This window comes from Pogoniulus pusillus, chromosome 4 (assembly GCF_015220805.1).
Source record: "Pogoniulus pusillus isolate bPogPus1 chromosome 4, bPogPus1.pri, whole genome shotgun sequence".
In the NCBI taxonomy this organism is placed as follows: domain Eukaryota; kingdom Metazoa; phylum Chordata; class Aves; order Piciformes; family Lybiidae; genus Pogoniulus; species Pogoniulus pusillus.
This window is the reverse complement of record NC_087267.1, coordinates 10,612,078-10,684,166: the sequence shown is the minus strand read 5'-3', so window position 1 is coordinate 10,684,166 and position 72,089 is coordinate 10,612,078. Positions and strand designations below refer to the sequence as shown.

The 72,089-nt window shown below is 41.0% G+C and overlaps 2 protein-coding genes and 1 long non-coding RNA gene across 3 annotated transcripts in view; 2 read left to right on the top strand and 1 right to left on the bottom strand.

The window, feature by feature from the left end:
* Nucleotides 1-2,174, bottom strand: part of THAP5 (THAP domain containing 5) — a 7,650-nt gene extending 5,476 nt beyond the window's left edge. Inside the window, exon 1 of the mRNA XM_064142128.1 lies at nt 2,037-2,174. Coding sequence (XP_063998198.1) covers nt 2,037-2,119 — 83 coding nt within the window. The 5' untranslated portion in view covers nt 2,120-2,174. The remainder of the gene's footprint in view (nt 1-2,036) is intronic.
* Nucleotides 2,175-2,330: 156 nt separating this feature from the next.
* Nucleotides 2,331-11,674, top strand: DNAJB9 (DnaJ heat shock protein family (Hsp40) member B9). Its single transcript, XM_064142125.1, has 3 exons — nt 2,331-2,403; nt 5,957-6,184; nt 7,994-11,674. The coding sequence occupies exons 2-3, from the start codon at nt 5,968-5,970 to the stop codon at nt 8,422-8,424; spliced, it is 648 nt and encodes a 215-aa protein (XP_063998195.1). The 5' UTR covers nt 2,331-2,403; nt 5,957-5,967; the 3' UTR covers nt 8,425-11,674.
* Nucleotides 11,675-49,262: 37,588 nt separating this feature from the next.
* LOC135175085 (uncharacterized) lies at nt 49,263-54,845 on the top strand. The gene is made up of 3 exons (XR_010302222.1): nt 49,263-49,442; nt 52,499-52,797; nt 54,205-54,845. It is a non-coding gene; the product is annotated as an uncharacterized LOC135175085 (long non-coding RNA).
* The last annotated feature ends 17,244 nt before the right edge of the window (nt 54,846-72,089 follow it).

The window sequence follows — 72,089 nt, the reverse complement described above, 5'->3', positions numbered from 1 at the left end:
ACCTGGTTCTACAGTGAGCTGCTCCCACACAACAGAAGCTGAGGAGAGGGTCTGGAGAATTTAGGGTCACCCGAATGCTACAAAAGGCAGCAGTCACTCAGGCTACCACTTGGCAAACCCTAGATGACCTCAGAGCCTCAAATTCCTGCAGCTGCAGATTTCCTCCAGCAATGACTGTCTTACACAGGCCCATAGTGTTCCAAAACTGCAAACTTAGATATTTTGAGAGAGAGATACCCAAGATTCACCCCTCCTCTAATCTTTAAAACTTGTTGTCATTTCACTTTTGAGGTTATCAAGGAAACAGAAAAAGCTTGTGATGCATCTGGCTCCGAGTGTCTGCACGAATTCAAGGAACACTTCTGGCAAGAAAAATGTTACTGAGGACAGGTTAGAGGCTCAGCCTTTCCAAATCTGCTTAGGTTGCGTATGTCCAATTGCAGCATTACTTTTATTGAGCAACACAATTTAGCTTGGGATGTTACTACAGGGCAGTTAGGCCAGCTGAAACTAGGCCACACTTAAAGTTCAGATGGGGCTCAGACCCAAAAACAGCAGCAAAGGACTTGTTTGGGGTGGTAAAAGTCAAGGGAATAAAACTTGCAACTCACATCAGTAGTCTTTGCTACTACAGGGCAAGAGATCTCTGTAATTCAAATCTCAGCACGCTTTCCTTCTACAGGACCATAATACCTGAAATGCAGCACAACTCAATGACTAGATAAAACAGCTGTGTTTTCACTATCATATTTACACTGATGCCATGCATTTGAATATAAATATGTATCAGCACTCCAACTTGTGTTGATGATCCATGTGGCACTCATATCCTCTAAAGTGATAAAAACAATTTATTTCCTCTCATTTTTGTAATAATTTCATGACAGATCACACATTAAGCACACGCTGGGAAAAAGAGCTTTCCTTCAATATAAACGTTCAAAGCACTCTTCTCGTGGGTCTTCCTACATAAGCCTCCTGATCTTAGAATAACAATGACTACTCAGCAACTCAAACATAGCTTGAGGTATAAATTTTACCAAAATAGATTGTGAAGTTAGTTGTGAAATTTATTCTTCAGACGTTTTCCTGATTTTTCTTAAACACTACAAAATCCCTTCTGTTTACAAAGGCTTATAAGACTTTCAACAGAAATACATTTTGTTACCTTTACTGTGCTCCTCTTAGGTTTGAAAAACAGTTCTAAATTCACTGCTCTGGGGAATCTACAGCCATGTAACTGCAATAGCACAGAGGTTACTGCAAGTCTGGAATGGTGACTTATCAGCTGTCTGCACAGTACTATGCAGCAACTATAAGCTAGTTTTTGGCAACCAAGCTAGTTAGCTTCGAGCTAGCTCAGCTGCCTCTAAACAAACCAGCAATGACTGTTTGCAGCATAGGCAAGATGATAATTCCAGTGTGAATATTTAATGAATCAACAGCTGTTTCCTTTCCTACTGTATTAGATTCATCGTTTAGCTGGCAAACTGTCAGGTGCTCAGCTCTTTCACCACTAAGCCAATGTCTCTACTATGGCCTGCCCTGATGAAACACCCCTTGCACAAAGGCAGTCAGGGCCGCGAAAAACGGGGTAACCGGTGTTACTTAGCTTGAACAGCCTCGTGATTAGAAGTGCAGGGTTTTTTTCAGTCCAATCTGTTTGGCTTTCACTCTATAAATCTTCTGCAACTACTCAAGAGCCCTTTGACCCGATTGCATCTTTCCTCCCTAAGCAAACACCGGCCGTCTTCAGTGGGCTGCATGTTTGGGTGCGTGATTAAATACTCAGACTGTCGACCAAAAGGCCTACACCTTCTCATCTCCCATAGAGATGAAAGCCTGTCCCCTACCTCTTAGGGATAGGTTCAAAAGCGAATACCAGCTCCTGAAGTCAGTTTATCACCCATTTATCCCCTCCCCCACCCCGGGTCCCCCGCGGTCACTGCGGACCTCGCCTCAGTTGGGGATGGCCCTTCTGGTATTTGCCAGGGCGCACCCTCCATGCAGATACTCTACCTCCCCCCGACACTCACGGGTAGAAGCTCAGCTTGCGCTGGTCTCTGGCGCTTTGTCCCCCCCGGTTCTTGCAGCAGGACGCAGCGCAGTACCGCGGCATGGCGCCGCGGACGGGCCCGGGCGCGGGGCGGAACTATACGCACGGCGGTCACGGGAGCAAGTGCCACACCCACTGCCCCGGCTCGGGGGCGGAGCTCGCCCAGCGGCGGCAGCCCCCGCCGTCCGCGTGCCGCGCGTCACGTGGGGATGCGCGGCCAATGGCAGAGCGCTTCGTGTAGGAATCGCTGCCGGGGAGCGGGGGTAGGGTCTGCGCGAGCGCTGACGAGCGTTGGGCGGGAGTGGCGCGCGGGGCGCTGAGGAGTAGCGGCCGCGGTGCTGGCGGCGGTGAGTGGGGCCTGAGGTAATGGGGCGGTGGGGAGCGAGGTGTCTCTCCACAGCGAGAGGAGCGGCAGCGAAGAGTCTGGACCGCTCTGGAAGGGCGTGGGGAAGGCTGAGGGATGCTGAGGTCACTGGAGGGAAGGCGGACGTGGAGGAGTCAGGGAGATTAGAAGGGTTTGGGGCAACTGAAGGAGGTAGGCTGAGGATGGTGTGGGAAAGGAGAGCCCTGGGGCTCGCTTTGTTAGACTTAGTTGCTCTTTAGGCCCCTTGGGTCTCTTACTTCTTGCTGGGCCCATCTACTATGGGCTTTCCCAAGCTTGGCCGATTTGGAGGTGGAACAGCGTTACTTAATGTCGCTGGTGTCATCTGCTGAGGTCTCTCTCGGTCTCGCTTTGTGGTACGGTTCCATTGAGGTTCTTTAGGGGCCTGGGGAGTGAGGATGACGCAGAGGGAAACTGTCTTGTTTCCCTAGTCTAAAGAGCAGAATTCAAGAGCCTTACAGGTTTGCTTTCCAGTCAGTACAGGAAAAGCCATGAAAATACAAACTCCGCAAGTTGACAGACTTTCCTGTAGCTGGTAGTGGACTAGGGGACTAGTGGACTAGTCGAGAAACCGGGGACAACTTTGATAACTTGCTTGCTACTAATAAGTTGTTCGCAGAAATAATCATTTAACAGCAGAATTTATGTAATCTGAGCAGTGTAAATTTTCTGAGTATGTGAAGCTTCTTGAATATAAGCGCTTAGCAGAGCTCTTTGCTAATTACTTTGAAAGAGGGATTGAATAGGATACTTGCATTGCAAGATGGAAGTAACTCCACATTTTCTATATGTGACAGATTTTATTCCAGCTACACCATCCTTAAATATCACTTAATCATGCAGCTATTGATAAACGTTGGTGAGCTGATCACACCGTGATACTTCTGATGAATGTTAAACTGTATACTTGCTATACCAAGTTTACATTTGTAACTGCTTCTCTAAAAGAATTATGTATTTTTAAAAAATCTATAACTATTACTAGATGTGCTCAAACGAAATGTAGATCTTCGTAATTGTCACGAGGAACAGTCTCGTGGAATGACCTTAATGTGTAGAAGTATACAGAACAATTAATTCAAGAATGTGTTTTAATAACTACTCTTCGTGGCCTGGAAAGTGGAATTTACCTGTACCCTTTTTGATAGGGAAACTGAGAGAGAAGAAAAACAAGCAGAGTGCTTAAAAGAAGCTATTTTGAAAGTGATGGTAAAAATAGTTTGAGATGGCAGGGCTGAAGTCAGACATTTAACATCTTAGCAGTAGCAACACTGAGATGCTGTGTCAGCATATAACAGGTATTATTTAAAAGGCAAATTTAATAGGTGATGATAGTGTCTAAGTGTAAGGCTTATGTCTTTGTGATAACATAAGTTTAAAATGTGATGAGTTGGTATTCTATTTACTTTATGTTTAGTTCTTGAGTTATGTGGAATCATTCAAGGACAGCCTTAAATCTGTAGAGTAAAAAAGTACTGGAGGTTCAGTATTGATTTTTTTTTTTGGTATGTACTTTAAAAATTCAGATAAAACTAGGGGCAATATAGCATAGAACTGCATTAGGAAATCCTAAAGTAAAAATGTGGAAAAAGGAAAGCATTATAAAGAGTAATAGGTGTTGAGAAGTTTAGGCAGAGCAGAAAATTTCAAAAGAATGACTTGGCTTTCTCAAGCTTTGACGGGCTTGGGGTTTACAAACAGGGTTTGGCTCTTAATGAAGGACATACACTGCTCTTTTCAGTATTTAATAGTAGAAGCAGAAAGGTTAAGTGATTATATGCACACAGTGCAGGTATATGGAAATGAAGTGAAATAAAAATAATCTCACATTTGAGATGAAGATGGAAATCTGTATCTATAGAGCACAAATGAAGAAAAACCCCCAAAGTGTGGAAGGATTGTAAAAGTGTGTGGTTCTTGGTGCCTAAGAGGCACAGTTTCAGGTTAGTGAACTGGTGAAAGTATGTAGAAAAGCACTGGAAGAGCTCATAGTAAAAATGTCTGGTTTCATGCATGAAGAATAATGAGAAGAACTGTTCATTTGGTATGTAAGTGTACTGATCAAAATACAGGTTGTTTCAACTGCTGCTCTTTAACACTTGATATCATGCAGGCCACTAGCCAGATAAATTCTTAAGAGGGCATGAGTACATTAATCTTACAAGCTTTTTGCCCTTGCCTCACAACATTTATTTTAGCCACTGACATAACTATGAGAAATGGTATCAATTTTACATTTTGGGTGTTTGCATGTTAATTTCTGTAGGGGATACGGCCTTGCTATTAAATATTTTGTTTTATATACCTGATGATCAAAGGTTTTGAACTCTACAAGTGTTTGGGCCATGTTACTGTCCAAGAATATTTTCACGTTACTGGTGCTTAGATTTATTAAACTTCTGTGAAAGTAATACTGTTCATCTCTGAAGTTCTACTTAAATGACTCAAATCAGTATAATCTGGTGAGGGGACTCTGGCACGATTTAAGGCCTTGCCTTACATCTTGCTAGTTAGGTGACAGCTTTTATGGTCTTGTAACACTCATGTTTATGTACTCTGTTTTAAATATAATGTGCCTAGCCCTTGGAAAATCATTTGATCTCTTCTGGTAAGAAGAGTTCACTCTGTCCTTGATAAAATGATGAAAGATGTGTGACTATGTAGATATGATTTTGCTAGTTATGACATACTTATGTTTATGCCACTGCTTTTTCCTTGAGTTCTAGCAGTTTGTTTTTAAAATGTTTTTTTTTTTGACAAATACATTGCTGAAAGAAAACAGTTGCAACTTTGATTTATTGTTGAAGCTGCTTGTTATGTATAAAAGACTTGTTTTCTGATTTGCTATCAAATATATGGTAGTAGTTTTTATTTAGAGTACAATCTAATATGAAGGTAACCTAAGCTTAGCCCACTGCAAAGGAAAATATGCCCTACTTGACTAAACTGTGAGTGTTTTACTCTATTTTGTTCACCTTAGGTCAGTTAAATGACCTCCTGAAGCTGAGCATGAGCATCTAAAAATCTTGTTGCATGTCACCATTGATCTCTAGGGCAATTGTGTTTTCAGGCTCTTGCTATTTAAGTATTGAGTAAGTTTTTGTAACCTGCACTTAATTTATGGTTGTTCTTTTCATGATCCTATAACTTAAGAATTTAGTTAGTTCAGATATACCAACATGAAGTGTTTGATACAGTGAAACGTGCTATGTATTATTTCAACAACCCTGTTGGATAACGTACGGTGGCGAATAGATATAAATCAGAGGTGAATGCTGAAGCATGCTTGTGATGCACATGAAATGTGATTTTTTTTTTTCAGTATTTTCATTTTACATATTTTGTGATTATGAAACAAGAAAGATGAAGTTTGATGTATGTGAAACAGTGCATGTCTGTCACTGAGTAACTCCTGAAACATGCAGGCTGGCCTCTTCCAGCCTACAGTTGTACCTTTAAGTTTTATTGTGGAGCCTGAAATAACTTGCTCTTCATATATGTTTTGTTTTTCTTTCTAGGAACCAGAGAAATGGCAACTACACAATCTGTCTTCACATTTGCTCTCTGCATTTTAATGATAACTGAATTAATATTGGCTACAGAGAGCTATTATGATATCTTAGGAGTTCCAAAAAATGCATCTGACCGCCAGATCAAGAAGGCATTTCACAAACTGGCTATGAAATACCACCCAGACAAAAATAAGAGTCCTGGTGCAGAAGCAAAGTTTAGAGAAATTGCAGAAGGTAATATGTGCTGACCTTAGGCTTAATAATTTGCTATGTGGCATGTGCCTGTGAGTAAGCATGGTAAATTTTGCACTCTGTTTTCACTGAATAGGTTAAAAGTTTTGTTGTGTTTTTTTTTCCTTTCTCTTAATTCTGCTTCTTAGTGTCCAGTGCCCAATGCCTGTATCTGAATTGTTTCTCTGTCCTTGCACATAGATAGGCCTTCTACATAGTTTGTACATTCCTGCTTAATTAGGCTTTTTGGCCTGTGCCTTGCTGTAAAAATTACTTTGCAGTAGGGCAGCTTTAGCATGAGTAGGTAAATTTTTATCTTTTGATCTGTCTAGTAAGAGCAATCTCAGGATTGGTAGGGCTTCAAGGGGATCTAGCAGCACATTTCTAGTAACTGTGGGAAGACTAGAAAAAAAGAAAAACAGAACACCTAAAACTCCAAAACTCCCAAGTCCCCATCAAGCTAACAAAAATCAAAAACAAACACAAAAAAACTCCAAAATGCAGTGAAGTGCTTCAGTGGTTCATGATGGGGATACAAGGAAAAAAAAAAGGGCGCAAGAGGTTCAGCAAGAACCTTTTCACCTTGAGGATAGGCCAGTGTTGGAACAAGTGACTTAGAGAGGTTGCAAAGTCTGCAAACTTGGAGATTTTTTAGGGATGAGTGGATAAAGCCCTGAGTAAACTAAATTGATCTCATAACTGATCCTATTTTGAGCAGGGGACTACAACAGAGGCCTTCTGAAGTTACTTCAAATGTGAATTACCCTGTGATCCTAGAAATGCACCAATCTTAAGTGTGTTGTAATAAAATGCAGTGGTGGAAGTAAACAATCAAGAGAAAAGGGCTTGCTGAAAAGTACAGTTCTCCCACTTCTGTTCCACTTAGACTCTGTTATGATGTCCATTCATGTAGCTAAGAAGAGATTTCTGTGTTTTGCCTTCTTGCCTGCAGAAAAATTAATTTGACAGAAAGGTAGTCACTAATGTAGTGAGAGGAAGGGACAGTCTTTTTAGGTGCTTACTGTAGTGGTCAGCACCCGTGGTAGGAGGAACTCTTAAGTGTGTGATGAAATATATAGAATAGTTGCAAGCCTTTGACAGACAAGGGAAGTCTTTAAAATACTTAATGTCATCTCAATGGGAATGTTACATATCAGAGTCTCTGCTTTGGAAAATCAGTAGCTGTAGTGGATCAAAGACTGAGTGGAAACCTAGTTCCAATTCAGGTGTATCTAATCACAAAATCTAGGTTTACTGTTGAATTTTTGAAAAAATGGTAGTCTGAACATAAGGGAAATTAACTTCCTTTATCTCCCTGGTGTTTTTCTCTTTGCTTAGTTGTAACTACAGTAACTTGCTCACTGGCTGGCAGGTAGTTTTGCATACATGGCAGTTTCTGTGATAGAAATGCAGCAGGCAGTTCATTTTGCTAGGCAGAGCTGTAACTCCTTTTCTGACCTTCAGTCTTTCTGATCACCACATGTCATAGCTATTTTCTTTCTAATACAAACACTAAGTCAAACTGGTTTATGTGAATGTAAAATTTTGAGAATATAGTCTGTTCTCATTGTATTCGTACATTTGTTGTTATAAATAAACAACAATGTATTTTTAAACTGCTTGTTTTGGATTGGATAAAGTTAAATGCATTTTGAGCTTGAATGGATTTATATGTCAACTAAAAGTCTTTGTTGAAGTTTATTTTGCAGAAAGAGTGGGAGAAAGCTACTGTTTGCATTTGTGCCTGGTATTCTTTTTTGCTTATTTTTAATGGGATTGTAAATAAACTTCTTTTTTTTTTCATAAAAACAGCATATGAAACATTATCAGATGAGAATAAACGAAGAGAATATGATCAGTTTGGCCGTCATGGAGGACAGGGAAATAATGGAAGCCCATTCCATCAGTCATTTAATTTCAACTTTGATGATCTGTTCAAAGACTTTGACCTCTTTAGTCAAAAGTCAAGATCCAAAAAGCACTTTGAAAATCACTTCCGAAGTCATCGTGAAGCTCACAGTCGTCAAAGACGTTCTTTCCAAGAGTTCTCCTTTGGAGGTGGACTGTTTGATGATGTCTTTGAAAATATGGAAAAAATGTTTTCTTTTAGTGACTTTGAAAATGCACACCGACATGCGGTGCGAACTGATACCCGGTTTCATGGGTCCAGCAAGCACTGTAGGACTGTCACTCAAAGACGAGGGAACATGGTGACCACCTATACAGACTGTTCTGGACAATAATGTTTCTTTTTATCTCTTCTCTTCTTTCAACATCTTCATAATATTTCTTGGTTTTGTGCTAACATGGAAAAAAATTCTAAAAGACACTTAACTGCTTTAAAGAAATTTTAGATGAAACTAATTTTCAGAATAGAAACAATACACATTTGGAAGGTAGACATCTCACTAACAACTTACAGTGGCAGAGAAATAATTTCATGTCACAGAAGAAATTTGATGTAGTTCAGTTTAGTAAACACTTCCCATAAATTTGAACACAACATATGTATTAAATCTGAGAGATGCAATGTAATTTTTTTTTTATATATGCCAATACAGGACTGTTTGAGTTACTGGTGCATGGATTACAGAAGATACTTTAATTTTGAAATGCTGCTTTTTTTTTTATTATGTCTTTCCAGGTTTCAACTTGCAGTTTTTACCTGATGTGGACTTAACTGTGCAAACTAGGTATTTACACAAAATAGCCGTAGAAGTGAGTAATTTGTGTCTTTTTTACTCTGTCCAGCCTTGCAAACATGTAATAAAACGCCGTTTAAAGCTGGAAAATAACAACAGGGAGTATGTTAAGATTGTAGTTCACTAAGGAGAGTGATGTAGGACTGACTTCTTTTTCCAAATAACCTTTCATTGGCTTGAGAAGATCTTATGATTTAAGTAACCATTATTTAAGGGATATTCTTGTATGTAAGTTTGTGTGCACAGAGTCTTTTTTTTCTCTTCCAGAAGTTAAATATCTCTTTTTCAAAGCTTGGAAGAGCACACTGAAAACACTCTTATATTTATTATATTGCCATGCTTGCAGTGTAGTTCCTCTAGCTCACTTTATTGAACTTAATCCTCTGTGCTCTAATGAACTAAGATAAACTTTCCTACATATTCCTAGGGTTTCTGGGAGGGTCTGAATAAACAACAGATTGTATTTAGTTTGACAGATTCATTGTCAACTGAAATTTTGCAGTATTGTGATTTGAAAGGTAAATTCTTAGCATAAACACAGAAAGAAAATTAACAATTGTATTCATCTTGTGACTTGTGGTGCTGGGATCTGCTAATAAGGACAGTAAAGATGGATATCAGTTTCAGCATGATGGAAATCCATAGCCAGTCTAAACTATTTAAAAAAAAACAATAAACCACCAACAACAACACCCCCCAAACCCAACAACCCAAACAGAAAAATAGCCAAAAACTGCACAAAACAACTCCCCACCTCCCAAATAAACCCTTGATTATTCTAACCGGTGTAAATCCAGGTTTATTATATTAATCTTTTTCCTCTTAAAAATGTTGCTGTCACCCACATATTGCTGACTCTTCAGAACAGATGGATAAGAGTTTACCTTTGAGATTGATTGTAGGAGCAAAATGAGCATTTGAAACAGCTGTGTTCTAAATAGACTGATGTCTTGAAATCTTTATCAAGAGATTTAACCCTTCACTTTTTGGGTGGGTATTGAAAACTTCCTGTTTGCTAGGAAATTTTAACCTTCCCTTCAAGGGTATGTATTACTGCTTCAGTTTTCATTCACTAAATACTTGGAATGGATTGTTGCATTGTATTAAGTGCTTTTCCTTTTCCATCTTCTTTATTTATTAATAGACTAATACCTCATATATGGTCTTTATAAAAAGCCAGTAATTTGTGCAACATTATCGGAATGTGCAATATTCTTACAGTAGGAGAAGTGCTGGAGTATGTTTGTTATTTCCACCTTTTTTCTGTGTAAGTAGAGATTTTTAGTTTCTTCTGTATAGTTAATATATGATTCAAACAAAAGTTGTAATTTGTGTAGATTTCTGCATTGTTTAATATCGTCCAGTAGTCTTGTGCATGAAGCAAGTTGTCTGCCTAATTCTTATCACATGAGCATCCAAGTGAACAAATTATCTTTTAAGTTCTGAACTAATTTCACAAATATAATGCCTTTTTTGTTTTGGTGGTGTTTTTTGTGTTTTTTTTTTTTTTTTTAAAGAGGGTGTTTCTGTATTCATTTGAGGAGGTTTGTTCACACTGGAAGGACTTTGGAAAGATGTGGTCCTTAGCATTAAATGTAAGAGTATTAGTGAATGTTGTTTAGAGGTGATAAGTGTGGGAAGCAACTCTAGAAGCAGGATGCAAAGGAAAAATATTAATGGCTTACTTGATATAGGGAATATTTTTTTCAATTAAAAAAAATGGAACAGCAGAATAACCATCTTTTAAGTGTGAGAAAAGGAATATTTAAAATTCCTACTAGAAGCAAACCACTCCTCTAGAGGCAGTTTCTTCAGTTAAGAATTTGGGCCCATTCCCTAATTCTGAATTAGAGGACTAAAAGGTAAAATGAGCACTGTAAGTTGTAGGAAACAGCCACCTCCAAAATGTAAGTCTGCTTAAAATAACTTGATGTGTTTGCTGTCATTTGGGCTAAGCTTCTAATTGAAATTCAAGGATCCTTGGCTGCTTCCATGTTAATGTCCTCTCTTTAAGGATGCTCCAAGCCATACTAGTACAAACTGAACTTACTGTCCTGAAGGCTTAAGTGTCAAAGTATGAAGCTAGTTTTCTAAATTATTGTACCTTGAAAAGACTTCTGCCTAGTCTATTTTTATCTGCTTGCAGATAAAACAGCCACCTAATACTTCCTGTTGTTCATATGGCTTCTCCAAGACTTCTGCTTGGTTTGGGTATTGATTCAAAAGAGAGTCTGCCACTAGTATTGCAGTCTACTCTGGCTATCCATATGGCTTTCTATGATGAGTAGTATACTTTGAATAAACTTCAGCTGAAGAAATTCTGTCAGGTTTTCCGTAGCCAGCAGTCTGCAGTTCCACGGCTACCAGGAAACAAGCTTGCAAAACATGTTGTGCTTCTGACTTCTTCAGAGCTCTTGCACATTCTTTTCCTATTTATAGTGTTTGCTTCATGGCCAGCTCTCCAGTAGAAGTCCTGGTATAACCTTATGACATCCCTGACTTGAGGAGTTTAAGTGCCATAATTGATCTCTACATATCTTGTGATACACCCAGCAAAACCCCTAGGTATTATTTGTTGTGAGAGGGTGAAAAATAAATTTCTTAATTTTCAAAAAAAAGCGTTTATGCATATGTAACTCCAAATGGTTGAGTTTCTAAAACTCCAAAAAGTAGTGTTGCTTTCATGTTTTGGGTTTTTTTTTATTACACTTTTGAAACACGGTATCTAGTGAAAATGAAAATGCTATAAACTTAATTAGGGTGCCATTACATTAAACATATGGAAATTGTCTGTGTGTGGTGTTTTTCCTCCTCTTTTTATTTCGTGTGTCCCCCCCGCAGGATGTTGATGGAAGTGGGTTGTGTTTTATGGAGCATTTTGACTACTGTGGTTACCCTGAATAGGATCCTGGAGTTGGCAGGGAAAAGGGAACGTTCTGAAAGAAACTGACAAATTACCTGGTTTGTTGTGGGGAGATTTGTTTGTTTGGTTGTTTTTTTTCAAGAGACGCTTTGTATAAGTTGGAGATTAGGCATTATGCCTGTAAGCCAAGCAGAAAAAAAGCCCATTCATAAGGAGCGTTCAGAGGGGCAGTGGGCAGAGCTGAAAGCCTCCACCCTGAACTGTTGGATCTTGGTCTGCTACTTGTGTTCTGGCCGCACTGCTGTGCTGCAGGAGAGCAGTGTGAACAGCATTAGTTGGCCTGGACTGCCGCTGAAAGTTGTGGGTTCCAAAGCTGATATTAGGATGCTCTTGTGATGATTCAGATGGTGACTGCAAGGCTCTGCCTTAAAGATTTTCTTTTCTGGGTCTCTTAAAATAATTACATCTTTCACCTTGTAGGATTGAGTATGTCTCATTAGGCCATTTCTCACTATGACAGTCTTCCCTCAAACATAAGCAAATCTGTCAACAAAAGCAATTTTTGAAGGCTAAATGTGGTAGAGATAATAGAAGATTTGTGTTACATTTTTATGCTGTGGAGTGTGGGATTTAAAAAAAAGAGTTAATTGAAAACTTACAACCTTGAAATAAAAGCCCTGTGGAGCTTATTTCAGAATAAACATGGTTCAGAAGGTCATTTGGCTCTGGTGGCTGGTGTGGTTGAGTCTACCAGTGGGCAGTGGTTCATACAGCTGTGTTACTGACTTTGATATTGTGGACATCTGTTTCTTTAGGGACTTGACAGAAACCAGCTTTGTATAGGCCACTGAGCTGTGGTATCAAATTGATTGTCAGTTACTCCTAGCTTAAGCTGGAGCCAATTCTAGGTTAAGGGTGTAACTCATTTCTTATTCCAATGTAATGAAACCAAAACACACACAAACCCCAAAGCGCCCCCCCCCCCCCCCCAAGAAAAAAAACTAAACAAACCAAATGAAAATCCCCAAACAACCCCAAACCCCAAAACTGCTTTGAAGTGATGTCCTCCAAAGCTTAGGCACAGTGGAAAAAAACATTTATTATGGAACATGTTATCTATTAAGCAGTGGTGTTTGATTCAGCAACATTTGTTGTAAGAAACACAGTAGCAATTAAATGACTGCTACTGCTCGTGTCCTTTTGAATGTCCTTTGGATGTTAGGAACAAGTGCTTTAGCAGGGGCAGAGTGAACACTGAAACAGATTGCCTGAGGAGGTGGGTGGGGCCCCCAACCCTGGAGATATTTAAAGTGAGGCTTGACAGGGCCCTGAGCAACCTGATCTAGTTGAGGATGCTCCATGTTGCTGCAGAGGGGGTTGGAGAAGATGACCTTTAGAATTCCCTTCCAACCCAGACCATTCTATGGTTGTGATGACACCTAAAGGCGTTTTGGAGAAACACGGATCCATAGGGATGGCTGCAATATTCTTACCAAGACTTTGAGATACTAACTAAAGGTAGTGGACCATCTTTTCCAAGCGGTTCTGGGACAATCCCCCAAGGAATGAATATACACCTAGTATGAACATATTAACTAGAAGTTTTTACAGGGGGAAGGCAAGGATTAAGGCTTTCCTTTATTTAATTTGATCTGTGTTACAGGTCTGCTGGGAGTCTGCATTGCGTGTATCTCTAGGTTGGCAAAAAACAAGGCCCCTCCTGAAAGGCATCCATGAGGAGGAAGAGGAAGCTTCTTCCAATTTTGATCTGTAGGCAGCAAGGAAGTGGTGGTGGTGTCTGGCTGCAAACCTGACCTCAACGCTATCTATTCCAGTGGAGATGCATGGGATGTTCCCAGTGTATGGGTCTGTTGCCTGGGCTTTGCAAGTACTGTCCCAGACTTTCTTGGTAAGTGAGACTAGGATAGGAATAGTTAGGGAAATGGATCATCTTGTGGTTTGTGTTTTTTGTTGTTGTTATTTTATGGATGTGGGATTTGTCTGGGTTTTTTTATTTTTATTTTTTATTTTAATGTGAGTACTTTTGACAAAAGTAGAGAAAGGGAAACCAGTATGCTTAGAAAGGGTGAATTAGATGAGAACTAGCAGAATGAGAGAACTCAGAGGGTTGTTATTGATGCGCAGTCTAATTGGAGACCTGTAGCCAGCTGTGTTCTGCAGGGATCAATATTAGATTCAGCCTTGTTCAACATACTCATCAGTGACCTGGATGAAGAGAGAGTGTACCTTCAGCAAATTTGCTGATGATAGAAAGCTTGGAGGAGTGGCTGATAATGTTACAAGGCTGTGCTGCCATTCAGTGAGACCTTGACAGGCTGGAGAGTTGGGCGGAGATCATAATTAAGTACAACATAAGTTAGTGCAGGGTTCAAATAACCCCATGCACCAGTACAGGTTAGGGGTTGAGCTGCTGGAAGGGAGCTCTCTGGAGAAAGACCTGGGAGTCCTGAAGGAGTAAAGCTTAGCCATGAGTCAACAGTACTCTAGGGTGCATTACGAAGAGGTGGCAAGTAGGTAGAGGGAGGATATCCTCCCCTTCTGCTATAATGAGGCCACATCTGAATTATTGTATCCAGTTTTGGACTCCCCAGTTCAAGAGAGACAAGTAACTACTGGAGAGAGTCCAATAGAGGGCTATAAAGATGAGAGGAATGGAGCATCTCTCTTACAAGAAAAGACTGGGAGACCTGGGGCTGTTTATCCTGAAGAAAAGACTGAGAGGTGATCTTATCAGTGCTCATAAATATCTAAAGCTTGAATGTTGAGAGGATGAGCCAGGCCCTTTTCACTGATGCCTAGTAACAGGACAAGGGGCAACAGGCACAAACTACAACCCAGCAGGTTCCATCTGAGCACAAAGAAAATCTTTACTTTGAAAATAACAGAGTACTGGAAATGACTGGCTAGAGAGGTTGTGGAGTTTCCTCTGGTGATAAGAAAATAAACAACCTGGATGCAATCCTGTGCAGCTTGCTCGAAGTGAACCTGCTTTAGCAGAGAGGTTGTACTGGATGATTTCCAGTGGTCCCTTCCAACCCCTATCATTCTGTGAATGAAGAAACTTACAAACCAGTGCATTCAGAGTTAAGATGTAGAGGATCTCTGTCAGTAGCTCATTTCATGAGCTATTGTGTGGCTGTGATGTCCTAAGCTGAAGGATGTATGCTGTGTAGCATACATCTGGAAGCCAGGAGCCCAAGCAGAGGCAGTTACAAGCTGGATGTATTGGAACCTGAGGAAATAATGTTGGCAATGATTGTTCTGGCATGTCATGATTCACCCAGCTTCTTATGCCTTGTAATGCAGCTCCTTGTGTGAGGATGGCAACTTTGACTATAGGACTTGACCAGGAAGTCTTCAGGATATAAATGTTTCTGTTTCAGTTGCTGATTAGGAACTAGATGTAGTATGTTTGTGACCCTTTTTTTTCTCCACCTATGCCTGCCTGAGTGTGTGATGTTGGTGAGGAAATGGCCTGGCTCCATTAAAAGACCAGGAATTGTGAAAACTCCAGGTGATAGAAGTACCAGTAGAATAGTTTGTCTTCCAAAATATGAATCTGCAATGCAAAATGGAGGATGGCTTTAATAATACAAACTGTGAGGCAGACAGTGTATGGAGATGTGAGTACTGGAGTGACTTGAGGGCTATTACAGATGTCCTGCAGGATATAGATGAGCTGCAGGATAGTGTCATGGAGTGTAGGACATTGTTTTAGTGTCCAGAACATCTGCTATTGATGATGAATGAGGTCAACCTGCTCTAAAGTGCAGAATATTGAGTAGCACACATCAGCTGACCCTGGGGCTATACATATGTTGCTGTCTTCTGAAACAGTAGTTTCCAGTTCCACATTGAACACTCTCGTTAAGCACCAGTTGTTACTAGAACTTTATCTGAATGTGTGAAATAGGGAGAAAACATTTTAGGTGGTTACTTGATGATACTGCCATCATCTGTAGTTCATCTCCCACTGGTGTGAAAGTGAATATGGTAAATGGCAAACAGGAAAAATGAATTGAACCATGTCTGAGGTGTCCCGCTTGACTTTTTCCATTTCAATTTAGCACCTGGCACTTGCAAGATTTTTAGCCTAGAATATGCAGGGTTTTGGGTAGTGATCTAATGAAAAATTGTGTATTATGCCCACAGGGGAGGAGTAACATACGTTTCTCTTCTGCTGTGCAACAATAGGTGTTTCAGAGAACAAAATTAAATTATAAAGTGAAGCTGAAATGCTTGTCCTGGGGCTGAAGTAGGGGAGCCCATTGAAGTTTGGTAATCATAATGCTGAGCATGCAGAGCTCCAGCTGAGGAAGAAGCCATTCCCACCCAAATCCCTTAATGAATCCATGCAATTACTTTGATTTAGTTTTCTGCTCCACTATGTAAACTGATGACCTGAAGTAGTTTTAAAACGAGTCTTTGGCCCGTCAGGTAGCTAACCCATACTTGGATTAATGATTCTGTTGGCTCTTGGTAAGCACAAACTTGGAGACAGGTGGGGAGGCAGAGCAGAGGGAATGCTCAGTGTGTTTCTGGGATCAATGTGCAGATGTTATCACTTGTGTACAAATAAATGAAATAATTAGCTGTGCAGATGGAGCATACATACGGATTGCTTCTGCTAGGAGCTGAATGTGGAGCTTGTAGCTTGTTGAAGGAAGTGTTACTAAAATCAAGACGCACACATTGTCGTCTCCTCCTCTTACATGCCCCTACCCTCTCCCACTTCTTTTTTTTTTTTTTTTTTTACCCTTCTGATATCTGGGGCTCTACTCCAGTTCTACTTTTCTCATTTGGCGGTGGCTGTAGTTCTAACATTTCCACTTGCTTTGCAAGTCCTTGTCAATTCACTTACATGTTTTGTAACCCAAGGACAATACTCAAAATGGTGCAAACCATTTCAGTGCAACCCAATTTTCTCCCATTTCCTTCCCTGTATCTTTTTGACTTCACCAAGTACAGTGCATGGTGTTTTGCACTGGTTTTATGCTTTTATTCTGCCTGTGGGAGGACAAATGATACCCAGTCTTGCAGAAAGCAAGACAGGTGCTGACAGATGATATCTTACATAAAATCTGCTGACATAAATGTAACCTACAAAAGTTTATGTAAAAAAAACCCCAAACCACCACAAACAAAAAAAACCCTGACCTGGCAGAATGAATTTGCATATGATCAGAACTTTGCATGCTAACTTTGATGTTAAAAATATATATCAAAACCCCCCAAACTAAACAGAAAATTCCTTACCTTGCTGATTGTGTGGACTACCTTGAGTAGGGTAACTGTTGTGTCTTAAAAATGTTCTCTGTTGAGGCAAAGAGAACTTTCAACACATGCTAGATTAACGAGACTGTGTAATAGATACTGGAAGTAGCTGGAGCACTTAAACTTCCACAGGTAGCTTCATTCTTGCTTAAAGGCAATGATTTATCTCAATGTATAGGCACCTAACAAAACCAATTTATGCTACTTCATGAAGTTATCCCCTTGTCATCTGAGCTTTATTAACTGTTTCTAAGTGCTGTCTTAGGTCTGCCCAGGTCCAAGAGACTTGGAACACGTTACATGTCTGTCACTTGCTGTGAAAATGCAAGCAGTTATTGTGAGTTATCACTGCTTAGACCTACAGTAACTTATTAAATGTTCATAATTCAGTCTTGTGTTTGAGCTCTGACCTGAGTTACCCATGATTACATAAATAATCTGAGATAAAGCCACAAGGAGAGGCCTGGTTCCTGATATACCCTTATGATGAGGTTATTCTGACTCAAATCAATTGGGTGCTGGCTTCTGATTTAGTGTCAAATTAACATGCCATATTAGGTAATGTTTTTGGCTGCATTACAAAACATATCCTGTGTACGTGGAGCTTCTATCAAAGCTAATTTCTTCTGTTACCATTAAGGTGGATCAGGAATGGCCCTTGGTTTACACTGATGGTAATGTATTATATGTATTGTATAATGTATTATGTTTCATGCAGGGATCTTTAATGGAGAATACAAGTGTTGTGGGTTTTTTTTCACACCTCTAGTTTTACTGGTAATTCAGTTAGTCTATGTAGTAAAGAGGGTGTGGATGGGAAAAACTGCAAATGCAGCAAGACTGCATTTGAAAAATGATGTAAGCACAGAGAACAGGCAATTTGTTATGGACCATCTCAGCTGTCCGATAAGGAGTCTTGGTGTGCTAAGGAGAGTGCTTTTGAAAGAGGTAATATGACTATGCTAGCGCATGTACCTTCTGCAAGAATCATGTGGGTGCACATTATTTGTGCCTGTGTGCACCAGTTCCAGTAGGTGGCTGGCTGTCACTTTACACTGACTGAAGTACTATAAAATAACCACTGTCACACCTGATGAGAATCAGTCTATTCTAACTGTGTCATAAATCTGTTTTCTTGTTGTCCATGAAGCCTAAGAACCTCAGAAACGCTACACTGCACAGCAGTACTCCTCTTTGAAATAAACCCAAGCCATTCTTTAGTGCATTTTTGTAAGCCATTATCCTGGGGTTAACACAGCCTGCTCTCATGAGCTCCGCTCCCCCACACAGATAGGAGGGAAGGTAACAAACGAAAAACTGGTTTGAGTTAAAAAGAGTTTAATAAGACAATAAGATGCATAATTACCTTAGTCTATTTTCAGGAAAGTGCAGGAAAATTCAGAAGCAGCAACATAGGTCAGCAACTTCCCCTCCTCCAACCCCCAACCTGCAGCCCACCCAGCAGAAAATCCCAACACCTCAAACTGGAACAGCAACCGGAATAGGAAGCCTCTCATATTACAATCTGAGTTTGAAGCTGCACGATGCTTTGCTCCACCTAGCACTTTCATTTTGTAGCTGGCGTGTCAGCAGCGTGGTGTCGGATATCAGCAGCAGATTCAACTCAAACCATGACAGCAATACAATTCTCTTCAAGACAAGGCAAATAAAAATACAAATCAGGTTCCGAAAATATATTTAGACACCTGACACATTCTGGAAATAGAGGATTGTGTCCTCTGAACATGATTGAAGGTTTTGCTCCATCTTAAATCTCAAAAGTCAGCAAGGGAGATTATTGTGCCTTGGAAAGGCTGATTTTTTTTTTCCCCCCAGAAATTCATTGATATGCTGGTCTTTCTGTAAGGATTTTCTAGGACTGTTTTAAGCGGGGAAGAGAAAAAACTCCAAAATTTTATTGCATTAAATTTGTGACAGAATGGTTATAAAAGTCATCTCTTCACAGTTGTTTCTTGTATAAGTAAATTTGCAACATCAGTCTGTGCTAGTTTGAGGCTAACTGTAACATTTTAATGAGAGAAATTAGATTATAGACTGTGAAAAGGAAAGAATGGTTATGTCTGCTTCACTCATAGGCTTGCTGAGATGTATGAAAACAAGAACACAAGCATAGATAAGACACAGTGTATGTCTCTGTCTGTCGGAGTCTGCATTTCTCTCCCTGGGCTGCTTCTTGTAACTCAATCAATCTGCTTCTAATGCCCCTTGCCAACCCTCTAAACTCACCTTGCATGTAAGGCATACTCTGGGATAAGGCAGAGGGGTGGAAAGCTGATCTGTAGAGACTTGTGAAGCAAAAGTGGACATAAACCAGTATTAAAATTTTGAAAGAAGATTTTCTCTTTGAGGCACGTGAAATTGAGGAAAAATTATTTGAGTTAGAGATTTTCCCTGCTCAGATTTCTCAAGTGTATGTTCTATAATGTACTGAAACTAGTAACATCAGTGATGTTGTCAGATTTATCTTGTATCTATTACATGGCAAGTAATTCTGATGTTTCACTTCTTATGGCTGCTTCTGGAAAAGCGGAATGATAAAGTAGCAGATAGAAATCAAAGTAGATGAATGTGTGGTGATGCTCATGGGATAAAATGAAAAGCAACGGGCCTAGATTTCGACCACTACCATTAACAAGTCCTAGCAGTTGTTTGGAAAAACATCAGCTCTGTGCTTAGGAGCAATGAGCAAATCAAAGAAGAATTTGGAAAGGAGTAGCTAACACAGAGAACATAGTTATGCCACAGTGTAAATGCATCACAGAATGTTACAGGTTCGAAAAGACCTCAAAAATCATCTAGTTCAACCCATCTGCAAGAGCAGGATCACCTAGAGTAGATCACACAGGAATGCATCCAGGCAGATTTTGAATGTCTCCAGAGAACAAAACACCACAACCTTGCTGGGCAGCCTGTTCCAGTGTTTTGTCACCCTCAGAGAGAAAAAGCATGTCCTCACATTCACATGGAACCTCCTATGCTCCAGCTTGCACCTGTTGCCCTTTGTTCTATCATTACCGACGAGAGCCTGGTTCTGTCCTCCCTTTCGCATCTTTGGAAGAATTAATGAGTTCACCCTTCTGTTTCTTCCAAGCTAAAAAGACCCAGCTTCTTCAGACTTTTCTCATCAGAGAGATGTTCCACTTCCTTCAGCATCTTTGTGTCTCTGCACTGTACTCTTTCAAGCAGTTCTCTGTCCTTCTTGAACTGAGTGGCTTAGAGCTGGACACAACGCTTCAGACGCAGTGTAATCACTGTTGGGGTAGTGAGGAGAGGGAGGAGAACCTCTCTCAATGTACAAGCCATTCTTCTAATATGCCCTGTGATGCAATTGACTTTCTTGGCCACACTGCTGGCCCATGGTCAGCTTTCTGTCCATCAGGACTCTCAGGTCCATTTCCCCAACATTGCTCTGCAACAGATCCATCCCCAACTCATACTGGTATATGGGGTTGCTCTTTACCACATGCAAGACTCTTGACTTGCCCTTGTATTTCATTAAATTTCTCCCTGTCCAACTCTCCAGCCTGTCCAGGTCTTGCTGAATGGCAAGACATCTATGTGGAATGAAGATTGTTCAGTTCTTAGTTTTATTATAAAATAGTGCTTTTCCAAATGGAGGTAGATTTCCTTCTATAAAAATGAACATCTCTTCTTAGCTTCCTGCATTTATAGGACATACAGTGCATCTGCACAGACTTCAGCAGCTTCTCAGAATAGAGACATCCCCAGGCTGAGCTGTGCCAGTGTTGCCTCGAGGGTAGTCCAAGGAGATGGGTTAGAATTGGAGTTGCACTGTTTTTCTGCTTTCTGGAGATCAGCCAGACCTTGGCATACTTGAAAGCAATTAGGGAAAACAAAACAAAAAGCAGATCAATGTAACATTGCTGAGAGCCTGGCACAGGCCATTTATTGTCTGAATTAACCTTTCACACCATTTTTTTATAAAGTTGCTGTTTCCCTACTGAGATAGCATCATGTTTTCTCTCTGGGACCAAATGTTTGCTGAGGCCATGCCAGAAACAAGGATAACAAGAATGTGTTCCTGGGGGGCAAGGTAAGAGTCAAGCTGGGCCATCCTCTGAAAGACTTAAAGCACAAGCTGCTACAGTGAGGAATAAACCTGGCATGCCTTAGGGTACTGATTGCTGACTCTGCCTGCATTTTGTACTTTTCTGTCTGTGGCAGCTAAAATGAACATGGCTTAAGGGAGGCAATGAAGCAGAAGCTTTACTAATTACTGAGTCTCTGCTGGTGAAGTCATGCTAGTTCATCTAACCTCACACTCTACGGTGTTCTGCTGCTGCCACTACTGAAAAATGTGAACTGCCAGAAGTGCTCTTCTCTTACATTAGCAAAGAGGAGGTTATTGATGTAGCTGTATTAAACTGGAGGAGGAATGAGAGAGGGATGGGTGAGACCTTCTTATTTCCAGACACAGTTACATTGGCAGCATATCAGCTTTCAAATTGAAAGTCAAGAACTGAAGGAAGATAAGAATTAAAACACACAACACTTGCTGCTGATTTTTTTATGATACCACTTTCTGTTACAGATGGAATGGACATATTTAAGTCTCATCCATGTCCGTTTGACATTGTTGTCCAGTTACTAGCTGCACAATTTAAAATCAAGACATATTGGACTTCATGTTTTGCAAAAAGCCTGGAAAGGTGAAACTTCAGGAAGGCAGCATTTTTATTGTTTCACCACTGGATGGAGGCAGCACTCTAAAACTCCTGAGTAATTACTAATGGGACTGTAACGAAATCCTTTGTCATAAAGAGATTGAGTGTATTAGTCGATGCTGCAGCAACAAAGAGTGGAACACCAGCTAGATTTATAGTGGAAAATATATTGAAGTAAAATCCTTTAGATTTGTGCTTGACCTATTTTTATGATGAGAAAAGAAGAGATTTAGTTTAAAAATATGAATTTTACTTCTCTCTACATATGCACAAAGCTGCAATGACATACACCATCAAGAAACAAAGGAAGATAAAATGAAGCTTTCTAGGATCCTTTTTATGTTTTCCCAGGTCACTGTCTATTTTTCCTAATAGGAGGGTCCTTTGGCTTTATGGGTCTGGCCTTGAAAGCTTTACTGCTTCTAGCTGCTCAGGTTGCTCCAGCAGTGTTTACAATGAAGGTCTTTGCTGTGCAGATGCTTCCCTTGCCCAAGGACAGTGGGGAAGAAGTCACTGGGTGTGAAACAGGAGCAGAAGTAATTTCCTCCAGTCTGCAGGTTGATAGGATGGTCTTCAGAGATCACTGCAGTTTCAGGGGTGAGAGTATGGATGAGGGGCAGCCTGATGTATCAGTGTTCATTTCTCTCCTCACATATGGTAAGACCTTTTTACACTTTCTTCTTTCTTTGCATGTGTGTACATGAGGGACAGAGAGGGAAGGAGAAAAGCCTGGAGTCATTTTTAGCCCACTCCCTTGTTCTTTCCCTTGAACACTGTGCTTCTCTGTTGCCAGCAATAGCTTCTGAATTTGTTGACTGAATTAAAGATTAACTAAATTAATTCAAAGGTAATTATGTTATTGTGAGTTTTGTAGAAATAGGCAGCTAGCTAGATTGGAGACCCTTGAAATGCCCTGACTGAAGAGAAGGCCAACGCATGAGCTCATGTATTAGTGAACCCACTCTGGAGAGAGCTTTTCTAAGTGCCCCTTCCCTGGGAGAAGCTTTAATCAGACTCTGCAATCAACCACAAGATAAAAAAAAACACCCAAACCATCACAGCAACCAGGCTTCATCTGTTCAATAAGCAGTAGAACTTTTTTTTTTAAGCACACAGAGAAGTTGACCTACTCCATTACCATCTTTTCTCTGCCTTCAGGTCACTGAGTGCATAGAATTTAAAAGCTGAAATTTTTCACTAACAAAAGCACCAACAGGGAAAATAATATCCACTGAGGCTGATTTTAAATGTACCTGCTTGTTATACTCAGGAGATGCATTTTCAGGCAGCTCTTCATGAATGGAGTTGCTCTTCAGAGCAAGGACATGGGGAAGGGAGTTTGAATATAATAGTGTGTGACAGCTGCTGATGTATACCTGTCACTTTCATTCCCCAAATACAGTATCCTCTGGATCTGTTATATGCTAATTTACATGAAAGTGTATTAATTTTCTCTGAAACCAAGGCTTCAAGTGTAATTCCTCTGCCTCCAGCCAAGTTTGATACTGATCTTCAAGACCAAATCCTTAAAGGTATTTATGTGTCCTACTCCTAGGTGAAATGTTTTCCTCAGCTTTACACTTCAGAAGCTCCAGGGAGAAATCTGTTTCTAAGATGATAAAGCTGATCATTCTGATGAGGATAAATATACAAAGAATGTTTAGGCATGAAGAGCAGATGATCATCTGCAGGTAGGATTTGTTTGCAGTGACAAACAGATGTTTACAATCATGTGCCTTATGCTATCTTCCTAGAAGCTCTGATAAGATACATGGAGGACAGGGAGGTGATTTGAGACATCCAGTACAGGTTTACTAAGGGCAAGTCCTACCTAACCAATCTAGAGCTTTCTGCAATGGATTCACTACATCAATGGACAAGGGAAGAGCAATGGATGTAGTCTATCTGGACTTCTGCAAGGCCACAGTCCCCCACAACACCCTTCTCTCTAAGTTGGAGAGATATGGATTTGATGGGTGAACTGTTTGATGGATAAGGAATTGGCTTGATAGTTGCATACGCAGGGTAGTGGTCAGTGGCTCAATGTCCCTATGTAAGTGGGTGACAAGTGGTGTTCCTCAGGTGTCTGTACTGGGACCAATGCTGTTTAATACCCTCATCAGTGATATAGACAGTGGGATCAAGTGCACCCTCAGCAAGTTTGCAGGTGGGATAAGCATTCAGTCATTCTATGATTCCATTTACTTATTGAACTGCTCAGCTATTGGATATGTACCCATCTCATACCTTATTCATAGAAAGAAATGAATATACAAAGTCTCAAAAACTGTCTTTCCCTCACCATGTTCTGGGAGCCTAAGGCTTAAAATAAAGGGAGAAAGACTCAGTTTTCCTGCCCACTATTCTTTTTACTGGTTTTGAGAAAAGCCCTCTTGTGGAAGCTTGCCAGGGAAGGGTTATGCTGTTGTATATAGCCAGTGAGTGCAAAACTATGGACTATTGCTTTGGTCAGGGATAATAGACTTTGTTTAAGAGGGGATGCCCTCAAGAAAGAAATATGTCAAAAGTAAAACTCTGCTTTAGATGCTTGATATGGGGGGCAGAAAGATTTGCTGGATGGAATGATGAAGTTAGATATGAGAAATTAAAAGAGATGCAGTCAAGACACATGTAGCGTACATGGTTATAGTGGTGAGGAGCACAGATGTGCTGTTTATACATTAGAAAAATTATACACAAGATTGACAGAGGTAATATCAAGACCAGGGCTCTGAGCATGCTCAGCCCATGGTGATGGTGAGACATGATCAGCAAAAGGCTCTGGAGAGACCTTGTTTCAACATTTCAATAACTAAAGGGGGCTTATAAGAAAGAAAGGGACAGATTTTTTAATAGGGTTTGTAACAAGAAGTCAAGAGGCAGTGGTTTTAAACTAAAAGAAGGCAAATTCAGACTAAATATAAAGAAGACATCTTTTACGTTGAAGGTGGTGAAATACTGGAACAGGTTGCCCAGAGAGGTAGTAGATCCCACATTCCTGGAAACATTCAGGATCATTTTGGACTGAGCTCTGAGGAACCTGATTTAGTTAAATATGTGTGCCCAGGTGGCCAAGAGAGCCAGTGGCATCCTGGCCTGCATCAGGAATGGTGTGGTCAGCAGGAGCAGGGAGGTCATTCTGCCCCTGTACCCTGCACTGGTCAGACCACACCTCGAGTATTGCGTTCAGTTCTGGGCCCCCCAGTTTAGGAAGGACACTGAGATGCTCGAGCGTGTCCAGGGCGACGAGGCTGGTGAGAGGCCTCGAGCACAAGCCCTACGAGGAGAGGCTGAGGGAGCTGGGGTTGTTTAGCCTGGAGAAGAGGAGGCTCAGGGGTGACCTCATTACTGTCTACAACTACCTGAAGGGTGGTTGTGGCCAGGGGGAGGTTGCTCTCTTCTCTCAGGTGGCCAGCTCCAGAACAAGAGGACACAGCCTCAGGCTGCGCCAGGGGAAATTTAGGCTTGAGGTGAGGAGAAAGTTCTTCACTGAGAGAGTCATTGGGCACTGGAATGGGCTGCCCGGGGAGGTGGTGGAGTCGTCGTCCCTGGGGCAGTTCAAGGCAAGGTTGGATGTGGCACTTGGTGCCATGGTCTAGCCTTGGGCACTGTGGTAAAGGGTTGGACTTGATGATCTGTGAGGTCTCTTCCAACCTTGGTGATACTGTGATACTGTGTGATGTCCCTGTTGATTGCTGAGGGGGTGGGCTAGTTGACCTTCCAACTCAAACCATTCTATAACTCTGTGAAATAGCATAAAAGCCTGTGGGTGTCTGGCCATGACAATTAGCAGGAATTTCACTTTGACTTGTCTCATTTTCCTAATCCTTCTTCCCATATTGCCTCTGTGGGTTTTTTTTCATTGGTATATATGACTTGGCCAGACAATTTACCAAAGCCCTCTTCTACTTTGCTCCATGCAACAACCTGCAGCTCCACAGGCACCATGTGGGGTGTGATGGAATGGTCAAACATACATGGTATGCTTTGTGGGCTTCCAGATTACTGTAGGGCAATATCCTGCACCTCTCTCAGTGTGCACTCAATCATCAGTCTCAAAGTCGCACAAGTATGAGACGAACGTTACCTTATTTCTCTGCTGGTTTGAGGCTAACTGTAACATTTTAATGAGAGAAAATAGATTATAGGCTGTGAAAAGGAAATAATGGTGATGTCTACTTCACTCATAGACTTGCTGAGATGTATAAAAACAAGAACACAAACATAGATAAGACACAGTGTATGTCTCTGTCTGTTGTAGTCTCTGTTTCTTTCCCTGGGCTGCTTCTTGTAACTCAATTAATCATTCTGCTTCTAACCCCCCTTGCCCACCCTCCAAACTCACCTTGCATGTAAGGCATACCCTGGGATAAGGCAGAGGGGTGAAAAGAAGGTGCAAGGGTTGTTGGGACTCTGATTTCTGGGAGGAGTGTTGTATTTCTGTATTAATTTTAACTTGTATATTTCAGTCTGTAGCTGTATATAATGTAAATATCTGCTTGTATATTGTGCTAAGCTGTAAATATAGCTTCAATCCTTAATTCCCAGCCAGCTGAGTCTAGTCTGGGTGATTTCATAAGAGCTGGGAGGGTGGGTAACTCCCACACCACCACAGCCATAATGTGGGATTTCAAATCAATCACATCTGGTTCCTCCTCAGCTTCTGCTTCCTCCAGCCTGGCCCAGATCCGTCAGTCATGAAAACCTTACCAAAATTACCACTGTACACAATTAATCACTCAGGCCACAGCCATATCTGCCAGATCAATGGCTGTCCCATATGTTCCTGCAGGGTCGGGAAAGCCAAGAGACGACTTAATATGAGCTAGCTTGCAAGGCAGTCCACCATTTATTGAGAGCATCAGGCTTCAAGTTACAGAGCACACATTTTTGGTTAGGGTGACAAAGTGAGCACACCCAGCATGCAGTGTGGTACATCTAGAGATTGGAATTTGCTTCTTCCGCCTATCTCCCTCCTAATCTGGACACAGTCCCATAGAAGCTGTTTATCAGAAGGCTCAAGGATAAATTCCTTTTCAGCTTCTTCACATGCACTGCTGTGGCTTAACTGCGCTTCAGTACTCAGACGTCATGTCATGGGCTTGATTGTACAGGCTTCTAGGGTCTCATGTCCCCTCTCCTTCAGCCAGTTCCCAACATCTTCCCAACAGTCTCAACCTGGCAGCAGGCAAGACTGATTAAGAGGCTTTCTATGTCAAACAGGAAAATCTGATTATAGTGCTAGGGGGAAAAGAAGAAAAAAAGAACACATTTTGCACATGGAAATCCAGCCACAGGTTTCTTCACAGCCTAAGGTGCATCTGAATATCCTCAAGACTCCAGTTTTACTTCACAAGGGATAATATACATTTCTGTTTCAGTTTGAATCAGCAGTATAGTTTTGATGCACTTGTCAGACTTACTCTTCTGGATGATTATTTAGTGCCATTCCAAATCTTATATAACAAGTTTTGGATTGTCCATGAACCTCCAGAGTGATATCTCATTGTTGCTTCAATTTGACATAGATATTGGAGAGTCTCAAGCTACCAAAGTATTTTTCTTAACCCTGCTTTTAGTCTGTTTTGAAAGCTTTGAGAGAAAATACATTGTATGAGAAGCCCACCTAAAAAAAATGTGATATGAAATTATGAACACATGTAGATAATTTTTTTTAATAAGGAAGCAAATTGCAGTGTGGAAGACATATAACCCAAAGGACAACTGACCCTAGAGTGGTCAGTTGCTTCCCTTAAAGTAAAGGATTTATAATTAAAATAGAGATAAATGTTGAACTGTACCTGGGGAACAATATACATTAAAAAAGTGTAAAGATTATTGCAAAGTGTTTTGTTGTGTCTCACAGCAAATTCATGTGCTTTTTCATGAACCTATTAAATTATTTCATTTGTTAAATATGCTTTTTTATACATATAAAATGATAATCACTTAAAGGGTTGTGATGGTTTGGGGGTTACCCCACCCCCCCCACACTTTTGAATTTGCCCCAGCTAACTCAGACGGACCCTGGGAATATAGATGAAGCAATTTATTTACAGCTAGCAGAATTTACAAGCAGCTATTTACAATATATACAGTTATATACAATTATATACAGAAATATACAAAGGATAAACAATACAAAAGCACAACTCCCCTCCCAGAAACCAAGGTCCCCAGGAGGGGCTTCCAAACCACCCCAACACCTCCCCCCGGCCCCTCTCAACCTTACCCCAGTTCTCAGGAAGAAGAGAGGTACAGCCAAGAGGTTAGGGAGCAAGGTTAGTGGGAGCAAGGTTAATGAGATGTGACCAGGTCTGAAGGCAAAGGCAGAAGTGAAGACAAAATGGAGAAAGTTTACTTCTTCTTCCCAGAGTTCTCAGCGTAACTGTGAGAGAAGTTGACATCAGTTGTTTTCATTTCACTGCCTGTTATCTAGTTCTGTTACCAAAGCATTCCAGCTTGCTTCAAACTAGCGCAAGGGTTTCCTCTACTTTGACTGAAATGACACTACAAATGTAGGCACATTGCCTTTATTTTTTGCTGATGCCTTGTTTGCTTGATTTATGTAGTTACATTTCACTAGTTGTGTGGGAAATGCAAGGAAGACAGTAGCCTGCTTGTGGGACCAACACGTGTTAGAAGACCCATTCATCAAGTGGTTGTGAAGCATCTGGCTTTTTTCTACCACCAAGAAATATTTCTGTTCAGTGGAGCTGAGTGTACTAAAGGGTGAGATGAGTATGGGTGCTAAGCACACACACAGAGGTCTGGAACTGATGGAAGAGAGATCAGAATGAGCATGACCTTGGCTACCTTAAGGACCCTCTTTGTGCAGGCTTTCAGCTAAAAAGAAGTAATGGCAGTGCTTTGAGAGTAAATGGCAAAAAGTACTTTAGGACTGTAACAGCCATCGAATGATATTTTCTGGTTAGTGCCATCAAATAACCCAGAGAGATTTGTAGCAGTATTACAGTTTCCACTTGTCACTTAAAATTATGGTGGTATCATTGCAAAGGAGGAAAAGTTTCTGCTGTGACTCATCTTTCTTCTGCAGAAAGAGAAATTACACCACCAAGCTCACCAGTCATTCTCCTCTGCCCAGTCGTGTTGGTATTCAAAGAGTCCCAGGATGATCAGATGATCTTTTCCAAGACAGTGACACCCTCTCCTTTCCTGACAAAGCCCACTCATTGTGAAGCCCCCACAGGAATGAGTCATTGGCTAAAACCCGCTTTTAAGCAATCCTGAACTGCCAAACATGAAGCACTCCATTTTGCTAATGTTGCAATTAGTCAAAGCCAGGCTTTGGCTAAATGGAGAGTGCATACAGAGAACACAAATACAGGGAAAACTTCCTCATGTGCCATACTGACAACAGAAGTACAGTAGTGCTATAGGGAACCTTCTGACCTCATCCTGCTCCATTTTGCTCTTTTGCACTCTGTTTTCCATGAATTATATTGTGAAATGAATTTCTAAATGATGACCATAACACGGTGTTTTGTTCAGGCATTTTTTCTTTACAGAGCTGCAACTAAGATTCCAGACTGTAGATAGAATCATAGAATCAACCAGGCTGGAAGAGACCTCCAAGATCATCCAGTCTAACCTAGCACCCAGCCCTATCCAGTCAACTAGACCATGGCACTAAGTGCCTCATCCAGGCTTTTCTTGAAGACCCCCAGGGACGGTGCCTCCACCACCTCCCTGGGCAGCCCATTCCAATGCCAATCACTCTCTGTGGGAAGAACTTCTTCCTAACATCCAGCCTATACCTACCCTGGCACAACTTGAGATTGTGTCCCCTTGTTCTATTGCTGGTTGCCTGGCAGAAGAGGCCACCCCCCACCTGGCTACAATGCCCCTTCAGGTAGTTGCAGACAGTAATAAGATCACCCCTGAGCCTCCTCTTCTCCAGGCTAAACAGGCCCAGCTCCCTCAACCTCTCCTCATAGGATCTGTGCTCCAGGCCCCTCACCAGCTTTGTTGCCCTTCTCTGGACATGTTCCAGCACCTCAACATCCTTCTTGAATTGAGAGGCCCAGAACTGGACACAGTACTCAAGGTGTGGCCTGACCAGTGCTGAGTACAGGGGAAGAATAACCTCCCTTGTCCTACTGGCCACACTGTTCCTGATGCAAGCCAGGATGCCATTGGCTCTCTTGGCCACCTGGATGTTAGTATTAATTATGGAAAATATAAGTACCTGATGAGGATTGCAGTATAAGTGGTACCAATAAGTTCCCATGTCTCTCACATTCCAATTTAAAAGGCAAATAAATAAGATTTGTAACACACTGTTTTTCCTACTGGCTTTATTTGGACCCCACTGTATATATATCTGTATCTCATAATATATGCTAAAAATAGTATGTCTTTATACAAGCAAGTGTCTGTTTACCACATGTATTTATGTGTATTCACATATTCTTTCATATATACATACATATATATATGGGCTTCTTCTCCCAGGCTATTATTCTTTAATGGGTAATAGGCACACAGAATGTGATAATTAGGCATGGTAAAAACAATTAGAGAGAGCTCTTTCCCTTTGCAACAGGAGGTTATAATATTCAGTGGAGAACGTGTGGCTGTTTAGCTGATACATTAGAACATGGTTTCCCTTGTGAAGATGCTGACAGGGTTATTTGGTTTTGTCATTCCTGTGCAGGATCTAATAATGCAGGATAGAAGAGCTGTCTGGAAAGGAAGTCACAGATCAACAGAATTTACTTCTTTCCTTTACACTAATTGCATTTGTATTATTTTTTGCCTTCTCTTATGACCTTTCCTTCATGCATGTCTTTCTATTACACACTAAGAATAGAGCAACCTCTCCCTTTTAAACCTCTGCAGAGGGCCTACCAACACGGAGCTGACATTAGAGCTTTTGTGTTAAGGTTAACCTATGTCTTCTATTTAAGAGCAGGATAAGTTGACGTGATCAGCACTAGAGCAGCACTAGCTTTAAAGTAAGCCTGACTTCAGGGGCAGCTGAGGTTACTCACTTGCACACCTTGTCCTAAAAAGGACAAGTAAAAGCTCCAGGGAGTAACTTTCACCCTTATCTGTAAGTCACACAGGGAGTTTCCCTCACAACAGTTCTCCAGGGTGTATGACCTTTGCCATAGAAAAACTGTGGTCTGCAAAATGCCCTGGCTCTTGTTAAGGTGGATGGACGTGTCTGCTCTCAGATAGAATGTGAAGAGCTATAGTAACCTGTACTATGAGTTAGAGACTGTGCCCCATGACTCCTGGGGAGTGAGTTTCCCAGGCTCTCAACTCAATGAGAGCCTCTGCTAAAAACAAAAGAAAAAACTGAATTTGTCTGAGGCCCCTCAACTTGCAGGGATTTGAGAAAAGCTGACAGAAAATCAAATGTCATCAAGAGGTGAATAAATGATATTTTGCTTATTACATTGCTAGTGGTACCAAAGCCCACAATTTCCCTTCTGATGCTGTGTATTGCATACAAATACCAATTTCTACTCCAGTAGTTCAGTGAATTCTTTCCACAATCAGTCACTTCTAAAGTTGTTTGTATCAATTATTCATGTATGCACAGCATTTTCTGTTTGTTTCCTCTTGAGAAAGTGTTTGAGAAGCCATATCAGGTATAATAGAAGACTAATGTTTTATCTAATTTAGTATTTACATAGGAATTTAAGAGAAGCATCAAGATTTCCACATGAAGGCTATATTATAATGTTGTATGTGATAAAATGATGTCCTGGTTTTGTCTGGCATAGAATTGATTTTCATCCTAGAAACTGGCACGGTGTTATGTTTTGGATTTAGTGTGAGAATGATGTTGATAACACTCTGATGTTTTAGTTGTTGCTAAGTAGTGCTTATCTTAAGGAATTTTTTTTAGTTTCCCATGCTCTTCCAGCGAGCAGGTGCACAAGAAATTAGGAGGGAGCAAGGCCAAGACAGTTGACATGAAGTAGCTAAAAGGATATTCCATCACATAGGATAACCACCATGAACAGTAAATCATGTCCCAAAGTGCCATGTCTGCAAGGCTTTTGAACACCTCCAGGGATCATGACTCCACCACACCCTTGGACATTTCAAACAAGACATTCTTCCTAGTATTCAATCTAAACCTCCCCTGGATCAACTTGAGAGTATTTAGGATGTCCCTTGATCTTCTCCAGGTTGAACGATCCCAGCTCTATGTATGCCAGATGCTCTGAGCCCTTTATTATCTCCTTAGACCTTTGCTGGACTCATTCCACTATGTCTGTTTCTCTCTTGCACTGGCTAACCCAGAGGTGGACCCAGAACTCCAGATGTGTCTCACCAGTGCTGAGCAGAGTAGAAGGATTGCTTCCTTCAGTTTTCTGGAAATGCTTCTCCTAATGCAACTCCAGAGGCTTTTGGACTTCTTTGCTAGAAGTGTACAGTACTGGTTGATCAATTTTGTGTCCAGCAGGACTCCCACTTCCTTTTGTGCCAAGCTGCTGTTCAGCTGGTTAGCCCCCAGCCTAGACTAGTACCTGCTCAGGTACAAGACTTTGCCCTTCTCTTTGTTGAGTTTAATGAGATTCCTGTTTGGCTACTATAAAGGAAAATGATCAACCTTCACCCTCCTTTCAAGTAGTAAAATTGGCAATGAAGGAAAACAAATGTCCAAATACCTTAAAATTTGTGGTTCCTGCCAAAGGAAGATTAAAAATAAACAAGGAGATGCAACCTACCTCTTTAACTATAATAGGATTTACTATATGTATTTTGCTTGCTGATGTAGGACTTTGTTGAAGTAAATCCCATTATACCTAATGACTGTACAGACCGAAGAGCCTCCTAAAAAACACTGATCAGTAGTAAATAGCACCAGCTGAATATCCTAAAGTGTATACTGAATATGACAATGGAATAAACAAAAAGCACTCTTTAAAGTAAATTTTCTGTGATCAGCACTGACCTTGGTGTCTCTTGTTAAAAAAGCAAACACAACAACAACTTTTTTCAGTGGAGGAGAAGCGGAGAAAGGGTTATTACTGCCACACTATTTCAAAACCTGGGAAAGAAGGCCAGATAAATTATCCCTGTAGAGGATCAACTAAGAAGATTATTTTGTGTATGAAACTTTGGATTACTGTAATTTGCACAATGTCTTAACACAGAGTTAGATAAAGCATGATAAAGTTGTCAGATTGAATCATGGGACACGTTTTATATCAGTACAGAGGGCACAAAAGTAAAAGTAGTTTGAAAAGATATTTTCATGTAATAAATATTGGCAGTGCAGCCTATGTAATATATTCCTATAACTGCTGGCTCAACAGTGCATTGATACTCATGAAACCACTTCTAGCATTTTTAAAGTTAGGTTTGTTCTTAAAGCCAGATTATGTTAGTAATATTGTAGCATTTTTATGGCATTTAACCATTTTTTCCCCTAATGGCTTTCTGTGCTAGTTTGAAGCAGGCTAGAATGTTTTGGTGAGAAGAACTAGATTACAGGCTGTGAAAGGAAAACAATGGTGATGTCTACTTTGCTCACAGTCTTGCTGAGAAGTATAGGATCAAGAAACAAAAACATTTGATAACATTCTTACCATCACTCTCACTCTTGCTGGGGCTGCTGGCTGAGCTACATCTTATGCTCTAACCTCACCCTCCATTTTGGACTAAGCCACTTTGCTTCCTAACCCCCTGGCCAAACCTCTGTTCTTCCCTGGGACTGGAGTAAGGTTGAGAGGGGTAGGGGGGAAGGTGAAGGGGTGGTTGAGAGCCCCTCCTGGGGACTCAGGTTTCTCAGAGGGGAGTTGTGTTTCTGTATTGCCTTTTACCTTGTATGTAACTGTAGGAACTGTAAATATAGAATCAACCAGGTTGGAAGAGACCTCCAAGATCACAGTATCACAGTATCACCAAGGTTGGAAGAGACCTCATAGATCATCAAGTCCAACCCTTTACCACAGAGCTCAAGGCTAGACCATGGCATCAAGTGCCACGTCCAACCTTGCCTTGAACAGCCCCAGGGACGGTGACTCCACCACCTCCCCGGGCAGCCCATTCATCCAGTCCAACCCATCCCCCAGCCCCATCCAATCAACTAGACCATGGCACTAAGTGCCTCATCCAGTCTTTTCTTGAAGACCCCCAGGGACGGTGCCTCCACCACCTCCCTGGGCAGCCCATTCCAATGGGAAATCACTCTCCTTGTGAAGAACTTCCTCCTAACATACCTTGTATATTTCTGTATGTAACTGTATAAACTGTAAATATCTGCTTGTATATTGTGCTAGCTGTAAATATAAGCTTCATTCATATTTCCAGAGCTGGCTGAGTCTAGTCTGGGTGATTTCTAAAGTGGGGGGGGGGGCAGGGAACACCCAAACCATCACAGTATTGCTGCTGACTTGCACTTCTCTTATTAGCACTCTTATAACCCCAATGGCTTCAATAATGCTTTAGATAATCTTTCAGAAACATCAAACCCTTCATCTTTTTTATTTAGCTTTTTCAATCTGACATAATCCTTTTTCATGTTACATGTCTTGAATTTTCTTTGGTGTACCCATCCAACCTTACTGAAGAGAGCTGACAGCAGAGGCTGTATTTTGGAAGTGATAGCTTTAGGTATTTTGGATATTTATTCTTATTTTCCATGTGTTTAAACCACTGTGTATAGAATTTTTCTTGGTATCATGCTGATTTATTTCAAGTGAAAATCTTACACCTAAAAATCTAATGGGAGAATGTATAGAGAAGAATATTTGTTTTGTCAGTGACCATTGCTTGGCAAAAATTAAACAAAATGAAGCAAAACTGGATTACAACAGTGTCCTATTCTGCAACATAATCTTTTGTTCAAGCTCTACTGGGCACTAAAGAAATTGATGTCCATAGAACACATTACATCTTAAAATGCTTATATATGACTGCCTTGAAATTGGTTACAAAGAAAGCAATACTGACCTAGGAAGAAAATGCAAACTGGTATAAATTGATTTAGCACTGTGGAAGCTATTAAATATAACAATCTGAGTACCAGCCCCACTCCAGCCTTTCAGTGGTATGGCTTTCTGTTCAGGAAACTGAATTCAACACTTCAAAGGGCTGCTGTATTAGAGGAGACATGCAGCCACTGTTTTGCATAAGCCAAAGTCTCTGCTGTTTCTATTTGAGTCTGTGTGCTGTTGCTTAGAGCAAACACTAAACAGTCTGTCATGTAGACATATCTTTAAAATCTATCAGAACTGTCACTTCCAATTTAAAAATGCAATTTTAATGAATTTGCAGTGTAGTTTTTCATTCAGGGACATTTAGAGGGCCACAACAGACCAATGCAAGTTGGTATTCAGACAAGGGCAATGCAAAAATTTAATAGAGAAGCTAAAATATTGAAAAGCAGAATAGAAGGCTTTATTGACACACTTGCTCAATATTGTGTCTCTAGGAAAGGCAGGAATAGACATCTCAGCACATAAATAAGATTATTACTTAATTGGCATAGCAGAGCCATTAGGGTATAAGTCACATGGCTGCAGTATTGATATACAGGGGTATAGCTGACTAAAGATGTTTGGCTGATAGAAGTAGGAAAATATGTTGCTTTTTAATTAAGAATATATAAAGAGGAGACAAGAACATAAAGAAACACCAGTGAAACTCTTTGCTAACCATAAAAGGAGGTCAGACCAGGACAACAGTCCTTACAAGGGCTAACTGTGATGATAATTTCAAAGAGGTAAAGCAGCTGGTTCTTTTCCTTTTTTTAAAATTAACATTTAGCTGAGAAATAAGAGTTGGACATCTATTGATGGAGTCTACTGGAGATGCAAATTGCTTCTACTCTGCTAGGCAGGAGAGGCTTTCAGACTGGATAAGAGCTCAAACTTGTTTTGAAGCAAACAGCTTTGAGATTGTACAGCATATGGTCCTAAGAGAAAACCCTGAGTATCTTTCATCCTTCTTCTCAGACACAGAAACTTCACATACTGCCCATGTTCTTGCAATGGTATCAAGTAACAGATATCATCAGAGAGGCTGTCCTGGTCCCGAGGAGCATTGCCAAATAACAGCTACAAAGGAATTCCTGGCTTCCTCTCAGGAAATATTTAATGACATCAAAGGCTATAGGAGCACCAGAAACTGTCAATCATCTGAACTGTAGATTTCACCAAACCCTATAAAAAAAGCTCTTGCAATGTGCTGAAAACAATTGATTCACACTGGCACATAAAAGAAAGTAATTAATGTTAGGGATTCTTGATTATGAACAATGGGGAAATTAAACGAGAGCTTAAAAATGAAAGTTATGACACTGTGGAAATACAGAAGGGACAAAATAATAAAGACAATGTACAGACTTTAAAAAGACAAGACATCCTTTCTGCTGAAGAACAGTCAAGGAAAAAGAGAGGTAGTGGCCTTTCCTGAGCTGTGTGCAATGTCTGTTGTCTCGGTTCTAGTTTACATTTCCAGAGACTGAAATAAATTTGATAGAACCAATAACAATTTTTAGAGAGTGCCCTTCCCTCTTCTCCCTTCTTTCCCAAAAGAAAGAGATTAAATGGAGAGAGAGAGAGAGAGAAAAGTAAGCACACCCAAATAAATGAAATCTCACTCCGTTTGGAAGTTACAGAAAAGTTTAACAATAACTTTAACAGCTATCTGAGGTAGGAAAGTTACAAAGGTATAGGGAAGGGAAAGCAAATACAAAAGGTATAAACACAACCTGATTGTGATGGCCATGCGATGAACCAAAGAGAACCAGGAACAGGATGGTGATGCTGGTATGCAGGGAGCAGAGTGAGAGAAAAAGGAAGTCTCCCTGCTTTTATGGGTCTTTAGACAGGAAGGGGGAGTGGGCTAACCATCACCTGGTGGTGTTCAGACCCACCCCTGGCGAGGGGTCAAGACCACCCAGGGTCAGGTTCAGGGTTACTCCCCCTGGAGTGTTAACTCTATACATCTGTGCAAAGGAAGTGTAAGGAAACATGCTTGAATGTATCCAGAGAAGTGCCACAAGGATGATCAGGCATCTGGAGCACCTTTCCTATGAGCACAGGCTGAGAGAGTCAGGGTTGTTCAGTTTGGAGAAGGCTTCAAGGAGATCTTGCTGTGGCCTTCCAACATCTGAAGGAGGCCTACAAGAAAGCTGGAGAGGGACTTTTTAGGGCATCAAGATAGGACTAGGAGGAATGGGTCCAAGCTAGAGGAAGGTAGATTTAGATTAGATGTTAGGAAGAAGTTCACCATAAGGGTGGTGAGACTCTGAAACAGGTTGCCCAGAGAGGTAGTAGAAGCACCATATCTGGATGTTTTTAAGGCTGGGCTAGATGTGGCTCTGGTCAACCTGATCTAGTGGAAAGTGTCCCTGCCCATGGCAGGGGGGTTGGAACTAGATGATCCCTGGGGTCCCTTCCAACCCTAACAATTCCATGAAACAACTTCACTTAATCATGAGTGCTTGCTGAGCCTGAACAAAATGTTGAACTGACAGTCTGTTATTGATGATGTGGCCTTGTGTGCCCAGTGCTGGGAGTGCAAGAACTGAGACACAAGCAGCAAGAGTGTGAAATGTAGCAAGAATAAATTTTACCAGGACACTTACTGGTAAGGAGAATAAGAAGAAATAATTACCCCCACTCAGCAAAGAGTTAACTGCAAATTATGCTAATAAGGTGTAAAGACTTTGATATGCAGCCTGTTGTGGCCATCACAGTGAGTGAGTGTTACTTTGATCAGATGGTTAACTCCACTAATTCCAGTCATAGGAAAACCAGAACAGCAGACTGCTGAAAGAATATGTTTGGATGGTTGTATAGGTTAGTGCCTTTGAACTGAATAGACTTGAAACTTCTTCCAGAGTTCTTCAAGAATAAACAGAAACAAATGTCAGAGTCATAGAATCCCAGAATGGGTTAGGTTAGACAGGACCTCAAAGATCATGTAGTTCCAACCCCCTACCATAGGCAGGGACACTTCCCACTAGCACAGGTCACTCAGGGCTATTATTCTGTAAACTTTTTTAGGAAGGATGACATCCCAGAAAGAGCAAAAATTATCTGTCTTCAAATGCAGTAAATAAAAGAAAAAGGAAATTACAGAGCAGTCAACTCAACTTTAGCGTGTAGAGTGGTTGCAGAAGAAATAACAAAAAAGCCTGGAATGCAGTGAAGTGACAAACAGGGGAAAGAATAGATTTGGAAAAAAATAAGGTCATCTCAACAAAATTATCTTAATAATTGCAGGCTTTTCAGATAATGGAAGACTCAACTCACTTTAGTAGCTGGTTGGCTCTCTGTCTGCCTAAAAAACTCTAGACAAAACCTGCCTTGATTAAATTCCTGTGACAGTGAAAAAGGGACTGGGGAATGATGCACACAAAAGAGATTTGAAAGTTTCTAGTCAAATTGAGAAAATATTTCAAGTTATGTTCTAAATGGATTTTCCATTGTCAGCCACCACTTCCATCAATGACAAAGTAGATATTTATTTCATGTGCAAATGGTAAAGTGAAAGCAGATGGAGGAACAATGGTGCACAGTATTTGGAATTCAGAATAACTGGCAAGTTGGATATATTGTCTGAAAAATATCAAAGGTGTGGCCTAATGCTGATAAATAAGAACAGAAAATGTGGCCTGTGTTGGAAGAGTTGAGAAAGCTGAGAAAACATGGTGACATGGTAACACCTTGCAAATACACTAAGGAGGCTAACGAAGAGAAGACTAATTGGTAGTCTCCTTATATGTCAGTATGAAGAAGAGAGGTGGCTGCATTAAAATGGTAGGAAGAGGGTTTCTGGCTGCACATCAGGGAAAATTTCTGAGTAGCTTTGCAAGCAGTGGGCCTGTGTATGAAGAAGATCCTGGACACCACTGTGTTTTGTTGCAAGCATGAGAAAGAAATATTCAGCATCGTGAATCTTGTCTGGACATGCACCAGACAGCTTCCGGAGGCCTCTTCTACATCTGTTTTGCATTAGAGAGTAATCATTTGAGGGCAAATAAAACTCCTGCAAGACATGTAAGTGTTCTATTTGTTCCTGGTCAGAATGCTCCTGGGAGGTCTGTGTGGCCAGTTTTGACTGACACTGTTTCTCTCAAGAGCATGCTGGGCTCTCATCAGATTCACTTGTTCCATGTAGATCAGATGGCAGAATTTGTGATAAATCATTTTGTAGGAGGAAAAGGAACTTCACCCAAAAAAACAACATCTCTGGGTTGCTTTAGTACAATACATTTAGCTATTTTTCAAAACTAGGTTTTTTTCAATGTCAAGTATGAAAAGACCTCTTCAGTGGATAAAAAAGAGAGGGAAATATACAACTGCTCCAGTTTTATTTACCGTGGAACTAGTTTACACATGTCTTGCCTATAATTTTAAGTATCATAGCACTGTAGATAATAGATATATTTGCTATGTTTTGGTGGCTGCTTCTCTTTCCACTAATAACATAATACTATAACATCTGTAGCTAATGTGTTCAGAAATCTTGTCCTTTTCAGTGTTTTTTTACATATATTTTTGTAGTAGTATATTAAAATGAGCAAACAGTTTCAGAAATGAGTAAGTTACTCTCTTCTAGCGATGAAGAAAAGGAAAGAAATTGAGACTGAGATAAGTTTGGATAAAATGCAGGGGTAGCACTCATGTCTCACTAATCAAGAACGATTCAGTTACTTGTTTTTCCTGTGGATATTTTGATTCTTATTATTTAGAAACATTTTACCTCTGTTAGCTGCCACTGCAAATAGAATCATAGAATCATAGAATCAACCAGGTTGAGAAGAGACCTCCAAGATCATCCAGTCCAACCTAGCACCCAGCCCTATCCAGTCAACTAGACCATGGCACTAAGTGCCTCATCCAGGCTTTTCTTGAAGACCCCCAGGGACGGTGCCTCCACCACCTCCCTGGGCAGCCCATTCCAATGCCAATCACTCTCTCTGGGAAGAACTTCTTCCTAACATCCAGCCTATACCTACCCTGGCACAACTTGAGACTGTGTCCCCTTGTTCTATTGCTGGTTGCCTGGCAGAAGAGGCCACCCCCCACCTGGCTACAATGCCCCTTCAGGTAGTTGTAGACAGTAGTAAGATCACCCCTGAGCCTCCTCTTCTGCAGGCTAAACAACCCCAGCTCCCTCAACCTCTCCTCATAGGATCTGTGCTCCAGGCCCCTCACCAGCTTTGTTCCCCTTCTCTGGACATGTTCCAGCACCTCAACATCTCTCTTGAATTGAGGGGCCCAGAACTGGACACAGTACTCAAGGTGTGGCCTGACCAGTGCTGAGTACAGGGGAAGAATAACCTCCCTTGTCCTACTGGTCCCACTGTTCCTGATGCAGGCCAGGATGCCATTGGCTCTCTTCACCACCTGGGCACACTGCTGGCTCATCTTCAGCTACTATCTATCAGTACCCCCAGGTCCCTTTCTACCTGGCTGCTCTCCAGCCACTCAGTCTCCAGCCTATAGCGCTGCTTGGGGTTGTTGTGGCCAACGTGCAGAACCCTGCACTTGGCCTTGTTAAATCTCATCCCATTGGCCTCTGCCCACCCATCCAGCCAGAAATAGTAGGTTTCCATGATAAGTGTCTGTGATAAACAGCCATTAAACATCTTTGCTCGAATCTCTACAACAGGGCACCTGAACATATGCTGCAGATGATGAAATAAAACTAACTTGAATTCCATTACACTTCCTGCTGCCCTGTTCAGCTCAACAGCTTTGCCACAGACAATGCTTATCAAAATTCAGGGTAGCTGGAGTGTATTTAACACCACCATCAGCTGTAGTTTTGCTTGTATATTCTGAGCTTTTATTTTATTTCAGACACCTTCAATCTCATTATTTTTCTTTTAGTGCAAAATTAAAGCATGGATAAAGAAGCAATTTGCACATCCTGCCTCAAAAGAAACATTTTGCTTAGTGGTGTGACCTGTTTTAGTCAGCTGCATCAGGAGGAACAGGAGGGTTAAGCATCCTAAATGGCCAGCAGACAGAAGATAAAATTAACATTCTGCTTGAGGTCTCTTAGTTTCATGTCAAAGATGAGATGAAGTGCCTGTTAAGCTCAAGAGAGTCAGAAAATTGAGGTTAGAAGGCTCTGGGGCTGCAGGGTATGGAAACCTTTCCTGTGCATAGGAAGGGAAGAGAGTGGTGCTGCATTAGTTGTGGAAGGCTTGCACTCTCTGTTGGTTTCCTTACATGCAGACCCCTGGCTCAGAAACACCAGTGAAGACAAGCTTGCAGCAGCCAGCAGGGTAGCAGTCAGCAGGTCACCAACCGCCGACTTGATTCTGTCAGTCCTGACTGCAGAGTCATAGTTGATGTTGTGTTAGTTAACATATCCCCTCACGTCTTCTTCTTGTACAGCTCATTAGGCACCCTCCAGCTTTTTGTGTTGACTGAGATTCATGTTGCCAAGTGCATCCACAGTTTGTAACATGCTCACTTTTCTGCAGGTCAGCTGTGTAAAAGGTATTTGTGCCATTTCATTGGCTCGTGCAGATATTGCTCTAGTATAAAACATGTGACATATTCCTCCATGGTATGAATTGAGCTCATACAATGACCAAGATAAGATATAGAACTGCTTGATGTATTTAACCCAAAGAAATTTCAAGCCTTGGTGAAAAAGAGAAAGATTTCTATATGCAGAGAATTTGTCACTTCTTGCCTGAAAAAATATTTGTCTGGGAAGCTGGAAGAGCTCCTGGTAGAAGCTGACATCCTGCTTCGTTTTGTTTTTAAAAGAATTTATTTATTAAAAATCCAATTTTCCTTTCAAATAGCCAGGATGGAAATTGTACCACTAGTGCTACAGGGAAATAAAAATTGGTACTGAATTCCTTGACAGATTGCTTCGTGATAACAGCCTACTCTCAAGTCAATATAAGGTGAAATAATTGCAAGTATCCAGCCTGGTAAGGAATTAAATCCCTGCAGAGCTCATTTGCACCTTGATGTTGTGGCTTCCAAAACCCATTTTTGATAGGAAATGTCCCTTCCTTTGAAATGCCCCTTTTTATTGAAGAAACAGTCTATGAATCCTGCTACAGCTTTGAAATGGTAGAACTCCACAGTTCCTCACTGTGTTGTTTTCTAGTCATTGTGGTAGAAGCCAATTTCTGTCTTCATTTGGAAAAATCATACAAGCATCTGGGCACAATTCAGGTCTGAAAGAAAACCAAAAGACTTCAAAAGCAAATATAGTCTGAGACCACCTGTTTGCAGTTTATGCAGCAGGTAGACCATCCTGGAAAGAAAAGGTGAAAGTAGGAAGATGATATTTATATATTTGAATGAGAAAGGAGTTAATCAGGCTGTTGACTGCATTACTGAAGGGAGGGATGGTATTATGCATGGTACAACTGCTAGGTCTGCTGAGTCTGTGGTTTTCTTTTTCATCCAGTTATAAATTTTATCTCCCATGCTCATTTTTGAAAGGTATTTTGTATGTTTTCCCTAAGCTACAAGGCTGAGGATTAGAGACAGAATGATTATTCTGTGAGAAATGTTCATCCACTGGCAACTGCCTAATCCTTTATAGATTGCCTGGGTGAGTGCATTCTGCTGTGAAGTGTTTGCTTAGTTTCACTGACATAATTACCCCAGGACTGCCTGATGTGCTGGCTGAAGGATATAACATGCCTGGATGGGCAACAGCAAGTCTGGAAGGATATTTGGAGCGGTATTTTGGGCTCATTCTTGGAAATCAAAATTGAGGCCAGGCATACATCAGTTACAGGTCTATCACCCTGCAGTCTATGCCAGCTGTAATGCTGGTAGTAGCCTCCCTGCACAAAAGGAGTATTTTACAAGGTGTAAGGGAGCCATTGTGCTGAGTTTGCACACCGAGAGCAGCAGAGCCCTCCTGGTTTAACAGTTGGTGTTTCACCAGGGTTCCTGGGAGCATACAGGGATTCTTTGTGTCTGCTAAGCCACCTTTTCAGTGAAGATGCAAAGGACTTCATAAATGTTTATACACACCTGAGGGCTGGTCAGGAGGGGAAGACAGGATCTCTTACTTGCTCTCTGCGACAGGACAAGGAGCAATGGATGAAAGCCACAGCACAGGAGGTTCCACCTCAACACAAGGGGAAATGTCTTTACTGTAAGGGTCACAGAGCACTGGAACAGGCTCCCCAGAGAGGTTGTGGAGTCTCCTCCTCTGGAGACTTTCAAGGCCTGTCTGGATGCATTCCTCTGTGATCTGTGCTAGATTGTGTGGTCCTGTGCTGACAGGGGAGTTGGGCTCAATGATCTCCTTGATCCCTTCCAACCTCTAACATCCTGTGATCCTGTGTGACTGTTTTATGAGCATGGATCTGATCCATGAAACTCAAATGTCAACTTGTCCAGGAAACTCAAATGTCGATTGATCATAAAATAGGAGCAGGCTTCAGCCCATGGTTGACATGTTGTTTTGATATATCTCTTTTCTTTCCCATAGGGCAGCCAAGGAGAACCATAAAGAGGTCAGGTGGCCCTGGGAAAATATGCTAACCATGATGAGAGGGCAGGGCCTGTCTGTAACTCCAGGACATGTACTTAATATTACTGAACTTCCATCAGCAGATGGAACTATAACTAATATCTGCTCTGCTGTTTAGCTTAAATATTTCAAGCTGACATGTTTGTGACTGTGCTAGGGCAGTTTTTATTTAGAGTGTATTTTGACTAGAACTAGATACCATAAAGATGTAAGGAATTAGAAATTAAGTTTGTGGGGATTAGTTCAGTTTAAATTTATCATAGACGTAAGCTCCCAAGAGGTCTTTGGCACCTGTTCAGTCACTTGATCTCTGAGGGCTGTGGTACCCTTAGAGTGCTCTAGTTGCATGCATGTACCAGTGTCTAGAGGATGCCTTGGCCATGCCAAGGCTTCTGAGGCCACTTGGCTGTTCCTAAACATTGAGCTATGCCTAGATTACCTGCGTCATTCTTGCTTCCCTCCACTGTTGTAAATCAGGGGCAATTATCAATCAGTTCCTCTCTTTCCAGGGAACTGTTGTGGGAGGATAGGCAGAGAAGAAGAGTTTGAAGCTGTGAAATATGAACTACCACATTTCTTCACTCATTGCTCATGCAGCAGCTCTCACTTCCTTTACAAGGGAAAGTAAAACATGCTGGGAAACTTCTGCCTCATTCAGCATGTCTCTTTATTATCTGAATGGAGCACCCATGGATGTGCACTTGCTGGACTGGCTGTTGATCCCTGATCTTGTGTGGGTAGATGAATTTGAATATCAGATGCCACAGACTCCATTCTGGTGATTAGCTCCAGTTTTTACTATCTACACCTCACTGGTCCTTTTTCAGGCATATGGATACAAAATACAGTGGATACCTAATCTGTCATTATCATACTCTGTCCATGGACTGACATGTCACAAGGCAGAAGGGTTATATCACCAAAGCTCTCCTTGTGGAAGCTAGTGTCTCTGACATTCACTTTCCATGGGAGAAACTCCCTTGAAAACTCTAGAACAACAAACCTGCAACGGTAGCCTCTGTTTCTCTGTAGTATGTCATCTCCAGTGGCTGGGAGTCTGAAGAGTCCTGCTGAATTTGGAGCTGGGCTTGCAAATTACAGCCTAGCAATCTCTTGAAGAAAGAGTAAAAGGATGAACAGGGGATTGAAATCTGGGCATGAAGAAAAGGTGTGTCAAAACCAGCTACAAGGAAATGTTCCATTCATACATTGAGGTCCATTATCTTTGTTTGCATCTTTCCCAGGTGTGTCTGCCCTCTAGGGAAGTGCAGGCTCTAGGGAAGTTTAAGCAGAAATGAGGCCTGGCATATCAGTTCATTCAGTTCTGGGCCCCCCAGTTTAGGAGGGACACTGAGGTGCTTGAGTGTGTCCAGAGAAGGGCGACGAGGCTGGTGAGAGGCCTTGAGCACAGCCCTACGAGGAGAGGCTGAGGGAGCTGGGATTGTTTAGCCTGGAGAAGAGGAGGCTCAGGGGTGACCTTATTGCTGTCTACAACTACCTGAGGGGTGGTTGTGGCCAGGAGGAGGTTGCTCTCTTCTCTCAGGTGGCCAGCACCAGAACGAGAGGACACAGCCTCAGGCTGCGCCAGGGGAAATTTAGGCTTGAGGTGAGGAGAAAGTTCTTCACTGAGAGAGTCATTGGACACTGGAATGGGCTGCCCGGGGAGGTGGTGGAGTCGCCGTCCCTGGAGCTGTTCAAGGCAAGATTGGACGTGGCACTTGGTGCCATGGTGTAGCCTTGAGCTCTGTGGTAAAGGGTTGGACTTGATGATCTGTGAGGTCTCTTCCAACCCTGATGATACTGTGATACTGTGATCATGCAAGAATCAGGTTGTCATGCATGTTTGCATTGAAACTTCAGTACAAACTGGAATCCCTCACTGTGTCTATATATAGCAGGGCTACATGTGGTTTCACAAATGCCCACCATCATGTTACCTTAGCTGGGATTTGATTCATGGTCAAGGACTGGAACTAGGCTGACAAAGCTGGGAATATTCTATAGAGGCGGATCACACCACAAACACTATGGATTTAACTATTGAAGGGCTGAGCTGACCTCAGGGACAGCAATTATCAAGCAGACCAAGAAGCATTTTCAGATGCCTGTGACCCTCTGCCTCACTAGTTGGAGCTGCCATGTGCTTCTTCTGTTTTTCACTGGGAATACAGGGCACGAAGGGCATGTAAGTTGCATGGATACAATGGCTTGGCTTTTGATCTCTAGCACTGCAGTAAAGATCCCATGTGAGAATATACATAGAACATATGAAAAAATAAATTTAATGTGGATGGAGCAGATGTATCAGTTCTGCTCACAGTTAGGAGCTGTGGTGAGCTTGGACTTCTGACACTTCCACATGTGTATGCTTTCAGTAGAGAAACTACCACAAGGTGATGCTGTTCTACAGTAGAGGTGATGGCACTCCAGTACTTGGCACTAGTGCAATGGCTTGGATTATTCAGTAGGTGGAAAAGCTGAACTGAGTCCAACATTTTTGACAGAATAGTGTTCATGAATGCCCTGTACTATAACTGAAGTCTTCAGTGATAAACAAAATTCACTGGTGCTTTGTATGACAGGCAAAACAACAAATCAACCATCCAGGGAAAAACCTAACAATCCCCCCCACCCAGCAACAGCTGTAGGTGTTCCTGCTTGTAGGGACATTCAGACTGAGAAGATATTCTAGGTTGTTCTGAATGAAGAATTTACATGGTTTTCCCTTGACATGACATAACTATGCCCTCTCACATGACACTCCTAGTAAGTTTCAAGGCCAAGTCTATAGTGTCAAAAGAGTTAGATTTTTGGGCACACTTGAAGGGGAGTTCTCTCAAGACAGAAAGCTTCAGTCTTCAGTTAACCTGGCATGCAGTAGAGTGAATGATGTCATCCTAAAATGAATTTTTACACTGTGGATGGCATTATTTTTCCTTGAGTTGTTTGGGATTATTCCTCTATTAAAGAAACAAACAGAAGCCTCAAAGTAGAAGTTACTCCGGAGCTTAGAAGACTCAAACAGAAATAATAAGAATCAATTTCTAGGACTAATAAGCCAGTTACTTTGCAGAAATCAGGTGGGCAAACAAATCCACATTAATCATCAAAGGAAAAACATAATTTAAATGTCTATTTCCCCTCCCCCCCCCCCCCCCCCCCCCCCCCAATAATAATCCTCTGCTATTTTTATGATCCCCTTTAAAGTTTCTGGCAACCTTCACATGCAGCACCGAGTTTTCTTGAGTGCTTTGCCTAATTAGTTTGCAAAGGACTGACAGCTGACATGACTTCCATTAATCAGTTCTGATACTCTACATTACATTTTCTTTTACCTTGTGTATTAATTCAGTGCTGAGGGCTTGTCAGGAAGCGGTTGAGAATCCCTCTGGGCTTGTACATTTGCTTGGAACTGAAGTGTAGGAAGATAATAAATCATGTGAATTTCTGGCACTTCCCCACTTTGTCATTAGAGTTTTGGAGCAATTAAACCCTGACAGTTCAGCCACACTGCTTCACTTGTCTTTCTCAAAAATGAAATGCAGGGATTTTTTTTTAACAGACAGCATCTTTGCTTTTCTGGATTTTCAGCTACATCAGTAAACAGCTCATCCTCCCCCTTCATCAATTGCTTTCTGTGTCATGTTTTGCAGGGACAGAAGGCCATAGGCTGCAGACCATTAGCAGGGGTGAGTCAGCCAGGACAGCTGACCTGATTTGGCTCACAGGTGTATCCAATACCAATAACATCACACCTAGGAAGAAGAGGAAGTTTGAAAAGAAAACTATTACTAGTTACCATCAATGAGAATTTAATCTTATTTTTATACTGTAAAGTCAGAATGATTAGTTCAAAATATTGTTATTTGTGGGTCCATGGGAACAGAACAGCCAGCTCCAGAGGAACTTAGGTGCCTAGCTTCTTCTGGAATTTTCCTTCTTCAGTAAATCACAGAATCACAGATTGACCAGATTGGAAAAGACCTTTGAGGCCATTGAGTCCAACCTAACACCTAATTAACTAAACCACGGCATGAAGTGCCTCATCCATCTACTTTTAAGCACCTCCAGGGATGGTGCCTCCACCACCTCCCCAGGCAGCCCATTCCAATGCCAATCACTCATTCTGGGAAGAATTTCTTCCTAACATCCAGCCTAAACCTGCCCTGGCACAGTTTAAGACTGTGTCCTCTTGTTCTCTCACTAGGTGCCTGGGAGAAGAGGCCAACCCCCACCTGGCTACAACCTCCCTTCAGGTAGTTGTAGACAGCAATAAGGTCCCCCCTGAGCCTCCTCTTCTCCCAGCTAAACAACCCCAGCTCCCACAGCCACTCCTCATAGGGCTGTGCTCCAGCCCCCTCACTACCCTTATTTCCCTTCTTTGGATACATTCAAGCACTTCAACATCTTAAATTGAAGGGCCCAGAACTGGACACAGCACTCAAGATGTGGCCTGACCAGCACTGAGTACAGGGGCAGAAAGACTTCCCTGCTCCTGCTGGCCACACTGTTCCTGACACAGGCCAGGATGCCATTGGCCTTCTTGGCCACCTGGGCACACTGCTGGCTCATGATCAGTTGGCTGTCAACCAGTACCCCCAGGGCCCTCTCTGCCTGGCTGCTCTCCAGCCACTCTGTTCCCAACCTGTAGCACTGCATGGGGTTGTTCCGGCCAAAGCGCAGAACCCTGCACTTGGCATTGTTAAATCTCATGGCTTTAGGCTGCACCCATCTGTCCAGCATGTCCAGGTCCCTCTGCAGAGCCCTCCTGCCCTCTAACAGATTGACACATGCTCCCAACTTGGTGTTGTTTGCAAACCTACTGATGCTGGACCCAATCCCCTCATCCAGATAATCAATGAAGATATTGAACAGGACTGGGCCCAGCACTGATCCCTGGGGAACACCACTAGTGCCTGGCTGCCAACTGGATGTGGCACCATTCACCACCACTCTCTGGGCTCTGCCATCCAGCCAGTTCTTGACCCAGGACAGAATGTCCCTGTCCATGCCAAGGGCTGCCAGCTTGGGCAGGAGTTTGCTATGGCACACAGTGTCAAAGGCCCTGCTGAAGTTTAGGTGGACGACATCCACAGCCTTCCCCACATGCACCAAGTGCAGATACTCATAACATAGAAATGTGTATTGTCATGGCTCCCATCTGTCTCAAAGCTGATGCCAAAGCTGTCCTTTTTCACCTGTTGCTAAGATGTGTTCTCTGATCTACCTCAAAGTCAGTAAGATTTCTTGGATGGAAAGAAATACAAACATTAAAGTTATGATCTCTATCTTGAGAGGTTTGTAGCTAAACTACTAGTAGCAATAAAGACATCTAATTAATGGGCTTGAGATCTAGGATCACATAAAGTACTCAGCCTTTGCTAGATATAGATACACACATAAAATGCCATTTTTATACATATCACATGCATAAAAACTTGTGGCAATAATCTGCTGAGTCACAAAGATGTGCTAACACAGTGTTTTTCATACACAATAACAGATGATAAGGAGATAGATCTGGTAAATCAGTTAGATTTGAATGAAAAGCCATTCTTGAACGATCCGATAGCCTTATGGTGTCATGGTTGACTGGGTAGGTGAAGGGAGAGCATCGGCTGTTGCTTACTTTGGCTTTGGCAAGGCTTTTGACACTGTGGAATCCTCTGTGACTGTGAATTCCCAGAGCACCTGGGTTCTGTTGCAGCCTCCTCCCACCCCAGGTGTGACCACTTGGGTTCTGTTGCAGCCTCCTCCCACCCCAGGTGTGACCACTTGGGTTCTGTTGCATCCTCCTCCCACCCCAGGTGGGACCACTTTGCCCTCCCTGCCCACTGCCCTATTTAATCGGCCCCAAGAGAGGCAGAAGCCCTAAGCTTGCCCAATTGGGCAGAGGGATCCTCCTGATCTCATGGCTGGTGAGTACCCATGGTGCTGCACTGGGTGAGTGGTGATGGAATCTCTAAAGGCCGGGGGGCCTGGTTGGCCCCCCGGCTAGTCAGGGCTAGGCTTGACCATCAATCAAACCTTGAGCATTGATCAAACTTCACTCACTGGTGTTGGCTGCACATCCTTACTTAGGCTGACCTGCTTCTTTTTGCTCAGTTGTGAAACTGACAGGAATAAACCTGTGAAATGATTTGAGAAGCATTGAATTAACATGGAGGAAACGTCAGAATCCCTAAGAAGAGAAATGGAATGAAACTCAAATCTCTTCTATGCTTGTAAGTATCTAAAAGGTGAATGTCAAGAGGGTGGGGCCAGGCTCGTTTCAGTGGTGCCTAGTGACATGACAAGGGGCAACAGCCACAAGCTGCTGTAGAGGAGATTCTGCCTGAACATGAGGAAAATTGTCATTACTTTCAGGATGACAGCACTGAAATGTGCTCTGCAGAGAGGTGGTGGAGTTTCCTTCTCTGGAGTTAATGAAAGCTCATGCACTCTGCTCTAGGCAACCCTGAGTTAATGGGGGAGTTGTACTCGATCTTAGCCAGAAGTTCCTTCCAATGTCTATCATTCTGTGATGTTTGTGTAGCTGTAACAGCTTTCCCACAGATGAACCTTTAATTAGGCATCCTGTTTTATCCAGCCCACAATGCATACAATGTGTAGCAGTTATTTCTTGTGCCTTAGCTGGAAAAAATCTCCCACATCTTAATGTCACATAGAATTTCCAGTATTTACTGTGAGGAAAACATGAAGAGACAACCACATAAAATCCTCAAGACCCTGTCCTTCATTGCCCTGTTTGACATAAAGAAGCTTTACTAAATACTAAAGAGTATATTTGTATGGCATTGCTTTAACACCTACAGATGTTTCAAGGTAGAAAAATGAGCATCCAAAAAGTATCTATCTTACTGCTTCAGAAGCAAGTTGTGAGAGCTGAAAAGCAACTGAATACAGCCTTTAGTAGGAATGTTAGGATATGAGCCACTAAAGAAACCTTATCAGAGGACAAAATGGTTGAGATTATTAAACTTTTTCATGCTTACATAATGCAATATTCAGAGCTGAAACATTAAAAAGATCCTTAAAAATGACTCCTTAGATTTAACAGTTAATATTAAGGTCTCACTGACAATGCAAATTGAACCAAATACAGAAATTAGTGTAGCAGCCAGTAAAGAATTTGTCAGTTGCAGAGAGCCTTCAAGAAGCATCTGCTGACTCTATAAATATATTTAAATATATGCATTTATATTTTATATCTCTTTAATATACATAAATATGCATACAAGTCCTTGACAATTTATGGTCACCTAAGAATTAGTTTATACTTGAACCTTTCATAACAATGCTTTTGGAAAGAAACATGGATTTTGTGGTTTGTTTTTTTTAATCACTTATGTCTTACCATTGTGGTAGAGACATGGTAGGAGAACTCTCCTATGGCTATTTGCAAAGCCTCATGTTCCTCGTTTGAGTGGAGATGTATAACCTAGCAAATGTTTTTCTATGTCATTTACAAATAGTCCTGAAGGTGTGTGTATATATAAACAACAAGCAACAATAAACCAAACCAAAAATCCCCAAATGAAAAACTGCAACATATGAGTTGAAGAAAGATGCTAAATCCCTGAAACATAACTTAAGCAAACTGTTGTCTTGTGGAAAATACTTACTTAGGTCCTAGCCTTACAATGACTCATCCATAAAGCCAATGTTATTTGAGCCCTATTGATTAGCTATGTTGTGTGCCATCTTCCAGCCCTGTTGATGCATATGATTGGCCTGAATCACTAAATGTGAAGATAAAAGGGTTTGAACTTTTTCCCCACCATATGTGACATGTTTGTATTTGTGATACTACTTAAATAATTCAGAGTGATTTGGAGGCTGTGAAAACCTGGAAAGAAGTTGCTCCAGTTGAAAGGGAAAGATCATGATTATATAGAAGGCCTAGGATGTATCTGATAGTTTAAAGAAGTTAAAGTTCCTTAATATTGTAGATGGGTGTTAAATGAACATGAAATGAGTTCACAGCTCACTAAGGCATGCTATTTAAGTGTAAACCAGAGACTGATATAAGAATGTATACTGTAGTCCAGTTTCAAAGCTGGTTGGAAGGCTTATGTAAGGGCAGGGAAACAACAATGCATTTTGCTAGTGAAGATACACCTGCTGATGACATGCTGGTTATTTTAACTGGTTATTTTAACTGGTTATTTTAACTGGTTATTTTAACTGGTTATTTTAACTGGTTATTTTAACTGGTTATTTTAACTGGTTATTTTAACTGGTTATTTTAACTGGTTATTTTAACTGGTTATTTTAACTGGTTATTTTAACTGGTTATTTTAACTGGTTATTTTAACTGGTTATTTTAACTGGTTATTTTAACTGGTTATTTTAACTGGTTATTTTAACTGGTTATTTTAACTGGTTATTTTAACTGGTTATTTTAACTGGTTATTTTAACTGGTTATTTTAACTGGTTATTTTAACTGGTTATTTTAACTGGTTATTTTAACTGGTTATTTTAACTGGTTATTTTAACTGGTTATTTTAACTGGTTATTTTAACTGGTTATTTTAACTGGTTATTTTAACTGGTTATTTTAACTGGTTATTTTAACTGGTTATTTTAACTGGTTATTTTAACTGGTTATTTTAACTGGTTATTTTAACTGGTTATTTTAACTGGTTATTTTAACTGGTTATTTTAACTGGTTATTTTAACTGGTTATTTTAACTGGTTATTTTAACTGGTTATTTTAACTGGTTATTTTAACTGGTTATTTTAACTGGTTATTTTAACTGGTTATTTTAACTGGTTATTTTAACTGACTTTTCAGTAGTTGTTGCAAGCTTATGGTCTTCAGCGAGTCAATATGAAGCATTTGGTTCTATCCTGAGGCTGAGACGTTTCTAAAGTCAGATAGCTAAAAAGGGAAGCACCTCTTAAATGTACCCAGAGAGATTTTGCTGCAACAGGGAATCTGTTGCAGCCTAAATTTATGTGCCTTTTGAAAGTAGATATCACACTGTAAATAATTTGCAGTGGTGTAGAGGTGAACTGATAGCATTGGAGGGTAGAGGTCAGACAAATATGGCTTGGACTTAGCTGTGGTGATCTTTCTGTGGGGAGAGTAGGACTGCAGTGGAAGCTTAGATTGACAATATGTAATTTTTTTGTAGGAGCTCCCCTCTGAGTGTTAAGATGGCAATGCTCTTTATCATATTAGTGTATGTATTCAACAAAGAATTGGAAGTTTCAACAATATTTGTTGCAGATATTTGTCTAACACTGACAAGGGGCTTGGCCTGTCTTCTCTCAGACAGCTTCAGCTGCAAACACTGTAAGAGAGGAATTAGAGGGGTGACTTGAGCCTTGTGGAAGCGAAGCGGTGAGCTGCTTTTCTCCACCCACCCATGTGACTGTAAGACATAAGCTGGAGTATGCACTGGCTGACAGGTCAAACTTTGCTCTACTGTTGCCCACTTGAACTTTCTTGCCCAGTTGTGATTCTCAGCTATTACACTGTTGCTCTCCTGAACTCTCTGGAACACTTCACCTCTTGGATAGGAGACAATTCCCACCTCAAGGGGGGTCCTGGACTCACTAAGATATATGAAGGTGAGTATGTGAGTTTGCTTCTCTTCCCCTCTTTTTTTTTCTTGACTTCTATCTTTTTTTTTTATGTAGTCTAGTTTGTTTGAAGTAGTTGAGGAAATAACTCCTCTGCCAAAGTGCCTTTATCTGCAGCTCATTTTGATAGTTGTTAGAAACCATTTGAGTTGTTATGTTTTGGTCCCTGCTGAGAAGGGATAGCCCTCATTGTCCAGTGGGTGTTCCACTGGGATCACAGAATTTCTTAGATTGGAAAAAACCTTCAAGCTCATCGAGTCCAATCATTAGTTTCACACTGACAAGTCCTTGACTAAACCAAATCCCTCGGCACAACATCTAATCACTATGGATGGCTACGGCTGGAAAGGACCACGAGGAACATCCAGCCCAACCTTCATTTCAGCATCCTTAATCACTAGACCATAGCCTCAAGTGCCACATATGCTCTCCTTTTAAACACCTTCAGGGATGGCAACTCCACCTCCCTGGGTAGCCTGTTCCAGTGCCTGACCACCTGCTAAGTAAAGAACTTACTGCAAACATCCAACCTAAACCTCCCCTGATGCAACTTAAGGCCATTTTCTCTTGTCCTGTCATTAGTAATTTGGGAGAAGAGACCAGCTTCAGCCTCACAACAACCTCTTTTCAGGTAGTTGTAGAGAGCAATAAGGTGCCTTCTCAGCCTTCTCTTTTCCAGATTAAACAACCCCAGTTCCCTCAGACACTCCTCATAAGTCATGTTTTCCAGATGAGACCTGTCTGGTGCTCTCAATATAAAATTTCAGTTAATAAATTAGTAATTATTCCAACCACCACACTGATAAGAAGCTTTTTTCTCTCTGTTCTGATTAGTGGAATTGCTTTGTATGGCTAGGGAATAAAAAGTATACTAACTCTTTAAGGTGATAATATAGAGCTGGCCTGCAGTGCCCCATAGAAGAGCTTTTAGTTCAGTAGAACTCTGAACTAACAGTAGTACTACTAACAGTAGCATCTTAACTGTAGAATCTGAAGCTGATAAAGTGAAACATCTCAAAGGAATCCAGAAACAGCTGAGCCAACAAAAAATTGAAATTCATAGATTCCTTCCATGAAGAAACAGCTATGGAACTCATTTCCCCCTCCACACCTCTTAAATATTTCACTGTCATGATTATTTGCTTTTAATTTTTTTCCCTACTTCATCTTTGAATTGTGACTTCTAAATGTGACTTTTTATTGAAATTGTAATTACTAGAAACATTAAAGTGATTTAAATGATCTGATGTGTACTGGCATTGCTTGCAGATTTAGAGATGTAGGTCATCTACACATTTCCTAAGATTATAATAATGCCCAGCATTGTTTTCCTTTTAAATGTATGCATTAATGACTGTGTTTAATGTTCTTTATTCCATTTCTACTCTACTTCAGGAAATCCTGATCCACTAAGAGATCAAATCTGATGACACACTTCCAACAGTTTGCTTCTTTTTTGTCCTACACAAGAGAATTCTGAGTGCCTGCAGGGACTGAACTTCTCTTCAGAAGCTTTTGGAGTATAATTTAGAGAGGGAATGGTGTAAACTTGGACTTGGTACAAATAAGTGTGAGGATGACACACCAATGTTTGAAGGATTGTGTGCTACTGAAGTCTTGTGGTCTGCTGTTTCAGTGGGTAAGAATCAGGGGAAGATCAACAAGGCAGATATGGTGGGAGTGTCTTAGCAATGGCCCAGCCAGGATATAGACACATAAAAGTATTCTGTAGGCATCCACAAGAAGTCTTGTGATCCCTTACCATTATTCTGGGGGACTATTTCAATGACCTTGACGTCTGCTGGACCTTCCACTTGTGAATAGAGAATGACTTGTGAGGTGATGGTTGGAGGAGGAAATTGAAGGAGAGAAGGTATTGAAAAATGCAACCTAGAAGAATGTATCATGAGAATGCAAGGCTGAACCTGTGCCAGTTTATGAAAGCTAATGAAAATTTGTCAATAGAAAACTTGACTTGTTTGCAAGAAGATATTGAAATAATTTAATTGTTATATTATATAAACATGTGCTCATTATTCCTATGTCTGTGTGCTCCAAGAAGATAAGGTGAGATGATGAAAATGATGGTAACCACATGAAGCTCAACAAGGACAAGTGCAGAGTCCTGCATCTCAGGAGGAATAACAAACTCCACCAGTACAGGCTGGGAGGTGATCTGATGGGAAGAAGCCCTGTGGATAGGGACCTGGGGGTGCTGGTGGATAAGAAGTTAACCATGGCACAGCAATGTGCCCTTGTGGCCAAGAAAGCCAATGGGATCCTGGGGTGTATTAGGAGGAGTGTGTCCAGCAGATCAAGGGAGGTTCTCCTGCCCCTCTACTGTGCCCTGGTGAGACCCCATCTTGAATACTGTGTTTTGTTTTGGACTCCCCAGTTTAAGAGAGACAGGGGTCTGCTGGAGAGGGTCCAGCAGAGAGCTACAAGGATATTTAGGGGCTGGGAGGGCATGGCTTATGAGGAGAGGCCGAGGGACCTGGGGCTTTTTAGTCTGGAGAAGAGAAGACGTAGAGGAGATTTGATAAATGTTTGTAAGTATCTGCAGGCTGGCCAGGAGCTGGGGGACAGGCTCTGCTCACTTGCTCCTGTGATAGGGCAAGGAGCAATGGGTGTAAGTTGCAGCAGAACAGGTTTGACCTCAACACAAGTTGGAACTTCTCTACTGTAAGGGTCACAGAGCACTGGAACAGGCTTCCTCAGAGAGGTCATAGAGTCTCCTTCTCTGGAGACTTTCAAGGCCTGTCTGGATGTGTTCCTGTGTGATCTGTTAGATAGTGTTGTCCTGCTTCGGCAGGGGTTTTGGGCTCGATGATCTCCTTGGTTCCCTTCCGACCCCTAACATCCTATGATCCTGTGATAGCTGTAACTACCTAAAGCTAACTGCTCATTTTCTGTAGTCTCCTTCAATTAGCATAAAGGCATCATAGAGATACAATTATACTTCATCAGAGATCCATGAATCCAGGAAATAAAACAGCCCATTCTCTTCAAAGTCTGCAAGCAGTAACAAAAACGAGAGCTTTGTGGATCTAATCTATTTTCTTTATGTCCCTGCCATGCATTGAAGCAGCTATTACAAAGCTTGTCTAATGGTTTGGTTTAACCATAATTTCTACTTACATTCAAATGACTCCACTAAAAAAAAAAAAAATCTGTTTTTCCCTTTCCTAAAAAAAAAAGAATTCTAGACAACTAATATGGGAAGCCAGCATGTTACAGTAGAAAAAAACATTGATAAAGTTGGGATTTATGAGCTTCTTGGGGGGAAAATCACGAGAGTCTGGCTTATGCTTAGTGTTCAGCAGATTGAGAAAATCACAGACTAACAACAAGCAAAGCTTGAAGGTAGCTCACAAAATGTGAACATATTGCTCTAAAGTTCTTGCTTGTCTTTGTTCAGGAAGGCCTAGAGCTCCTTTGTTTAAAAAGAAGCAGATTTGTTCTCAGAACCTGTCATTTAAATCACTTTTCATTGGTGTATTCAGATGGTAGCGCTTCAGAATAATGACCTTAATGGCTTCTGGAAGCAGAATTAAATGAGACATTCAAGCTGGCAAGGAAAGGCAGCTGATCCAGCTTATCTAAACAGCTCATGAGAAAACAGAAGTCTCTGTACCAAGGGTCACTTTACAATACTACATGTCTGTGGGAAGTAAGACACAGGTTTGCACAGGACTGTGTACAGAAGTGACAGGTATGTTTAGCCTGTATTATATCCACTCCTATGGGATGTATAGGTCCTGGATGAATCTGCAATCTGGCAAAGTTAGGCAAACATTTTATTTGGTGCAGTAAATACTGCTAACTGGGAGCTTCCATGTGAAAATCAGGGGGGGCAGAAAAAAATCAAAGACAACCTTTTTGTTGTCATCACATACAGATTTTGGAGTATTATAGGTAGGGTACCTGGTCATACTGATGGCCTGCATAACCAAAGTAGCCAGAAATGTAATGCCAGGCTTCTATATCAAAACAGGATGCAGGAAAACAAATTCAGGCTTCTTTTTCTCAGACTGGTTTCTTCTACTTGTACATCCTCAGTGAGAATCCTGACTGTGATGGTAGAACTAATATTTTGATCTCAGTGTCACTGCCCATTCGTTGGCAATAGTAATGAGGCCATCTAGAGACAGGGTAGCTTTTCTGTCACTGGCATTCCTGTCCTTAGCTCAGGCTACATAAATCTGGAGCTTGCATCTTGGTCTTTTTTCTTCAAGAGAACTAGTTTTTCAGGCAGTTCTTCTATGATGAGCATGCTGGTTTTCTGTCTACTATTTCAAAGGCTTTTGCTTTCCCAACTTGTATAGGGAACCTTGTCTTGAATCCTGAAATTCCCGTTGAAAGTGGAACCACCTGCTCACCCAGGTGCAATGGCTGTATCTGGCAGAGAGACAGCTGCAGATAGGTTCTTTAGCACATCCATGTAAGGCAGAGAGCTAGAAGGGAGAACCAGAAATCTGGAGAGAAATGTGATGTGGCATGGTTAAAGCAGTATGAAGTTCTTTTCGCTGTCAGACTGTAGCAAGATTTTTAGCTTATGCCCCTGTCATGTTCTATATATCAACCAAAACTAAGTATATTTTCAACTGATAGTGTGAAACAATCACAGGTATTTTAACTTTTTTTCCTGAGTTTAACCAGAAAAGATGAATATTGATCTATGTCTTTGTAGTCACCACTTAGACAGCACAGCAATTAAAAAAAGCCTGAATTTAACTGACCTCAAGACTTATTTTACACTACCATAGAGAAATAAGTTCTTGTGGTGACTGAGCCAAAGGTAGAAGTGATCTTGGAGGTCTCTTCCAACCTGGTTGATCCTATGATCCTACTGTAAAATTGAGATGTCATAGATGTGTGAATTGTTACTGGTAGAAGATTAGTATTTCAAGATTTATTTATGGAAGTAACATTTAGCTTCTAATACTACTTTTATGTTAAGATCTGATAGATGAAAATATTGCCCTTAATGTCAAATGCTGCATCTGGATCATCAGGACTTCAATAGATTGCATGGCATTATTTTTAGTTAGAGTACCTGTTAAAACAAGGTTTTTGAAGAAAAACAACTGGAAACCCTTGAGGTGACAAAAGTGTTTATTGTGGAAAGAGTAGAAGGAACAGATGGATTAGACAACCTTTGAGATTCCCTTCCAACCCAGTGCAGTCTATGATTCTATTCTAATATCGTACTTCAACTCTAAAATCATAACATGCAGTTTCCCCAGTCCTGAAAGGGATGAAATTATTGTTGCTATTATTAGTTTTCCCTGTTTAGGGTAGCCCAGTTCTAAAGTCTCTGGGGTAGCATAAAACAACCACAATGCCTGATGGGGATCTGTGCTAGTTTGAGCCTAGCTGGGGTATGTTGGTGGGAAGAATTAGATTCCAGGCTGTGAAAAGGAAACAATGGTGATGTCTACTGCACTCAGAGGCTTGTGGAGATGTATAAGAACAAGAACACAAACTTAGATAAGAGAGTCTCTCTCCTGGCTTTTTGGGCTGCATTTTTCTCTCTAACCTGTCTAATCTGTTTGCTCCCTAACCCCCCTGGCCAACCCCCCAGACTCACCTTTGAATGTAATGCAAAGTCTGGGATAAGGTAGAGTGGTGGAAAGAGGGTGGAAGGGTGGTTGGGAGCCCCTCCTGGGGACTCTGGTTTCTGGGAGGGGACTTGTTTCTGTATTACTTTTTAACTTGTGTATTTCTGTATATATTGTAAATATCTGCTTGTATATTGTGCTAAGCTCTAAATATAAAGCTTCAATTTTCCTGAGCCTCTGAGTCTAGTCTGGGTGATTTTTCACAAGTGGGGGTGGGGTGGGTAACACCCAAACCATCATAGGACCTTTGATAAATCTAAGGTAAACAAGATTGTCAATGGAAAGAACAAAATATTTCTGGTTTTCTGACATAATGTCACTACAGGTTGCAAAGTAGGCAGCAGACTTGTAATAGTTTTGTGAGGTGCACATTTTTCACAGTTAAACAGATGGAGCTTATGTTAAATACATTGGTAGGGTGATTTCTGCTGTTGAAGTTGTTGCAGATAGTCATACACTTCAGTCATAGAATAACATAGCAACAATACACTTTTCTGACATAAACTAGAGAGTTAAAGTTCATGGTAAAGTGACAGCAGATTATTTAATGCATAGAGGATCCAGTCAGGCAAAACTGTCAGGGAGACATTCCTGATAAATCAGAAAGGATTATCTTGCTTCCTGATTTCCTCCTCAGAGGAGTCTAGCTGCAGGTGGATCCAATCCCAGTTCCAGACTTGGCCAAAAGTTTGTGTACAGGATTATAGATCTATGCAATCAGCCCCTTATATCACTTAGCATGCTAAACTTTGACATTCCATTAATCACTTAGCAAGAATCTGTTGCAGCGAGGAGTCTCTCAGCCTTGAGGACTAGCTTTGAGACATGTCCCTACACAAAGGGACATCCTGGCATGCAGCCCATGAGCAGAGCTCATTTGACCCTGGACTGTCCACTAGTTATCAAGATGACTGACTTACAGTCTTTTTTGCATATCAGGAGGATCTCTGGATCACTGTTGCAGACAGCCCTTGGCTACTGTGTTGCCATCCAGAGTAAGCTGGATGTAGCCATCACAACCCCCAGCAGGGGTTATAGTTTAAGTGGGAAAAGGTGGAGAACACCTTCACAAAGTAGGCAGAGGTTAAAATAGGGATCAAGACAGATTAGACTGTATGAATGTGCCCTTTGGCTTGTTCCTGTGGGTTTAAGTGCTATGCCTCTCAATACTGGGGCAAGATGGAGATAACATGGCAGGACATTAATAAAATGATCCTATTTACAAATCAACAAAGGCCAAGTAAAGAGGTCTATTTGCCTCCCTGAAGCACAGCAGCTTTAGATGTTTAAGGGAAATGAAACCCACACATGTAACATTGGGATTTTCCTAAAAAGTCTTCTGTTGAACACCACTCTACTTACTGCAGGAACTTGTTAAATCAAAAAACCTTTATAATGGGGTGTCCCTCTGTCCAGGTCCCACACACAATGGTTAAGATACAAACATAATGTGATGAGAAATCATTTCTCGCTTGGGCTTTGGAAGTATCCTATCTTAGCAGCAAATATTTAAGGCACATTCAAGCATTGTCCTCGATTTAATTTTATCTCTTATACAGCCTGGTAGGTGGCAAATTACTGCAGTTAAGTGATAAATTCTTTGAGCAGAAAGCTAAGTCTCATATTTTTTAGATACACACTTCCTACATTTGCAGAGTCTGTACCCATTCAGAAATTCATTAAAGAAACTGTTTCTGAACTTTACTGGCTGTGGATTTTGAATTTTCTAATGTCAGTGAAGCTAGAAATTCTCCTTTTAAATTTTTTATTGAAAAATCACTTTGTCTCTCTAGGGAAAGAGGCTCCTTATTAAGTAAAATCTTTTTCTTCTGGAAATTGCTAGACCTCAGTTCTAAGGTTTGTTACGTTGGGGAGATGTAGGCATGAAAAATGCATGATCACATTTGAGAAACCTGTGAAGCAGGGGTGTAGTCTGAGAAAGAGATGAAGAAAGTGTTAATAAATGTTATTACATCTGATAAGTACTTAGAAGTCCATGAAAATAATGACAGGACCAAAATTCTACTCCCAAGGTAAAATAATGTAGGAATATGAACTAGCAAACTAGACTGGAATCAGTGAACCAATAAAAAGTATTCTATAACCATTAAAATACTCGAATGTCTCTGTTAAAATGAAGATTTTTTTACATACACTGAACTGTTGCAAAGCCCCTGATTGTGGAATGGTGGCTGAAAAAATGCTTTGCTATGGAGTTCTCCAAGCTAGCCAAATAACAGTTGTGTTAGTTAAACATACTGTGTTTTAAAATCCAGATGAAGAAAGGAAGAGAGCAGCTGCATTCTAATCCTATAGAAAGAAAACAACCTAGAATTCGTGGATGAACAGAATCTGACTATCTTTTCAAGCCTGGAATTTAAAAGGTATCAAGGCAGATATGTCTCTGGTTGAAAAGCTTGGGAGAAAATAGGTATTTTAGTGATGCCACTAGGCAGGAGTAGAAGGTGACAAAAGACAACAGTTTCAGAAAAAATATGAGTTTCAGACAATTTTGTGGAGTGCTGCATGCTACACTTAACAACTATATTCAACAAGATCATGTAAGAAAGAGAAAATCCCTTCCTTGGAAGGAAAAAAATATCTATTTCACCTGGAGAGACTGAGTGAACTGCTGGTTATCGGGACCCATTACAGTGACAAGCACTGATGCAGAGGTCTTTACCAAAGTGCTAGCAGACTAGGGAGACTGTGTAGATGAGAATACCCAAGTGAATCAAGATTTAAGTTAGGCTAACAAGTTTCTGAGACCCATGACACTCCTAAAATATTCTTGTGGTCTAACAACCTTCTGACTTAGCCAGTGCCTAAACCAGTGTGCATTAATCAGGAACCTCTGGCAAAATACAGCCGTTGCATTCTTGCTCTTTACAAAGTGCTTTGGCTTTTGTCTAGCTGGAAAAGTGCTTTTCCATTTTTCTACAGCTTAGGGAAGGGATCTGGGGAGAGATGTTCCTTGTTGCTGCCACTGCTGGCTGCAGTCAGGGCGTCTCTGGCCATCCGAGAGCCCTCAAATCAGAGGAATAAAGGTCAGAGCAGGCACAGACTATTTGACAAACCTGATGAACTGATTCTTGAACACTTTTTATTTGTACTGCCCAGGGAAATAAAAAGCTAAATCTCAGTAGCTGGGAATCCTAATATATGAAAAATTCCATTTGTTCTATGAAACATGCTATTAACTTAAATGGGTTAAAAGTGGGGAAAAAACCCAGATGGTAAAGCCCAAGGACATTTATCCAACATAATATAATGGTTTTAAAAGCAAATGATATATTAGTCTAGTATAAAAACCCCAAACCTCTTGAAGTGGATACTATGGAGACTTCTAAGTGGATTGAAAGGCTGCTATTAAAATGTATATGCTTCCCAAATTCAATTTTCTGATTCAATATTCACATGCATTTTTATCAGACAACACTACAAATACCCAACTCGATGCTGCCCTGAAAACAGAGCACAAGGATTTGCGTATCAGTTTTAAATAGGCTTTCCAAGATACGCAGTCTTGCGACTTGCAACACGGTGGTATATTATCATGCAATTTGGGTGAAGGATGTTGCAAAACACTGTGGAATCTTATTCAGAACTGTGGAATAAAATGAGGAAAAAATAGCATGAGGAAATGGATTTCTCAAATGGCTTCTGAATAAGTAATAAATTCACATCAAGAGATCCCTTTACAAAGGGTATCTTTTATTTTAAGGTTTCTAGATCACAGTATCACAGTATCATCAGGGCTGGAAGAGACCTCACAAATCATCAAGTCCAACCTTTACCACAGAGCTCAAGGCTAGACCATGGCACCAAGTGCCACGTCCAATCCTGCCTTGAACAGCCCAAGGGAGGGTGACTCCACCACCTCCCCGGGCAGCCCATTCCAGTGTCCAATGACTCTCTCAGTGAAGAACTTTCTCCTCACCTCCAGCCTAAATCTCCCCTGGTGTAGCTTGAGGCTGTGTCCTCTTGTTCTGGTGCTGGCCACCTGAGAGAAGAGAGCAACCTCCTCCTGGCCACAACCTCCCCTCAGGTAGTTGTAGACAGCAATAAGGTCTCCCCTGAGCCTCCTCTTCTCCAGGCTAAACAAAAAATTGCAACACTCTCCTTATTTACCACTGTCATTAAAAGTAAGGACTTGCCCCTTAAACACACTCAAATATGTCTATCTGGTTGGCTAAGTGGGCAAACCACTCAATTCAATGCATGTTTTGTTAAGAAGAAATACTTGCTATCTTACCAAGAAATTTCTATTAACCCCCATGATTTCATCTGGAGGAATGAAGTGATGCATATATACAACAGTTTCTAATCTTTTAATCTTCTTATGCTTTAGAAAAGGATTTTAATTTTGTTTTTTAATACTTTCTTATAGCACTTGCTACTGTGACAATATCCCTTTAGTGCCTTCAGGACTCAACCACTTACATTGCTTGCTAAGTGCCTTTCTGAAGTAGAAGTAGTCTTATGGTAGCTCTGACTGTCAAATAATCTAAACAAGTCAAACTTTGAGATGAAAGACAGTGTCTGTTACTGATAGCATGTTCCTCTTTGTATTAGTTGGCCTCATAAAACACAGCTTCTCCCCAGAAGCCTTGCCTACTAAGAGATATTTTCTGTGTAATACTAATACACTTAAATTTTTAGCTGCTAGACTCTGAAGTCTTCAAATATGAAAGGAACTATTTCCCCTTACACCCACTGTGTTGTTCTTGCTGTAAGAGTATTTTAGTACAGAGAAGCAGTGAACAGAGTAATTTAATTACTTAGACTATTGAGTCTTGATTTATAAGGCCAGCAAAAGCTCAGCACATAGTAACACTGAGATCCCAGGCAGTGTCTATGGCTGTTTCAATCAACAGCTGTACTCAGCTTCAAGAATTTAATTGTAATCTAAATTTCAATCTTCAGGAAGGTGGTGGAGACTACTCCTGATAAGCAGCTGGGCTTTTTTTTTTCCATCTTAAAATGTTTTAAATTTGACCTCAATAGGTGCTCAGACCAGGTGATGCCATAGGTACAGGGCACTGAATTTACACAGCATTATTTATTTATGTATGTAACATATTATTTAAATGGTCTCCTTTTTATTTTAGTTTAAATACAATTTCAGTGACAAAATTGTAAGATCCATGTTTCTCAGAATAGAATTTCAGACTAAGAGAAACCATGTGAACACATCGTGCTGCCTTGAGTTTGCCTTTTAGCATCTCACAGTCCTACTGTTGTCTGAGGGCTGGACTCTCAAGACAAGCTCTGCTGTTTGTGATAGTGATGTGCTAATTTCACTGCAGACTGAGGAAAATGTCAGTAAACTCTTAGAATCATAGAATTATAGAATCAGCCAGGTAGGGAGAGACCTCCAGGATCATCCAGTCCAACCTAGCACCCAGCCTTATCCAGTCATCCAGACCATGGCACTAAATGCCTCATCCAGCCTTTTCTTGAACACCTCCAGGGACTGTGACTCCACTGCCAAGTTTGTCAGAAACAGGATAACTCATCTAATGTACTATTAGCACTTAAAAAAAACCCAAAATGCTAGAGTATGAAAATACAGATAACAAACTACTTTGTTTGAGAGAATAATTTCTATTCCACCACACTGCCTTCCAATTGCATGCTAGATAATTTAAAGTATTCTGAGTTGTGCTAGTTTGAAGCAGGGTAGAATGCTTTGGTGAGAAGAACTAGATTACAGGCTGTGAAAGAAAACAGGGGTGATGTCTACTTCCCTCACAGTCTTGCTAAGGAGTGTGGGGAGAAGAAATGAAAATATTAGATAACACTCTCACCATTTTTTTTCTCTCACTCTTCTTGGGCTGCTGGCTGAGCTGCATCTCTCTAACACACCCTTCCATTTGGCCTAACCCACCTTTGCTTTCTTAGCCTTTGGCCGAACCTCTGTTCTTCCTTAGGACTGGAGTAAGGTTGAGAGGGGCAGGGAGAAGGTGCAGGGGTGTCTGAGAGCCCCTCCTGGGGACTCAGGTTTCTGGGAGGGGAGTTGTGTTTCTGTATTACCTTTTACCTTGTATATTTCTGTCTATAACTGTATACACTGTAGATATCTGCTTGCATATTGTGCCAGCTGTAAATAAATAGCTTCATTCATATTTCCAGAGCTGGCTGAATCTAGTCTGGGTGATTTCTAAAGTGTGGGGGGGCAGGGAACACCCAAACCATCACCTCAGCTATGTACGAAACAAATCTTACTAGCCCTGTGTTACTGCTCACTGTGGACACAATAGCTGTGGAAAACCTTAATAATGATAAGGCTCTCAGTAGTCTCTGTTTACTAAATGAAGATTTAAAAAAACCCCTAATTTATTACCTCAAACTCTGAAAGGTTGTTAATTCAACTGCTCTTATGTGTATAAATCTAGATGGAGATCTTTGGAATGGCAAAGTCAAAACACTGTTGCTCCGAAGCACTATGGCAGACCAGAAAAAAGGTGACTAAGACAGAGAAAACTTACAATTCAAAATTTTAATGAAACCTGAGAATAAAGACAGAGAAAATTTACAATGCCCCATTTTAATGTAACATGAGAATAAAGACAGAGAAAACTTACAATGTCACATTTTAATGTAACATGAGAATACTGAATTGAAGCAAATAAAATTATATGACCAGGATTTCACATATTAAACTTTGGATTCAGAGAGGAATAGGAAACCCCTGAGAATATTTGACTTCAGTGGCAAATGTACTTTTAGTCAAAGAACACTTTGGATGGAAATTTTCCATCAGAGCTAGCTTTTAGTACCTGCTGCTATCAATGTTTATGATGATTACTTCTAAGTTGCCATGTATGCATTTGCGTGTGAAAAAAACCATTCCTAAATCTCTCCCTGCACAGTAATAGTGGGAGTATGACTTCAGAAATATCATCATTTTGGTGTTTATGTAAATGTTGAAGTTTTCAGCATCAGAACTATAGTTTGAATTTAGAAAAGTAAGTGCTTACCACTGTGCAAAATTACTCCAACTGATCTGTAAGTTCTCTTCCCGTGCCAATATGATTTGCCTCATTAACATTATGCTCCTAAGTTCTTGTCACTGAAGAGGTGTAGAGTTGAAAATCATGTTGAGTTTCAAAGCATCTGCTGTGTGGGCTCATCAAGCCATCACGATGTTCTTTTCTCTTATGCTTGATGCTTTTACATTCATAGAAATCAATTCAGTTTGTGACTGAATTGATCCAGGTTTTATTTTGCCTCTACATGAACCACGGTTCTAGTCTGAAACCAGAGATACACAGTGTCTGAAATTCTTTGTCTGCTTTTTGAATATGCTTCAAGTGAAGTTTACTGGAAGGTATGTTCAAGGATATAACTGACTGCAAGTGGCTATTACAGGTATATTTAAACATTGCACATTGATTCTGTGATGGTTTGGATGTTCCCCGCCCCCCCCACACTTTAGAAATCACCCAGACTAGATTCAGCCAGCTCTGGAAATATGAATGAAGCTATTTATTTACAGCTGGCACAATATGCAAGCAGATATCTACAGTGTATACAGTTATATACAGAAATAGACAAGGTAAAAGGTAATACAGAAACACAACTCCCCTCCCAGAAACCTGAGTCCCCAGGAGGGGCTCCCAACCACCCCTGCACCTTCCCCCTACCCCTCTCAACCTTACCCCAGTCCCAAGGAAGAAGAGAGGTTTGGCCAGGGGGGTTAGGAAGCAAAGTGGATTAGTCCAAAACGGAGGGTGAGGTTAAAGAGTAAGATGCAGCTCAGCCAGCAGCTCAAGTGAGAGTGGGTATCTATGCTTTTATTTCTTGTTCCTATACTTCTCAGCAAGCCTCTGAGTGACGTAGACATCACCATTGTTTTCCTTTCACAGCCTGTAATCTAGTTCTTCTCACCAAAATATTGTAGCCTGCTTCAAACTAGCACAGAAAGCCATTAGAAAAAAAAATGCTTAAATGCCATAAAAATGCTACAATATTACTAACATAATCTAGCTTTGAGAACAAACCTAACTTTTAAAATGCTGGAAGTGGTTTCATGAGTATCAATGCACTGTTGAGCCAGCAGTTATAGGAATGCATCATTATTTTTTCCTTGAACTTCAGAAGTTTAGGGATTTTTTAACCACTGAAATACTGGGAAGTGCTTTGTGGTGAAGTGCAGGAGCCAGAAGCGTTTTCAGAACTAGTATATTTATATGGGATACATTCTTAAGTTTATGTTGGTCTTTATAGCAACTAAGACTAGATTTAAAAGAATATCCATAAGATGAGGAGAGGCTGAGGGAGCTGGGATTGTTTAGCCTAGAGAAGAGGAGGCTCAGGGGTGACCTCATTGCTGTCTACAACTACCTGAAGGGAGGTCGTAGCCAGGTGGGGGTTGGTCTCTTCTCCCAAGCAACCAGCAATAGAACAAGGGGACACAGTCTCAAGTTGTGCCGGGGTAGGTATAGGCTGGATGTTAGGAGGAAGTTCTTGCCAGAGAGAGTGATTGGCATTGGAATGGGCTGCCCAGGGAGGTGGTGGAGTCACCGTCCCTGGAGGTGTTCAAGAAAAGCCTGGATGAGGCACTTAGTGCCATGGTCTAGTTGACTGGCTAGGGCTGGGTGCTAGGTTGGAGTGGATGATCTTGGAGGTCTCTTCCAACCAGGTTGGTTCTATGATTCTATGATCCTATGATCCTATGTAGGTATAAGGTTTACAAATAATTTGGGAAGTATCACTACTATTTAGTCAGAGGTGATAACCTCTCTGTTTTAAGAAGCTCTAATTCCTTTAGAAATTAAATTGTTTAAATTTTTGTCGATAGATAAACCCAAATTTGGTTTAGAGAGAAACCTTATCTAGTATGCCACAGAGTTTTTCAGTTATGAAATTTCTGTTTCTTGTCAGACAGAAGAAATTAAATTGTCTACAAAAGCAAAATAAATGCTTATAGATCTATTGTATAAGGCTTTGTTTTGGCTACATTAGAGTTCTCTGTCCTGTCATGCAATTGTAAATTAGATAGGAATTAGCTATTCCTTTTAGGGAAATCTGTAAGACTGCATTTAATGTATTAGTGCTCTGTTTTTCTGTAAGAATGTTGTTACCAAAATATCATAGTATTTATCCAACCTACCTAAAGCAAAGAAGAAAAAAGTTGTTATTTTTGTGGTGGTTTGTAATCATGCATTATGAAGAAGGAATCTCTACAGTTTCAGATAAGGGCTTACTTTGTTCTCCTGTGCCTAATCAATGCACAACAACTCCCTTACACAGCAGGGTAGTATCACTTTAAAGCACATCATTCCCCATAAAGAAAAGCTGCCTTCAGTTTCATTCTATCAGGCAAATCTCTTCTGCTGAAGGTAGAAGCAGTACTGCCTTGACTGGGTGAAACAGTGGAAAAGCATATGAGCTCCCTGTGGGAGCTTTTCAATGTTCAGGTGTCCTTTGTAGGCAGAGCCCAGCCTATTCTGCTTTGCTGTATAAAATAAGGATGCTGATACCAACCTCAGGGATGGGTTGTGAGAAATAACATGTTGATGCATAGAGTACTTAGATGCAAGACTCTGGATAAGAATGAATCATTGTTATCACTAGAATTAAAAATAATTTTAAGGACCCATAGCCACTCTCCAACAGTTTCCATGTTACTGTTTTGATGTTTCTCTTTGATTTCCTGGTGATGCTTTATGACGAATGATGTACTGCAATGCTGAAGAAGTGTAGATTAATGTCTTTTAGTCCTTTCACTTCTGCCATTTTTCTTGTGAACTAGTCTGTTGCTTTTAAATTATTTTTTTCTTTTTCAGTTCAGCTCGATCCTGCCTCTCCTCAGGACTTTTCAATACATATAAAAAGGATGTGTCAAAACACATATGTTTAGATCTGAAGAATATGCTACTGTATATCCTTATATACAGAAAGCCCTTCAGAATAGTTCTTGAAGCTTATGGTCCTTGAACAAAGGATGATGTCTATTAGATATATACTTGTTCTCACGTGGATTGGCACGAGGAAATCCCATTAAAGTTAATGGGAGGTAGAAGAGCATATGTAAAGAAGGCAACATCCCTGAGGAGGTAATAAAGATGTTCCATTTTCTGCCTACATAAAATGTCAGAGCCATCTAGACCTAATCTTGCTTATTATTAAAAAAAAAAAAAAAAAGCTTGAAAAACTGGTGAAGAGTGAAAAATGCAAGACTTTGTCTGTACGCTCAAGTGTAATTAGGGAACGAACAATAGTCAAATTTAAATGATGTTTTACCCATGTTCAGTACATGAATACACAAAACTAAGATCATAAACGCCACAAGCATAGTGTCAGGGTAAACCAGGCACTACACAGAGTACTACAAGTGAGGCAATGCAGCTTCTCCCATTCATCAAGGAAATCCATTTATGTTTCTACCCATTTCCATAGTATCAACCATTCCATGCCCCTCCCTGGTGTTCTGAACCTGGGCATTAGGTGGATGCTCGTTTGAGGAGTATTTCATTACAAATGAGCAAACTATTCAGCCTGTTTCTGGGTTATTCTGTGTGCCACTGCCACTTTAATGCAGGGTTGAAAAGCTTTTGTGTTAGTCATGTTCCTTTTATTGGGAGATGGATTTGCAGTGGCCTCTTCTCCCAGGTAACCAGCAATAGAACAAGGGGACACAGTCTCAGGTTGTGCCAGGGTAGGTATAGGCTGGATATTAGGAGGAAGTTCTTCCCAGAGAGAGTGATTTGCCATTGGAATGGGCTGCCCAGGGAGGTGGTGGAGGCACCGTCTCTGGAGGTCTTCAAGAAAAGACTGGATGAGGCACTTAGTGCCATGGTCTAGTTGACTGGCTAGGGCTGAGTGATAGGTTGGACTGGATGATCTTGGAGGTGTCTTCCAACCTGGTTGATTCTATGATTCTATGATTCTATGATTCTATGATATTTTATCTTTCATTCTTTCAGTAAAATAGTATGGGCATCAGGCTGTCTCAGCCAATTAAATATCAATTCATTTGAATGTTCCACATGCCTAGCAAGAGCACTTTCAGACCAATGAAAAATTAATGGGTATCATAGTAAAGAGTCATCACAAACATGAATCACAGAATCACAGGTTGGAAGAGACCTCTAGGATCATCAAATCCAACCTATCACCTAACCCTTCTAATTAACTAAACCACGTCACTAAGTGCCTCATCCAGCCTCCAATGAATGTATACTGGGATGCCTTGAAATCAGTTGTGCTGTTTTCTTGATGAGGAAACTGGCATTTCAACTTCTTGGATCTAGAATACATGTCAGATCTTGCAAGATTAATTTTTTCTCTCTTCACAAGACGTTCTCCATCTGTTCATGAGCTAGAGGTAGAAGAGGAGAGGGAATGAAGAGTATCACATGCATGCTCTGTTTCAGAAGCTGGTTGACAAGGGAGATGAATTTATGTTAGCTGTAATTGCCTTACAAGGAGCTTTGAAAAGGAGGCAAAAGGCACTCTGCCGAACATATAAAAATTATTTCATGCCCTAAACTACCTTCAGACTACTAGCTACAAAAAGTGTCTGCAAAACATATTTCATATTCAAGAAATAGCATTTTGTTTCTTAGTTTCTCAGCCCATTTGATAACCATAGAATTGTCAGGGCTGGAAGGAATTATCTAGCTCCAATCCTTCTGCCATGGGCGGGGACACCACAGGTTGCTCAGAGTTGCATGCAGCAGCCTGGCCCTACAAACTTCCTGGGATGGGGCTTCCACCACCTCCCTGGGCAATCTGTTCCAGTGTCTCACCACCCTCATGGGGAAGAACTTCTTCCTAACACCCAGTCTGAATCTAGTTTGGATCCATTCCCCATAGTCCTATCACTACTCAACATCCTAAAACATCCCTCACCAGCTTTCTCATAGGCCCCTTTCAGATACTGGAATGCTACAACAAGGTCTCTTTGGAGCCTTATCCAAACTGAACAGCTTCAACTCCCTAAGCCTGCTTCCACAGGAGAGGTGCTCCAGCCCTCTGATCATCCTGTGACCCTTCTCTGGACATACTCCAGCACATTCATTTTTCCTTTGCAACAACCCTTTTAGTAAGATTGTGTAACTGGTGAAGAGGTGCTGGGAGGAACTCTGCCCAGGGGTGTGCTCCTGCTTTTTGCACCCTGTTCTCTGAAGCTAGTTTAATGTGGTTTTCCCTGGCTTTCTTCTTCTTTTTTTTTAATCTATTATTTACTTTCCAACACTGAGATTAAGGTTAAAGTGCCACCTCTTCCCTCTTGCATGTATTCTTTGTCAAGAACATTGTGGTTATGGTAGTGATACAGTTTGTCCTCAGCAATTGTGAGCAAATCTACTTGTTTTAATGAAGTTGTTTATTTTAAAAGTTGGCTACAAATGTATTTGCATCTGCCAAATTCACATGCTAATTAAAAAAATAATATTTCAGAAGGTATATTTGTATTTGAGGATAGCATGAGGTGAAGTAGATACAGTTCCTGACTTTCCAAACTGATCATAGAATCATAGAATGGCTTAGATTGGATGGGACCTTAGAGATCATCTACTGCAACCTCCCCAGGGTCTCCTCTCAACTAGACTTGGCTGCTTCAGGCCTCATCCAACCTGGCCTTGACCACCTCCAAAGTGGAGGCAACAAAACCTCCTTGGACAGCCTAATCCAGACTCTCACGGACCTCGTACTGAAGAACGTCTTCCTAAGATCAAGTCTAAACCTACTCTCCTTATCTTAAACCATTTGCTCTTGTCCTGTCACTAGACACCCTTAGGAAAAGTCCACTCCAGCCTTCCTGTAGGATCCCCTCAGGTATTGGAAGACAGTTACTAGTTAGAAAAAAAGCAATCTGGGCTGATTTTTCCTTATGCAGTAAGTCACTTTCTTATTGCATTCTTTTCCTGATTTGAATAGCAATAAAGCAGCCAGGGTATTTAATTGTTGATCTTTTCTTGGCATTGCCCTCTTATGGGGAATCCCCACATTCTAGGGCCCTACTATACCTGCATGACAACAGCTAACTACTGCCGTGTTGAAGTGCATTGTCTATAACAAGGAGATATTGTATTTCAGCTTCAACATAAACCAGAGAGAAATGAAGCAGCACTGAAAGCATCACATATTATTTTTAACTCAAATGGTCTACTCCTTTCTCTTGATAAATAATTAAAGATGCTTTCTACTTTGAAATGTAATAAGAGAGAATGTATGTCATTTATTTGCTCTTCAGATGAGAAGGGCAGATGATGATGAACTTCTCCCAGACTTGACAAAAAAGCAACATGAAATTTCCATAAACACAGAAAGCTCTCTTTTCTATTTTGCTGGTAAAATTGCACATCAGAACTAAGCATAGGATTAATGTCTTATTGACAGAACCAGATTGTCATTCCAATAAAATAACATCTCTAGCAGGTTACTGTGGTATTGACAGGCTCTGATTTTGTAGAAGCATTTTCAGGACAAAAACTCCATTTACCCTCCTAGTTCATACTCAAACTCATATTTGCTTGTAAGCTATGAGCAGTTATGTGCCTCATAAACTATTAGGATCCCTAATTGTGCTTGTTAATATGACATTTACATATTTTTAAAATTAGCAAGAGCTTTATGAGATTTTAGCCATTGCAGACACCTATAAACATTTTTTTTTCTTTTTAATGTCTGCAGGCCAAGCTTCAA

Coding starts and splice junctions, on each gene's coding strand:
- DNAJB9 (XM_064142125.1), top strand. CDS start 5,968: ATGGCAACTACACAATCTGTCTTCACATTTGCTCTCTGCATTTTAATG. Junction 6,185..7,993: donor GTTTAGAGAAATTGCAGAAG/GTAATATGTGCT, acceptor TCATAAAAACAG/CATATGAAACATTATCAGAT.